The sequence below is a fragment of the Mustela putorius genome, unplaced genomic scaffold (assembly GCF_011764305.1).
Source record: "Mustela putorius furo isolate JIRA1106 unplaced genomic scaffold, ASM1176430v1.1 tig00000721_pilon_pilon_pilon, whole genome shotgun sequence".
Taxonomy (NCBI): domain Eukaryota; kingdom Metazoa; phylum Chordata; class Mammalia; order Carnivora; family Mustelidae; genus Mustela; species Mustela putorius.
In genome coordinates this window covers 4,820,617-4,892,705 of record NW_025421456.1, presented here as the reverse complement: position 1 = coordinate 4,892,705, position 72,089 = coordinate 4,820,617, and the positions used below count along the sequence as shown (strand labels likewise).

The following is a 72,089-nucleotide window of genomic DNA, read 5'->3' as shown; positions in this document are numbered from 1 at the left end:
GTTGCAAGGAGCAAAGTCACTGAAACATGCTCCAGTAATGGAAGTTTAATATAAGACTCAGTAAGAGATGATGATGCTTACATAGAAATATATGAGAAAGATGCAGAATAGAATCAGTATATATGGGGATTGGAACTAGATTCAAGGCAAGAATAGGGACCTCAGAAGTGAGAATTTATGAATCTTCCCTTTAGAAACTAGCAAGGAATATAATCTCTCTACTTGCTTTCCCATTCCTCCTTTTTTAGTCTTTTCTCTTTTGTTTCAACTACAAACTGATTTTATATTTCTTTTTTTTTTCTAGTATATGATTATTGATAGCTTCGGTCTTCTTATACTTCTGCTTTAACATGACCCATCATGGCTCTTACTGGAATTCATGATCTCTCTGCATCTTTTCATTTATAGCTTCTGCTGTACCTGCCTGAATTTTTCTGTGGATGTGAAGACTGCTCCAGAATATACAACAATGTTGGCCCAATTCATCTCAATTTTTGCAGAGCTTTTGAGTCTTGTTCACTTTTAGGCTTTCTGGTCAATCTATAAGTTTCCTTACTTGGGTTAGCTGCTCATTCATGGTCCAGTCAGTTGAAGTGTTATGTAAGGTGGATGGTGGGGGGGTTCGTGATAGAAAACACAGCCATCTACTGCTACATTTTTATTATAAGCTATGCATGTCATTGAGATATTTAATATAAATACAGTTTTTCCCATTAGATGTGAATTGTTATTAGTACGTATGATTAACTCAAAATGATTTATCATATAAATATTATTTCAATGAAAGCAATGAAGAAACAGGACAATAACTCTAATAAATGCCATGAAACATAAATATATTTATTAAAGTAAAAAAGTTTTTCATTGTGTACATTTGAGATATTTCAGAGACCAATCAAATGATTACTCTCTATAACCTGCTATGACCATATTAAATTTATGAAGTTAAATTGGATGCGGTTGGTGGTAAAGCATTTTTTTAAAAGATTTTTATTTATTTGAGAAAGAAAGAGTGAGTAAGAGAGAGAGAACCCAAGTGGGAAGGAGCAGAGGGACAGGAAGAAGCAGAATTCTTGATGCAGGTCTCGATGGGGGAGCTAGATGGAGGCCTCAATGAGGGGACTCAATGAGGGGCTTGATGCTAGGATGCTGGGATCATCATAACCTGAGCAGAAGACAGATGCTTAATTGATTGAGCCACCCAGATGCCCCTGTGGTAAAGCATTTTCTTTAATTTCAACCTGCGAGTCATAGAATAGAGTGTTATGGAGGAGGCTTTATTTCATGACATAGTCTACCAATATTCTTTTACTATTTTATCAGTATGCATTTTCTTTTTTCAGTTGCAGGATAAGCTGCTTTAAAGCAAGCAGTATGTTTTCAAATAACATTTTATTCTCCCACAAAGTTTAATAGAATTGAGAGTACACAATTAAAGGAATGTTGTTGGATAACTGATTGATTTTGAGTTCTATAAATTCATACCTCTCAATTTAAAGTTTAAAAAGTTTGGAGTTTTAGCTTTGCGCAGTGGCAGTATCGTAGCCAATGAGGTTTATCCGAGGCGCGATTATTGCTAATTAAAAAGTTTGGAGTTTAAACTTCAAAAGACTTGTTATTTTTGTATATATGTATATGGGCATGCATATGCATGCATTCTCCCCCTCCACACACGCACACATTATCAAATGCCTGTACATTATAATTAATGTCTTTTACCTGTCAGCCCGCATAAAAAATAAGAGAATTGCTGTAGGGAAATTTCATAATTAACTGCATATATGCAATTGCTCTTTCCTATCTCATACTATTTGGCATTTTTATGCATAAATATGTTAAGATATATAAATAACAGAAGAGTAAAATCCTTTAGATTTTTTTGCTGACTCATTCATAATAGCATGATAGGATCTAATTACATTTCTAATTATCTTTTTTCTTTTTCATTTATGTGGAGTCAATTTATGTTGCTGTTAATTAACTCTCAAGGGCTAATAGCCCACTCATAAAGATAGCCAGAGTTTCACTGTCTACTTTCAATATGTGTATGTGGATATTGAAGATTAGAATCCAATTTTTGTGTTATTAAGATACAATTGTTTCTTCCTATTCTTTCACTTTCACTTTCTTCATGATAGCAGTAAAATCAAAAAGGAAGAGAGAAATGAATAAATAAAGAAATAAACATATTTCCAAACCACTTTAGTGGCCAATCTGAAACCTGTACCTATGAAAGAGTCAATGATCTTGTGATAATTCCACACTGCTTGAAGAACCATTGTGGGCAGGTATTATGAAGGCTCTGGTAATACTGAAATGAATAAAAACAATTTCCTGTCTTTCAAACGTTTACAATCTAGATGGGGAAGACAGATTTGGAAACAAATAAATGAAATAAAGTGTTATAAATCCCATATTAGAAGGTCAGGATATTAAAAAAAAAAAACAGTCTTCAAACACAGTGTGCATGAATTGTGATTTTACTTTTTCAGTAATTCAACATATTTCTATTGTGACTTCCATTCTGCTTGATAATAGAAATTTAATCTCAGAATCAGTCAATTTAGAATAGCCTCAAGAAAACTTTTGAGTTCCCTCTGCCGATTCATACTTCACATTCCTCCTGATCCTTAGAATTATTTCAGTGTTCTAAGGAATCTCTCAGAGCCTAGATAGAATGGAGGAAGAAACAGTGGGGAATAGAATGGGAACAGTCTATTAATGGTTGTTACCCTCCCATTGCACTGGCCCCTGCTAAAATGTTCATATTCCCATTGGTTCTCTAGTTTTTAGTCCATGCAAGCCTGTTTTTCTCTTTTTAATCATATTTAAACCCTAATCTGGAAGACCAGCTCTCTAAAGTACTTATGAGCCCCCGTCAGAGGCATATAACAAACAACTGATTTTCACTCATACCACCCTGGGTATAAGAAAACTCTGGAGTCTGTCTCAGGCACCTTTGCTCAGACACTATCTGAGTAGTCTTTGCTACTCTAATCATGCAGCTCCACTCTGGAAATCTCTGCTCTCATTTTTCATCTTCTGCAAGTGACCTAGGATTTCCATTGTATATTCTATGACATGAAGCTGAGAACATGAGGCTCAGGGTGCATCCTCAGGGAGCCCCTGGTATCACCTTCTCTCTACTTCCACTTTGAGTCTCCCTTTTCTTCCCCGCTCATAGAATGTTTTTTCCCCCTAGAATGAGAAAATGTTGTTTTTATATCATTATACATTCTTCTAACTCCATGATTTATCAGCATAAAATGTATACTCTTCATCTTCTGAGGTTTTGGAAGCTCAAAGTACCTAAGATATTATAAATCAAAAGCTTTGCTTCAGAAATGAAAATGACTTTTTTCTTCCTTTTTGTTGTGGCATCATCTGTCTCCTGAGGCAATGGATGCTTACTGTCTATATTGAATAGAAAATTAGGCTATATGGATAAAAAGAATGACTAGGAACAGAAAATACATCCATTGATAATCAAGAATAAATCCTACCTTCGATATATATATATACAGACTTCAGGAAATGCAAAGAGAAGGAGTTATTGCCACCAGAACTGGGTTGGTGGTGATGGATGGAGCAAAGCTAAACAGAGGCTTTATAGAGGATATCCTGTTAAGTTGCATTATGGAGGATGAAAAGGATATCCACACCATATAATTTTGTATATGTATTACCTATTCAAATAAATTAAATACATTTTAAAAGCATAATGAACACTAGTTTATCAGCTTCGTTATGTAAGAAAGAGGAGAAGGAGGAGGGGGAGGGAAGGAGAAAAACAAAGCAAAATGAGTAAGAGTTCAAAGGATATGAGGAGGGAGAGTCTCAGGTAGTAAGAATAACATGCAAATACACAGAGGAATAAAAGCATTTAGGTAAGATGGCTGCCTTTGATTGGAACATATGATAGAAGGGTGGGAAAAGTAGGAGTTGAGAGCAGTATCAGTAGGCAGGAGTAGAATTATGGAGGGATCTATATAACCCCCAAAAGAATGTTAGGCTTTAATCCTATGGTAATATGGGCTCAATAAAATATCAACGTTTTTAAACAGCTCAGAATTATGATTAGATATGTATTTAAAATGAGCATTATGCTAGCAATATGTAAGATGGATTGGAGAAGACTAGATAAGCAAAGACCTGTTAGGAAAATATTATAATGCCTAGATAAGCACTGAGGAAATCCTGAACAGAAACAGTGATGAGAGGAGTCAAATATGAAAAATGCTGAGTTAAATTAGGAAAGCAAAACAGCAGATCCAGTGAATGCTTGAATTATGGGTTTACTGAAGAAGGTGTAAAATGCCTTCCAAGACTGAGTTGAATCCCTGCCTGTCTTCCTTCTGTCCTTTGAGATCTATTCTTCACTAGTCACTAGACTTGAGCCCAGGGGCTAATCTGTGCGAATTCTGCCCTTGCCCTCTGGTTTCCCTGTGAGTTAGGCAAGTGGGAAGTAAGGAGAAGAGATGGGAGAAGGCAGGGATGAGAGGTCAAGAAGTTCTTCTAGTTCTTTTTCTGAGGGTTCACCACAGGTTGACTCTGTCCTCTAACTGAAGGCCTACTTCAGGCAGGCCTCTTTCTGAGCTCCTCCCTCCAGGGTCCAGTAATTACGCTCTCCACTTGTCCCTTCAGGTCTTGGGTGGTAACACTTTCTGCTGTGGCTAACCTTGGAGTACTGCACTTGTTCTTTCTTTGTTTCCATAAAACTTACTTACACACCTCCCTTTAGCTTATTTAATAGATCTTTATTTTTTTTAAAGATTTTACTTATTTATTTGAAAAAGAAGATGAGAGAGAGAAAGCATAAGAGTGGAGAGGTCAAGGAAGAAGCAGACCACCCACCCCCCAAAGCAGAGAGCCTGATATGGGACTTGATACTGGAACTCCAGGATCATGACCCAAACGAAAGGCAGTCGCTTAACCAACTGAATCACCCAGTTTGAGTATGCCCATCCTTTTTCCTGCCCGGACCTTCACTGAAAGTGGTGCCATTAAACAAGACAGGGAATATGGACAGAGGAGCCAGTTTAAAGAAAAATATAATAAATATGCTCTCTCTTCCTATTTTCCACTGTAATTCATTCTCGAGTGTAATTAGCTATTCTCAAATATGCTCTTTAGATCATTAAGAAAGGATCCCTAAAACCTTTTCAGGGTATCCATAAGGTCAAAATTACTTTCATAAAAACACTAAAAATTGGGGTGCCTGGGTGGCTCAGTCATTAAGCAGCTGTCTTCAGCTCAGCTCATGATCCTAGGGTCCTGGGATGGAGCTCTGTATCAGGCTCCCTGGCTAGTGGGAAACCTGCTTCCCTCTCCTACTTCCCCTGCTTGTGTTCCCAATCTCTCTACCAAATAAATAAATAAATAAAATTTTAAAAAATAAAACTAAAAATCTTTTGACTTTTTCACTGTGTTGACATTTCCAGTGATAGCTACAAAAGCAAGTTAAAATTGCTGGTACCTTGACAGGATTCAAAAGTAGTGTGTGCTGTGCTAGTAGTCACTGCATTTTCACTGCCATACACTCACAGTTTAAAAAAAAAAAAAAGAGCCAGTTTCACCTAAGAATACATGTGACTAAGCAATAAAAAAATTATTTTTATTAAATTTCATGGTTGAGTACATCTCCTGCTGCATACCAAACTAGGACTGAAAAGCACTTTTGTGTAATGTGAATTGTGAGGTAAACTGTTCACTTTTTTTTTTTAATGAAACACCATTTTTAATTGAAAGAACATCTGATGGACAAACTGTGACTATCAGACTTGACTATCCGGCAAATATTTTCTCAAAAAATGAATGAAATGAGACTGTCACTTTAAGAATACAAGTAATAGTATTTATTGCCAATGACAACATTTATGATTTAGAACTGAAATTAAATTTTTGAAATATCAGCTTCCATCTCTGTGAACTCGACCAACTTTTCTGATTGAATTTGTGGTAATATGAACAAACGTGGAGTTTTTTGACATCGTATAATGAAATGTATTTGCATTTGCATAACTGTGTGAACTAAGTTTTTCAAATGACCAATTATTGATGTAACAGAATCATGCATGGATAAAAGTCAATTGAAAGTTCAATATTAAAAAAGAAAAAAAGAAAGTAAGTAAGTAAGTAAGGAAATTAGTTCAAGACAGGCCAGTCATTATAAACTAAATGTTTGTGTCCCTCCAAATTCATATGTTGGAACTTTAACATGTTGGTAATTGGACTGGGGCCTTTGGAAGATGATTATGTCCTCTCTATGGAGCTTCTATGCCCTTTATGCCACGTGAGAACACTAAGATTGTCGCCTATGAAACAGAAAACAGGCTTTCACCAGACACCACATCTGCTGGTATTTTGATCTTGGACTTCCCAGAATCCAGAAATATAAGAAATAAATTTCTGTAGTTTATCAGCCACCCAGTCTATGGCATTCTATGCTGTGGTTATAGCAGCCCAGCAGACTAAAACACCAATTAAATTTTTTGTTACAGAGTATGAAAAGTCCATTGATATGGGTTCCAATTCCATATGGAAGCTAAAGCCTTAAAGCATTAAGACATCACCATTTGCCAAGTTTTGGTGTAGTATAAAAGAGAATATTATACATTGTCTGAAAGTCTATTAAAATACTCTTCTTTTTCCAATTACCTATTTGTGGGAGGCTGATTTTTTTTTTAACATACTTTAACCAAAAAAGCACATCAAAACAGGGTGCATGCACAGGTATAAGAGAGTCCAGCTATCTTTTATTAAGCCAGACATTAACGACATTTGCAAAATGTAAAACATTGACTTTTTCTCACATAATCTTTTTTGCTTTGGAAGACATAATTTTGTTTGGAAGATATACTTATTTTTATAAAATTATAATAGGCTTATGGTTATTTAAACATAATAATAGTTTTGTTTTAATTTCAAATATCGTAAATATCAATAGATACAGTCTACATAACAGATTTCCTTAGCTTCCTCAGAAATTATTAAAAATGTAAAGGTATCTTGAGACAAAAAAACTTAAGAACTGACAAGTGTTTTAGCATGAAAAAATATATGACTGATATAGGGGCTGATATTAACAACTTCCATTATAGTTTACTTCAGAATACATAAAATATTTCTCTGACTTGTCTTTATAATGCAGAGTTTCATAATTTTAGTACTGCCCTTGAAAACAAGAGCATAACAAAATCCAGAGGCCACATTAACTGATAGCCATTGAACTCTTCTGCTTTTTTTTTCAGAAATACAGACTTGAGGGCTTGCTGTATTTTGCTTTAGCTTTCTTATCTCTAACAAGTTTGTGCTGGAAAAATATTTACTTCAACTCTAAGATTTACATTATCTCCCTTCTATTTTCTCAGTGCACAATTTCCTCTATTTTAAAATTATCATTGGCATTCAATTTTGAACATAATGAGTCTGAAATCCTGTGTGAAATCCAAATGGAAATCTGCAGTAGTGAGCATAGTACAGAGAAGTTGGACCAGGCATATCTCTTTGGGAGATCCCTTCAAATACAGACACTAGCAGGAGTTGAGGCCTTGAATGAGAATTTGGAATGAGAAAAAGAGGACAATGAATAGAAACAAGTAGAATAATCTTATTTAAGAGAAACATGGATGGAAATGAATGAACAAAAGAAGACTGGAATAGTCAAAGATTTATGAGGAAAAAAAAACCAGAACTATGACTTGAAAATAAGGGCAAGTTAAAAGGGTTGTTTTGACACAGTAAGATTGATTCAATGAGGAGGAGTGATCCATTAGAAGGTCATTAATGACATAACTGAAAATAATTTTGGCTGGATTTTGAAGATAAAAGTCAAATGATAAGAAGTTTCAGAGAAAACAGAAGTTCAGACACTGAAAACATTAAACTTGTCCTAATATTTCTGGAAGTTTGAAGTTAAGAATAGAAGCCAACAATTAGCCTTCATATTTCTAGTTGTGCTTATGAGTGGATATTACTGTTTTTGTTCAGTATGGGTTTCACTATTGAAAAAAAGCAACAACAATAATGGATGAGCTCTGCACAGGGAGCAACAAAGGCACTGAACTGCCCTGCCAGGGCTACTTTAACAGAACGCCACAGCCTACATGGCTTAAACAACAACAATTTATGTTCTCACAGTTTCAGGGGCTGAAAGTCCAAGATCAAGATGCTGGCAAGGTTGGTTTCTGATGAGATCTCTCTCCTTGGCTTGCAGATGACCACCTTTTTATTCTGTCTTTACATGGTCTTTCTTCTGTTTGTATACATTCCGGGTGTCTCTTCCTCTTCTTAAAAAGTCATCAGTCCTATTGGTTTAAGGTCTCACCTTTCTTTCCTTATTTAATTTTAATTACTCCCTTAAAGGCCTTACCTCCAAGTAGAGTCATATTGAGGATGAAGTCTTCAACTTGTGAATTTTGGAGGGAACACAATTCAGAATCACAATAAAAGGCACATGGAAGGGCACCAAATACTAGGTGAAGTGTTAGAGGTCTGGTACTCTGATTTCTAAAGGATGGAAAGTGCAGATGGAAAAAAAAAATGACAAAATTGCAAGTCAGTTCAGAGTAGAATGCTCAGGAGGCACAAAAGAACAAACAGCATGTCCAGGGACTTACACATAGTGTTAAGTATGTGTGGCTGGGATGGAGAACACAAGTAGAGGCATCATTGAAGAGAGATGCAGGAGTCAGATCTCTCTAAAAAATGAGGAAAGGACTATTTTATCAGAGACAACCATAGCAGTAACAGCAGTGTCACAGAACTGATAATTAATAATAATAATAATAATACACAGCTTTGCATTTCTTTCCTTTTTTTTTAAAGATTTATTTATTTATTTATTTGATAGACAGCACAAGTAGGCAGAGAGGCAGGCAGAGAGGCAGGCTGAGGGGGGGGGGGAAGCAGGCCCCCCGCTGAGCAGAGAGCCCGATGTGGGGCTCAATCCCAGGACCCTGAGATCATGACCTGAGCTGAAGGCAGAGGCTTAAACCGCTGAGCCACCCAGGCGCCCCGCTTTGCATTTCTTTAGTGGTATTTTTGAAGCTTTTATTACAAAAATATCCTATGGTGAAAAGTGAATCCAATAAATGATTTGCTCAAAATTAGAATCAGAAACCTCTTATCTGGATTTCCAGTTTTCTCTTCTGATAGGCTTGCTCTCTCAGACAAGTCCATAGAGTTTTATCTCAATGGCCAATAAAATAGAGTACTATGTACTACTTGTCATTTTATTCCATCAATATTCTTCAGATAACATTCAGTTTTGGCAGTGTAGCGAGAGTGTGGCTGTAGAAAGGAACACTTATAAAATCAAAGTGTTCCAGCAAAGACACTGGCTTGTGTTTCTCATTTTACCTGAGGAGACACATTTTATGTGTATTGCTGAGGTACTGAGCGTTTCTCACTGCTTAAAACTGAAATGGGCTCATACACTCAAATACCAGAACAAACTCTGAAATCAAGAAAAGAAAGACAAAGTCAAAGCACAAGAAGGATTCCATGTGCCTTTGCTGGCTCTGAAGAAAGTTGGGGGGAGGGGGGGAGGGGCATATGCAAAGGAATGTGGTCTGTAGGAGATAAAACTGGACCCCAGCCAATAGCCAGCTAGGAAACAGGGGACTGCATAAACTCAATTCAGCCAATTGCAATTCTTCCTCAGAGCCCCAACATAGAAGTCCAGCCTGGCCTGGCTGACATCTTTATTTTGTCTTTCTAAGACTCTGAGAAGCCAGATGAGCCATAATAAACTCTGACCTAGAGAACTGAGGGACAATAAACTTGCATTGTTTTAAGTTTATATATTTGTGGTAATTTGTTACACAGCAATAGAAATCTAATATAGTTATAGGCATTCTGGCCCCAAAACAAGGAAAATTAAGTCAATTTTAGATCCAGCTAGGAAGGCCCTATTAGGTTTCAGGACTTAAGGATATTCTCTGGGACTTTCACCTCTGCCCTCTGGTGATCTCAGCTCTGAGTCATCCTTCATGAAAGGTAGGTCCTGTTTGTACTTGACTAGTATTATCAGACCCTGTTTCCTGCCAGGAGAATTAGGGAATGCTGAGAGCTCCTTTTTTTTTTTTTTTTTTTTTTTTTTAAAGATTTTATTTATTTATTTGAGAGCTCCTTTTTATTTCATATTCCTGCTGCCACTTTCAGTTGAAGCTGGAATGCTCCTGCTAATAATATATTCCCAAGTACCTTGTGGCTTTATGTGGATTTCTGGAGAAAAATCAGACAAAAGACTCACTCATAAATTTCTTTCTGAGGTAATTCCTTTTCTGTTTTTGGCTTGAAATGAAATATCTAAGGTACATTGCCAATAAGCTTCTCAGAGAGGCCATTGGATCTAATTGAGACCTATAAGGCATACATTTAATCTCTGGTGATTGAACACTCTGACCTTTTGATCTTTCCAGGGTGGCAGCAAAATGTTGTATAGACACACCCACACCTTTTATTCAGTGCCACATTTTTCAGGAGTAATTTCTTAATTTTAGCATCTTTTGCCATCTCTAGAAGCTGAGAATTTCTCAAATCCTCATGTCCTGGGTCCTTTTTGGTTAACGGTTCTTTCTTCAATGTCTTTTTCTTCTTCTTACATTTTATTAAAAGCAGAAAGAAGGAACCAGGCCTCACCTTCAACATTTTGTTTAGAGATCTCCTCAACTCAGTATCCAAGTTTATTATTACAAGTTCTGCTTTCTGTGTAACAGCAGGAAACCACTTTTCTAAGCTTTCCACTACTACATAGCAAGGATCTCCCTTCCTCTAGTGTTCAGAAGCAAGTTCCTAGCTTCTTGCTGAGCCCACAGAAGAAGTTTTTTTTTTTTTTAGATTTTATTTATTTATTGAGAGAGAGTGAGCACACACACACAAGGTGGGCAGAGGTAGAGAGAGAAGCAGACTTAAGCAGATGCTTAATCCACTGAGCCAATCAGGCACCTCCATCAGCAGCATTTTTTGTGTCTGTATTTCTACTAATGGTCTTCTCAAAGCAGTTGAGGCTTTTTCTATCACGTTTTTCATCCTCAGTTCATTACCTGATTCCAAATCCCTTTCTATGTTTATGGGCATTTGCTCTGATGGCATCGTGGATACCAAAATCTACTACAGAATAAATTATCACAAATTTAGGAGCTCAAAACAACATACACTTAATATCTCACAGTTTCTGTGCCTCAGAACTCCAGCCAGGCTTGAGTGGGTTCCAAGTATTCAAAGCTAAATAAAGTTGTCTACTGGTTGTGTTTTCATCTAGAATTCAAGTTCCTATTCTAGGCTCATTCTAGCCATTAGCAGAATTTTGTTCCTTGCAACTGTAGGACTAACATCCTCATTTCTTTGTTAGCAATTAGCCAGGGATTACTGTTGGCTCCTTCCTGTCATTATCCACTCTTTGCACATTGCCCCCTTCCATCTTCAAAATCAGCAGTGGTGTATTAAATCTTTCTCAAGTTTTGAATCTCTTTGTATTAAAAAATAAAATACCTGAAAATCATCACTCAGAGTTGGGTTTAGTCCAAATATAAGGCTTGAACTGTAGATTTTCTACTTCTATTTAATATGTAATTTGTGGACTTGAGTTTTAACATAAACTTCTCACAATGAACACTTCAATAATCTTTTCTGCCTGGGTCTGAGAGCACATCTTGATACCCTAAAGATACAAATGTAGTGATCCAAAGGGACACATGCACCCGAATGTTTATAGCAGCAATGTCCACAATAGCCAAACTATGGAAAGAACCTAGATGTCCATCAACAGATGAATGGATCAAGAAGATGTGGTATATATACACAATGGAATACTATGCAGCCATCAAAAGAAATGAAATCTTGTCATTTGCGACAACATGGATGGAACTAGAGCGTATCATGCTTAGCGAAATAAGTCAAGCAGAGAAAGACAACTATCATATGATCTCCCTGATATGAGGAAGTGGTGATGCAACATGGGGGCTTAAGTGGGTAGAAGAAGAATAAATGAAACAAGATGGGATTGGGAGGGAGACAAACCATAAGTGACTCTTAATCTCACAAAACAAACTGAGGGTTGCTGGGGGGAGGGGGTTTGGGAGAAGGGGGTGGGATTATGGACATTGGGGAGGGTATGTGCTTTGGTGAGTGCTGTGAAGTGTGTAAACCTGGTGATTCACAGACCTGTACCCCTGGGGATAAAAATATATGTTTATAAAAAATAAAAAATTTAAAAAAAAAATAAATAAATAAAAATAAAATAAAATAAAGCAAAAAAAATAAAAATAAAAATAAAATAAAAGTGGTGATAAAAAAAAAAAAAAAAGATATATATCTCTTTCCAGGTTCTACCTCTATCTATTGAATGGGTATCCCCTTGTTCCTCACCTTTCAGGAATCATGTAAAGCTTTCCTTTATGTAACCTGTGCACCTATCAATTACAGATTATAGACTAAAATGCCAGGCAGTTATTTATGTGACATTTTAAAATTCTTCTGGAAGCAAATAATAAATGTATATAAATAAATACAAATAATAAAATAAGTCTTTATTTTAATTGGGATTTAGTCAAAGTAAACTATCATCTGTTATAATACTTGTTCATTTCATAAAGATTATATCAAATAAGAACTATGTCTTCAGAAGTTATTACTTATGTCAATTACTACACATGAAATTATTTTTGAAAAAAGTTCATGTTGACGTATGTTCTAACATACACTTAGTTATTTTTTTTAATTATTTACTAAAATTATGCAAAAATTCTACTTCACTTTTCCTGTTTGAGAGAAGATCCTTCAACCACCAGTGACTAAAGAAGATAAAAATAGGCTGCTTTTAACCATCTTAAATTAAAAGAATTTAGTCAAAGATAGAATGACAACTTGATTTAATCAGAGATAGAGTGACAACTTGATTAAAATCAGAAGAATTTTAAAGAACTAGAAAAAAGAAATTGTCCTTTGTTGTGCATTAATTTACATAAGTAATAATTTCATCCAAAATCAAGTGAATTATCAGTATGTGTTCAACTATAAGTTTTCTTTGCCTTAACCCTTCAAAGTCCTGTTAAGTAAAAACATAATTTTAATATAGAATATAGAACCTAACACAGAAAAAAATGTCATTGCAGATGGCCATATTTTTCTTAAACCTTTTACTAATCCTTTTGACTGTATTCCTGTTTATTCATATTAAGCTGTACACTGAATTTAAGGGAAGCTGTTTAAATCAGGGACTCTTACCCTGGAGTCCCATGAAATACAGGGCATCATTGCTTTAAAATTAGCACAGACTTTCTGTATATTTGCCCCCCAACCCTGCCAGTGGAGAGTTTAAATTATTTCTCAAATTCTCAAACTTTTCTATTTGTAGTATTAAAAATCTTAACAATAACATTCAGCCTTTCACCCATCAAAAGGTGAAGTTAGTCTATTTTCCCCTCCTTGAATCTGGTCTGTCCCCCTGAATCACTTTGACTTATGAACCATGGCAGAAGTGACATGGTATGAGCTCCAAACCAAGGCCTCAAGAGACTTTCCCGATTCTGCCTTAGCTCTCATGGAACTGAGAGACCACCTTGCTGTGAAAAAGCCATGCAAAGAAAGCCCAGTCACCTCATGGCTAACCCAACATGTGACCCAAACATGGGAGTGAAGCCAACTGAATGCAACTACATGAGGGATCCCAGGTAAGACAAGCAGAACCACCCAGTCACTCCACATCCTGTGTTGTTCTAAGTCACCAAGCTTTAGGTTATGGTATGTGATGTAGCAACAGATAACCAATTCACCAAAAATCTAATACACCTCAAAAAGCTGAATTAGAGGCCAAAAGCAAGTTTCCCTTTAAATATCTTTTCCTTTATTAAGAACCATTTTGACCAATGTGGCCCAAATGGAGACTCTTTATCAACATTATCATGTTATCTTCTCCTAAGTCAAAAGGAGGGGATATTGATTTTCAGAAAAATGTATTACTTCACAATGCTTTCATAATTTTAAAAAATACCTTTGAAAGAATTTTATTATAAATGTTTTCTTCAATCAAAATTTCTGGGATCTTTGTATCAGTACAAGAGCTCACAGGCCTAAATCCACATTCAATTTCTCAGGCTAGGCAGCCACTTTTGCAAGTAATATTTGCTCTGCTCTATTATTGTCTGATTGTTTCCTTTTCCCATTTATTATATGCATACCCCAAAATAATGTGTTTCCTTACCTTTCTGAAATTCTTCCTTTGACAAATCTCTAGCCCTGGTTTGCCCTTCTTGTTTGCTTTTTCTATTGTCGTCCTATAGATACTGAGGATTCTGAGAGAAAGTCACAAAATTATACACATACTGCTATCTTCCTATGCACTCTCTCAGTTCCTTCTTACAAATGGAATCCCGAGTTTTTCAGGGTAGCAATGTGTCTAGCTAATAAAATCCATTTCCCAGCTTATCTTGGTAGTTCTGGTAACTTAGATGGGTGCTGAGAATTACTGGAAAAGTTTTATTTTTCTGACATAGGTTCTACACACCTCTTTTTCTCTAAATCCTCCTCATCTTCTTCCTGTCTTCAAGATTTGAGAAGAATATGAGATATGAATCTAAAAAACTAGAAGTAGAATGTCATGTTGACACCATAAAAGGTGACAAGCTGTCTTGGTTTACTAGGGACAAAGGAGGTTTCCTAGATGTGTGACTTCCAGTTTTAAAGCCAGGACAAACTGGTCATCCCTTCATGATGTGACAATGAAAATAAAAGATATATACTTAGGATGGCAGAAGAGGAAGAAGAGAAAGATAGAAGGGTGATTCCTGATGACACTTTAGAGGTCCTGTTTGAGTCATGCCATCTAGGCTTTTTATTATTACATAAGAGAAATAAGTCCTTATGTATCAAACCATTGGATGTGGGTTTGTTGCACCTACTCAAATATGATCTCTAACTGTCCTCACTACCTTGACCTAGTGAAGCACATGACAATCCATCTGAATGGTGTCATCTGCTGTTTTATAGCACACAGCCTATGTGTGCCAAAACTATACTTTCTTAAAGCCAGGAACTTCCTGATGTTCCAGGGATGATTATTCTTTGCAGAGAACGTTGTTTCTTTGATATCCTCCCTCTCGAAATTTCTCCAAACTATACTCCCTTTCTTCCCTCTATGTGGTCTTTTAGAAAAAAGAATTAGTTCTCTTTTTCAAAGTGTACCTCCAAGTGTGAAGTTGATTGCTTCCTTTCCTATCTCCTCTGGGGTCTTAATTTATCTGATTTGATTGAAAAATATTTAGTTTTATCTTTTTGTGTTTGTAACAATAAATTTGATGGAATTCTCATATAAAGGTATGATCCTTGGATAAACTAGTTTACCTCCATGTTAAATATTCTAGTTACACAGTGAGACTTTGAATAACTTATTAATGAGCTTGCTCACCTGAATTATCCAAAATTTAGAACTATCATTTATTTGTTTAAGTTTCTTAATAATATGTTATTAGCAAATATAGAATCCTCTATGGAAAAAAAAATAATTAAAAGCTCTTAAGGTTAATATTAAACAAATTTTTTTCTTTTTTCTTTTTTTGAAGTAGCTACCAACATTCAGAACTTAAATCAACGTTATTAAAATAATATAATTCTAGATCTACCTACCCCATTCTCTTCACCAACACATCAGAATCAACTTCTGATTCTCATTTATTATTAAGCAGTGTGCTAGAACCTGATTTTTTATGTATTTGGAGATATCACATGGCTATCTGATAGGGTACAGTGAGAAACATCCTTGTTGAATAAAGTTTCTAATGTGATAAGAAATATTCAATGGAGAGAAAAGACACTTGGAAATAAATATAAATCTTAATCCATATGATCTTAAAAAGTTCACTTAACTTCTGTCTCATTTTTCTTTTCTTTTCTTTTTCTTTTTAAGATTTTATTTATTTATCAGAGAGCAGAGCAAGCGAGCACAAGCAGGAAGAGGGAGACAGAGGGAGAAGAAGGCACCCCACTGAGCAAGAAGCCTGACGTAGAACTCAATCCCAGGACCCTGGGATAATGACCTGAGCCAAAGGCAGACACTTAACCAACAGAACCACCTAGGCGACCCTTCTGTCTCATTTTTCTAATTATTTCTCAAATGGATAGTGTATATACCACAGAAAAGTAGGATGGTATAAATAAATGTATGTTATTACAGTTATCCAAACTATGGAAATTGCCCAAGAGACTAGATGAAGAGAGGAACAATAGAAATTATGTGTGGTATTTGTGAAATACTAAGAGATTTATTTCTATCATATAATGTTTTAGTTACTACTATATAACAAACCATTCTACAACTTAGATGCTTAAAATAGCAATCATGTTGACATCTCTTATATAGTTTGTGATTCCACGAGGCTCAACTAGACAAATCTTGCAGTGTGTCTACTTGGGATTTTTCATGAAGTCGTAGTAAATGGTGGCTAGGGCTAGAGTCATCAGAAGGCCCAAATGGTTTGATGGGCTGACAGGCCTCTCCACTTCTCCAGAGGATCTCATGGTCTCCCCATGTGGCCTCCTGGTGTGGTCTCTCCATATGGTCTCTTTAGCAGGTAGCCAGACTTCTTTAATGGTGGTTCCCAAAGGTGACCATTCTAAGACATGAAACAGAAGCTGCCAGTCCTCTTCAAATCTAGATCAGGAGACTATATAGTGCCATTTCTGCCTCATTCTATTGGTTAACACAAGTCACAGGCCAGGCCAGTACTGTGTGAGGCAACTGCTTAAGGATGTAGAGTTCAGTAATCATGGTTCATTAAGGGCATCTTTGGAGTCTACCTAGGACGGAAGTTGAAATAAAAGCATAAAAACATTTTTTCCTTTATTTCCTTTATTTGATTTCCTTTGGAGTCTATCTAGGACGAAGTTGAAATAAAAGCATAAAAACATTTTTTCCTATAGATAAGCCTTCTAGAAAATAATTTTTGGGTGGTATTTTCATTATGTTTCTAGTTCACCAGTCATTTCTGACACAATGCTATATTTCATACTTTAAAGACTTGGCATTAGGCGCTCTTCAACAAATTCAGTTCTAGACTTGGGATTTCAGCTATGTTTTTCCAACAGAAGAATTTTTTTTAAAAAATAGAGGGGCTTCGGGACGCCTGGGTGGCTCAGTTGGTTAAGCGGCTGCCTTCGGCTCAGGTCATGATCCCAGCGTCCTGGGATCGAGTCCCACATCGGGCTCCTTGCTCAGCAGGGAGCCTGCTTCTCCCTCTGCCTCTGCCTGCCATTCTGTCTGCCTGTGCTTGCTCTCTCCCCCCATCTCTCTCTGATAAATAAATAAAAAATCTTAAAAAAAAATAGAGGGGCTTTATCAAAATTAAACAAAAATAAAAGAAATAATTTAAAAGAATAATTATATATTAGGCTAACTGGAGAGCACTAATAAGAAATATAGGCATCTAGATAAAGCTGACTGGGAAGAAAATTATGAATTACTTCATGGAGGTCATTTAACATCTAGCCTAACGGAGGAAAAAACAAAACAAATTTTCTGGGAAGTAAACCACCTGCCATAGGCCTCTTGGCACTACTACATTATATGACTGTCCCTGCCTCTACCATTACCACAGAGATACATAAATGAGTTCCCTGGCAACATGTGTGGGATGGGAAGCGTTGGATTCACAGGAGCCTTTGTGACCTAAAAAAATGTTTTCTGAGATGAGTTACTCCCACAGCTCCTTCCTTCAGTTTATTTTTTTGCTTTCTAGTATATTATATTAATCTTCCAAATTAATACAACCTACCTACCTCTCAGAGGTTGCTGATGCCAGCAATTAGTATTTCACAAATACTGGTGTAGCAAGTAACAGAGACTTGAAAAAAAGGAAAAAAAAAGATATGGTATTTAGAAGAGCAGGAAGACTAAAGACAACAAATAAAATAATATCTCTCATTTACCTAGGGCCTATCAAGTTAACAAATTACATGCAGCAAATCAAGAGATTAATTATATCTCAGATTTCACTGACATTTTATCAAAAAATGCATAGTACATAGACATAATGAAATTAGAGAAGTCCACCTTGACAAATGACATTTTGCACTATTTTTAAATAACTATAATTATAGGTAATTACTGCTGTTTTTACATATGACCATATGACATAGGAGTCAGGAATGTAACTCATTACTAAGTCAGTTTCAGCTGTTCTCAGATCTTTAAAATATGGTTCAGAGATTTTACAAATTACCCTTATCAGGATAAAAGATGTGAGAAAAGGGCGGTGGCGACATGTTTGGAACTGGGCATTTAAACTATATAGAAGCCTATATAAGAAAAGGTAGGAAAAAGCAGTTATGAGAATCCAAAGGAAGGACATATTTCAGAAGATTCTAATTTGCTGCTTTATATTCCTTGCTGTCTTTGGGAGCTGGACAAGTATATGAGATTCAGACTCATACTATCCTGTGTACTATAGGTGTAATATTGAGGTCTACGGAGTTTCTGCTTTACCTGGGAGCCTGTAGGATAAGGTAGAGCTTTGTAGCCAGTTACTCGGTAAACAGAGCTAGTTGAGTCTTTCTTCTGGTTAGCTGGTAATTCTGCAAAATGTATCTTACTTTGGAGTTTGTTTAATCGTTTGAAGGAAAGGACTATACCTTGCACATTTTATAAGCAAAAACGATTTGGGGGCTTGTTTTCAGGAACAGAAACAAATACAGCTGGCAACAATACTTTTCAAATGGAGAGCTTGAATAAGCAGTTTTTAAAAGGAGTGTTTAGGCAGATAGCCACAGCTGGATGTTCCTATCATTACACCTACTGCATCAAAGACTTCTATAGTCTAGGGCTACTTCAGGCGCATTTAACTAGTGCATGTTTGTGTAAACAAAGCCCCATTATCAACAGTAGTATTAAAATAATCCAGAAGGTTTGGTAGACCTTCATATTTATTTGCAGCTTCTGCTATGGTCTTGTTTAATAGTGTGTGAGATACATTAGCAGTGAACAAAATTCTTTAAATTTGTTGGGTATTTTAAAAAACTGCCAGCAATAACTCTTCTCAGGACTCTTTCCAGATGCAAAGTAACTAACCCCTTCCTTTCAGGGATGGTGTGAAAGATAGCAGCTAGGGGAAAGAAGTACAGTTTGACATGGGAGGCTAGGTACAGCCAACTGCTGGTCTTTGGAATAGAGAAACTTTCAAAGCTGTTGATCTGACCAGGAGTTTGATGTACCAGTCAGGTGTGCTGTGGTCTGGTGCTGCTGCCGCCTGTGACATGCATGAACACACCAGGCTGCCACATCAGAGAATCAGGGGTAAATGTTGAGAAACCAAAGGTAAGGTAATAGGTGAAATGGAGACTGAGTTACCCTGTAGTAGAGCATACAGCAAGTACACTGAATGCTTTTGTGTAGTAAAAGTTTTTTTAAATTTGTGGCATAATTTGCAAAACTGCAGTGATATTTATTTAAAGAATTACTTTGTAAACAAATCTGAGTGATCTACACTAGTTATAATTAAACTAGAATCCTTTGCATTTTCATATCACTTCATTTAAAATCATCAAAACTTTAAAATTAAAATATTAGAATTTTGCAGCTTTCAGTGATTTTAATTATTGAAAACAAAAGTTGCTAACAGGAAGATACTGAAATAGACCTCTACCAATCAAGGAAGGAATTGAATGTATTCCATGAAAAGGACAACTATCAAAATAAATGGAAAGAAAATTTAAATGATGAGCTTTGTCTTGTAAAATTGTCTGTTGAATGATGTTACTCTGAGTGAGGTTAAAAAAAAAGAATACACCTATGGAAAGATTTGGGCTGAAAACTCTATACATTTCAATATAAAGAAATTTAAATTGAGAATTTATTTTATTTATTAGAGTTTGATTCCAGTGTACTAGGTACCTCAGCACTTAGAGAGAAAATTTTCCATTAAAAATACCATGGTCTACAGAGAAGCATTGACAGTGTCAAAATTTCAAATTTATTCAAATGTAAGGAAAATTCAAGCAATTTTTATGAACAGACTAAAAATAAGGAAAACTACGTCTTAAAAAACACATTCTTTGGAAAAATATCAGTATGGTGCTAGAAAAAATATACGGAAGTTGATTAATGTATGTGAATAAGAACTAAGAGTGAGTATGCTGCTTATGCCATTTTTGGCATTCATGTAATTGATTAAAAAAATCATAACATGTTGTAAATAAGTGTATATTTATGTGTTTATATATGTAATTGCTATATTTTTGGAAAATAATGCTTGAAAAGAACTATTTAATATCTCCACTAAATATAATACAATCAAGTTTCCAATCAATAAAGAAATATATCTAAGAATTACACAATTTTAATTAATTTTATTGTCTTTCTGTTTTTTTGTTCTCAAAAAATGTCCTGGTTAGGTGTGGCAGGGTGGCTCAGTCAGTTGGGCATCTGCCTTCAGCTCAGGTCATGATCCCAGGGTCTTGGGATCAAGCCCTGCATGGGGCTTCCTGCTCAGCAGGGGAGTCTGCCTCCCTGTCTGTCCCTGTTCCTGCTTTCTCTCTCCCTCACTCTCTCTCACATAAATAAATAAAATCTTAAAAAAAAAAAAAAGTCCTGGTTAGGTCAATAAATAGACTCACTAAGTGTACACACACAAACATACACATATAGATACATACGTGCACATATATCTCATATACATGTATATGTATATATGTGCATAAATATATATATGTGCGCGCACACACACACACAGACACACTCATACTTCCCAACAATGGAGATTTCAGCTTTTGGAGAGAGAGATTTAAAGGCAGCAATATAGTCTAGAAGAGGTTGAAAAAAACAAAACAAAAAACATGATTACTTCATATCAAAAATTGGGGTGATAAATGGATATTCCAAAAAGAAAGGAAGTCTAAAGTAATCTGAAGTTTCCTTTGCCTTGCAATAGTCCCTCAGACTTTAAGAAACTGTGTTCATCCTGCCAGTTGTGTATAACCTATCACTAAGCTCAACATAATGTCAGGTACATTGGAAGTCTTTAAGTGTGGAGAGAAAAAACAGACAGGCTTTACATCCTGGGAACCTTGCTTAGTGTTGGAAATGCAAGGCTGTGTAGGGCACAGTCCCTGTTCTTCAGAGATTTTTTTATTAGGGAAAGCAAAAAGCCATAAAAATGAAATGTGAAATAAACTTTAAAGTCAAAAAATTTTCTAAACGAGTCTGAAGGTTATTACAGCTCGGTTATCCCTGATGGTATTTCAAACAGCATTCTAAGATGGTTATCATAAAAAAATTAGGCCTACTAAACCCAAGTTTCTGTAACTTCTCTCTCTATTGGGCAGAAATTATTTTAATTATTGTATTAGCAAATAGTTTAATGGAAATGATAGTATGATGTACGTACTTATTTGTAATTTTTCTAAACATATAATATTACAGCCATGAAATTAAAGGACTAGATGACTATAAAGCTGTGTGGCAAACAAGCTGGTGGTAATTAAAATTGCTTAAGCAAATGCAAATCAAAATTGTATTTAAAAAAAAAATCAATTTTCAACTCTCTAATTCTGGAGAATTTGTATCTTTTGCCTTTTTTGCTTCTACTTTGGAAAAGAACCTCAGAAGTCACAAAAAATGAATTAAAATACTAAGATCAGCAAGCGTCAAAATGCCATGGATAGGCTAGGAATAAACAGAATGGAAGGGTAAGCACAAGCACAATCTATTTGGTTTTATGACTTTCTAGTTACGTGTGATAGCTGTACTTTGAAATTCCAGAGAAAACAGATGGGAGGCTGGTTTAATATTTGGGAAATAAACATTCAAATTAATAGTGAATGGGAAATGGAGAGCTCGTGGCTTTACCAAAAATAATGGAACAATAAGGGACAGCACATTTTCTACTCTCTCAGTTGACAGTACATTTACCTTCCCAACAGAAATGTGGAATCTAATAAAAGAACCCAGGTCCAAGCGAGTGCAAACAACTGGCCTCTCTAGTTCAACAGTGACTACCTATAGTCAGGCCCTCTAGGGCAGTTTATCTGATTCTACAGTCTAACCTCCACTGTGGACTTTTTCCCCTATAGTGGCCCCTGCAGGTCATCCAACTACCCAGGAGGGCAGGAGCCTGAGACCGAATCATGACTACTTTCAACTACATCTGGTGGGAGGCCATGTCCTTTTCATAAGGCGGATGGGAATGTCGCCGTATACCCCTACCATTTTTTATTTTCACAATATTCTTCCCAGTCCTTTCCTTGCTTCTCTGTCCCAGACTGAGAGGTTTAATGGATTAAAAGGGAACCCGGATTGAAGAATAGGACGGGTCTGGAGTGGTCTTTTCGAACAAGGGGTTTAAGGGAGAGGCAAGAGGGAACTCTGCCCGCCCAACTGCCCTTCCCAGGAGCGGATATGGCCCCCAAAGCCAGCGAGTCCCTCCGGCCTGGAAGACAAAGAAAGGCTCAGGGCCGAGTGGTGACGGGGTGGGTGGGGGCAGCGACTCGCGTGAGCTCGGGGACGTGAGAACGCAGCCCCCGCCCCTTTCTCCGCCCCTCCGAAAGGCGGGGCCCCAAGGCCACCCCCCCCCTCCTCCCTTCCCCCAAAGGTTCCCCAGCGACGCGGGCAGCCGAGTGCAGGCGCCCGCACACGCCCAGGCACTGCCGGCGACGGGTGGGCGCAGTGGGGGGGAGGGGAGGGGCCAGGGGAGGAGCGGGCGGGCGAAGAAAGGGCGAGCGGTCGGGGGGCGGGGCCTGGGTGTGGGGGCGGGGCCGAGGAGTGGGGCGGGGCGGAGACGGCCGAGTCCCGGGCTGCCTTAGACAGTCACTGCCCTGACGGCGGCGGCGGCGGTTGGTTGGTGGGGGTTGGGAGGAGCAAGACCGAGGCTGCTGGGGCAGCTGGAACTGGCAGTTGCCGGGGGCCAACAGGCGAATCTGGACCGGAGAGCGAACCCCAGGCCGAGCGACGGAGGCGGCTGCAGTTGGAGTACAGGGAGCGCTGGCGGTCGCGGATTCTCAGAGGAGCAAGTGTCTGGGGCTTAGAGTCCGCCGGGGCGGCAGCGGCCACGGCGGCGGCTGGGGCCGAGGTAACTGAGGGGCGGCAGCGGGAGTAGAAGCGAGGCCCCTTCTCAGGTCGGAAGCTTGGGGGCTTTGGCTAGGTTCGAACCTGACTCACCCGCCCACCCTTTCTAGTCTCCGGCCCCAGACCGACTTCTCCCCACGTTCAGCCGTGGGTCGGGCGGGGGCGGGAGCGGCGCGTGTTGTTGGGGGCTCAGAGCTGGACACCAACAGGGAGGAGACCCCTCATCTGGGATTGGCAAGGACGTCGGGCACCCCCTCCCCCTTCAAAAGACACACCCCAAAATCTTGGGGCGGGGCGGGGTGTTTGGGGCGTTCCCAGGCTTCTTGAAGGGAAGACCTCAGCCTAGAAGCTGCACCTCAGTCCGTGTCTTCTCCGAGGTGGCCCCCCTGTGGCTCCTGGCTGCTCAGACCGAAGGTGGTTCCCGTCTCTGGGAATCCCGGAGTTCCTTTTGTCTATCAGCTGAAACTAGAGGCCGGAACTGTAGGCAAACACCAACCAGCCCTGGAGCACTCTACTCCTGATCCCTTTCCTGCGTGGGAAGAAATTCTCCCCAGCCGCCTTTTCTCCGGCCACAGTAGTAGATTCCAATCCTCATCCCAATCCAAAACGTGTATCTATAGCGCAGAGGAAGGAAGAATTCACATTGTACTGGTGATTAGATTTATCGTTTAAGGTCATCCCCATTCTCCCCTCAGTTTTTTGTTTTGTTTTGTTTTGTTTTGTTTTTAACTCATTCCCATCCAGCCACAGCCCTGGTAATCATCCCCTAGGCTTTGCAAACTATCAACAAAGAAGTGTGACTAGTCGAGTAAACGGAGTCCTTGACTGGCTGGACTGTGCAGTTTAATAGAGCTTCCTTTAACTGGCGCTGTTCTACCAAGCTAGTCGGAAAGACCTTTTTGGCCAGAGTTAAGGATGTTACTGTGTGTGCATAAAGCCTTTTTTTTTTTTTTCCTTTTTACACAGTTTTGTTTGTTTGTTTTAATCTAGGGTAACTTGATAAAAATACAGCTTTTTGGGAAGCATAACCATAGAGGAAGTAGAATACAGAAAGGAAAATGTAATTTTGATTCTGGGGGGCAATTGTCCAGCTTTTTGAAAGTACCAAAGATGAAGCATATGGATTTTTTTTTTAAGTATATGGATTTTTGAGATTATTTTAACTGGCAAATTGTATCCTTTGTAAACTTTTAAGTAAACAAGCTCTTAACACACGATATTTTGCACTAAGATATTGTTGTTTTAGTTATTTGTGGAAATTGTTGATTTGCCCCCTCTCTTGAACCTAGAAATCTGTGAACAGGTTCATTAAGAATCTACTCTCTTGAAAATGCAGTTTTTGAATGCTTTGGATTAAGAAGGTGGTAACAGTGGACTGTCATTTCTGCCACATAATCTGAAACAGTTCCCTCTCTGGCAGTTGCCTAGATGCCTGAAACTGGTAAGGTCTAGTACTTTGAGTGATTGTCTTTCAACAAGAAATATAGAACTACCGATCTACTGTACACATGTAACCTCTTTGATGGCATTTACTATAATAGACATCTTCTCTGCATCTAATTTTCAGATACAGAATTAACACTTCGAATCTGGAGAAGCATTTTGTACAAATTGAAAGATTGGGCATTCTTTTTAGTTTTCCAGATGTATTGTCTCATCTGCACACTTGAAACATCCACAATCACATAAACTCTAAGATATAACCATGGAGTTATGTGACCCATCAAGATTTAGGGAAAGTATTACCACGCTTTGGAACCAGGCAATTTTCCACCAGTTCAACAGTTAAACTAATAGAGTCTCTGCTGATAATCAAGAGTAAAGAGTCAAAGTCATGCACATTCTGTTGGCAAATGGCATCTATGGCTGTTGAGTTTTACTGTAACTAGTTACTGTAAAGTCAAAGTCAACTTAATTTGCAAGTTATGTCCTAATGGATGTAAAGACCTGTGTTGATGTATCCAGGATCTAACAAATGTTGAAGATAAGGAACCTATTATGACTAATCCTTGGGAAGAGAAAGTCTGCAAAATGGCTCAAACGAGTTTACTGCAGGGGAAGCAGTTTTACTGTAGGGAGTGGGTTTTCCACAAGCTTCAGCATTGCCTCCAGGAGAAAACTAACTGCTGCAATAGTGCTGTCAACACACCATCCCTTGTAATGAATTCTGGGAATAATGCTAGTGTTGTCTCTGGAAAAGGAGCTGCCTGGGGTGTGTTGTTGGTAGGAGGGCCTGGCAGTGGCAAGACAGCCCTATGTACTGAGCTGCTGTGGCCAAGTTCACCTGCAAGCTTGCAGAGAGGTTTACATCGCCAAGCTTTGGCCTTTCATTTCTGCAAAGCCCAAGACTCTGATACTTTGTGTGTTGGAGGGTTTATTAGAGGTCTAGTTGCCCAGATCTGCCGCAGTGGACTACTCCAAGGATATGAGGATAAGCTAAGGGATCCAGCAGTCCAAAGCCTCTTACAGCCTGGAGAATGTGAAAGGAACCCAGCTGAAGCGTTTAAAAGGTAACAGTAAGAATGCCATGCTGTTCTAGTTTCTAAGCAAAAATTAATGTTTTCTAGATTTTGGTCTGTATTTTTGTCTGTTTTTAAAATTTTATGCACATTTGGGGATAATCTGTAGTTGTAAATACACATGTTTACTTTGAGTATTGAAGGAAACAAAATTTAAGCTTTGTGTTGCACAGGATATGGATTAAAAGTAATTTATTTTACTTTCTAATAACAATGTGAAGCACTGCAGAAACTTATTTTTTTCAAATTTATGGCAATTGTTTATTTACTTTTCTAATGTTATCTATAACTGGTAAGGGATATTTGTTCTTGTAGTAGAGAAAACCACTTAGCTGCTTGGAAAAGAGGCTACAGTTTCAGGGAGGGTATAGGGCACTATATATGGCACTGAATTTAAAGGAACTCTCAGCATAGAATCTTTTTTGCTTATACTATTCTTATTTCTTTAAGTGAGGCAAGTTCTTTTTGAAAGATCATTGGCCATTGAAAATCTGAAGAAAATCTGTGTTTTGGGATGTATTCCACTATCAAGTAAACAAAAAGTTAAGTGGTGCTTTTAAATATGTGATATTTATAAAATAATGAAAATCTGGCGTAATTTTAGTACTTTTAGTGAGCAGTATGAAAACCAACTTTTTCCTAACCTCAATTAAGCATTTTTCCATTGGTAAATTGATTGGTCTAAGAAGAGAGCAAGTGAGCGAAGAAAACATGATTCCTGGAAAAGAATTTTTTGCATATCACCCCTCTGCTCATTGTAAAAGAAGTCGGCAGATTGTTATTTTTGTGCTTGCTATTGCCTCACTGCTGCTTGAATTACTCGTTTGCATACACTTTGATCCCTTGATCCCTTTACAGTAAATAGTTCTTAGCAGGCAAAAGTTTGTTCCCCAAAGCTGCAGGTATACAGTACGGTAGAGATTAGCGTACCTGTATGTATGTGTGACCCTATGTCTGTTTCTCTGTGTGTCTCTAGGAGTCATTTAAGCAGGATTTGAATTGTTATGAAAGGAGTGATGTTTGTTTTTATGATGTCCTCATTATCTAATGGTATGGAATCTATTAATTTAAACTGATATTGAAAATATTAATTATATAGCAAACATTATGTGTCCCTGTTGTAAGTGATTTACAAATGCTAAATTATTTTCATAGCAATCCTGTGAAATAGATACTATTATTATTCCCATTTCATGGATGAGGAAACCGAGGCACAGAAGGCCTCAGTAACTTGTCCAAGGTTAAAGGCTAGTAAGTGGCAGAGCTGGGATTTGAAGTATGTGTATCTGAATACAGATTTGTAATCATAGAAAATCTTTGAAGGACTTGAGGGGGAGAGTGGATTAGAAGTTTGTGGAGGACAGGGGTGTGTGTCACAGTTGTGATTTGAGTGTAGGTTTCAGATTACCCATATAAGTGATACAGTAGTAGTCCAAAATTATCTTTATGTTTAGTTGTATGGAATTCAAACATAGGATGGGTATATTAAAGTCACCCAAAGGGATGTGTCTTTGAGAGGTGTGATATTATTGCTGAGTTTTTAATGTATAAGTGCAGTCCAGTAAAACTCAGGACAAATCTGTTGTTACCTTTTGCTTTTAGCCACTGACATTGGAGTTAAAACTATTAGATCATTTTTAAATAACAAGTAAATCTGTTAGGTGATATTGGTGCACAGACGTGAAATAACCAGGTTCAGTGGATGGTTTTAAATAGGGAATCAGTGATATCTTTAATATATATAAATCTGTACTTTTTAAGAGACGTAAAGTCTCTGTACATAAACAGCTCTTTTCCTGTTGACTTCCTACTTTTTGTGAAGATCCTATCACTAATTGAAGAGCTGAACTTTTATTTTTTATAATTTCATTTCGTATATGTTATTTGGATTTAACACCTTGGGAAATCAGTTTCAAAGAACTTAGCTAAGTTGAACTTAGTCCAACTAAAGTAGGTAATTACAGTTTATTTTCTTGGAATTTATGTGTAAATTTCAAATGTCCTTAAATATTTAAAATCATGCCCGATAACTGTATATTTTTGCTATATTCCAATTTTGAGCAGACTTTTATGTATGGCATCATAAATTTTTTTGAGAAAATGTCCTTCTACTGAGATGATACTCCTATTTTTTCCTCTATGTGAATTTTAGCTATTAACTAATTGAAGGGAAATAAGAAGCAGTTAGAGATATTTGTAAAAACCACACAATCCCGATTTTCTGACTGACAGAAGTAACTAATCACTTTGTATTCCCAAATGATAATGGAAATATAGTCTTTCTATTTGGAGCATTTTGGTGCTTTTGATTTCCTCCTGGATCTTTCAGAAACCTGGGTTACTTTCTTCATCATTAAAGTAATTAATCATTAAATAAATTAGGTAACTTTGGTATTGTAACAACTGTTTCTGATAATTTACAGAATACATTTCCTCTAAGACTGTGAAGCTCTACTATAACCATAGTCAAATAAATGCAAATGTGAGAATACAGGTCATAGCTAAAGAGAAATATTTTTGCATAGTCTATGGCATTAGATGATCTAAGCCTTTACTTTTGAAACAGAGTCAAGATTTTATTTTAGTTTTCTTGGTGATTGATTTGTTAAGAAAGTCCTTTAGAGAATTTTAATAGGAATCTATTTTATTTAGGCAGGGAGAAATGTAATTCAACAGGTAGGCAATCATTGTTTTCAATAAATTATATTATTTTAAGGGAGACAGAGATCAAAGCTTATTAAAACATGATAGGAGATGAAATATAAGCAAAGTAAAATTTTTTTTTCACTTTTGGGAAAAAACTCAAAACCAGTTTTACATTGTTACATTTTAACATCGAACACTTGGTAATATTGATGGTTTCATATATTCATGTGTGAAACAATTTAATAGTATATAATAATTGGAAAATTGATAAAATATTACTTCGTCACAGATCCACAAAGTTGGGGAAATTGCAGAGAAGTGATTCAGTATCAAATGTGTTTTATATACTTCAGTTTACTTCCTAATTTTTTCCCTAGTATTTATCTTTAATGATACTAGATAGAATATGTAATACCACAAAAAATCTTTCATGATTACAGGTCTTACACCTGCATGGTAACTTGTTAACTACTGGTCTTTTACTATATGATGATAAAAACAAGAGGAACATTATTTTAATCTAGTTAAGTGTTGCTGCTTTCTTTCCATTCTCACAAGATATACTATCTTGATTTTTTGATTTAGTTGTCACAAGATTTCTTCTGACCTTCATTCTTACGTCGAATATTTGAGAGTCTTTTGTGTTTTAAGCACAGTACAGCTGGAGATATTTATTGAGAACCTTCTCTGTGTTAAGTAGAGTCCACCTTTAGTTAAGCCAGTGAATAAAACAGACAAAATGCCCTGCCTTCATTGAGCTCAAATTCTTAGAGTAATATTTATCCTATTTCTATAAAGAAGTAATATTTGGGGTAAATCCTTGTTATAGTGTTCATGCAACACGTGAATGTTTTAACACTAGTTGGAAGGAATTATATGATCTAAAGGGAATGATGAATGAAGACCCATTAATTTCTTTTTTTCCCTTTTTCATTTTTCTCTCTTAATTGGTTAAGTTGCAAAGCTGTTGTTCCTATGTTTAGAATTTTTTTTCTCATTTCTGTTGATGGAACCAAGTCTATGACAGTTACATTTTTACTTTAGAATTAGGGGTGGTTTCTTTCATTTTGCCTTTTCCCCTTCAGGCTCTTATTGCAAAACTTTGTGTATTTTGTGTATTTTCTAGAGTTAGTGTTAGACTCTTCTGGTAGTCATAAAACTGTAAACAAATTACAATTATTTTTGACAGGCATGTCAAGGTATCTAAGTTAGGGAATGTGAGAAAGAGAATAGTAGTTTCAGATCTTGTGACTGGCTTAGAAACACAACTGGACATGGTTATTTCATTCAACCAGAATCTCCTTTCTGAACCTTTCTGTCATGATCCTTAAATCCAAGGATGTTCTCGGAGATTTAGACCAATGTGGTAGTGGGAAATACAAATTTTTGTTCCTGGTAGATACCATTCTCTAGTTTTTATATCTAGTTAACAATCTGCAGGACCAGGTATGAGTTTTCTATGTGTGATACCAATTTTCCTGAGTAAAAAGATTTTATTCTGTGTAATGTGTAAATGGAATAAAATTGTGATGAAGAATTAGGATGACTAACTGAACTTTGAGAGTTTAGCAAATGTTATAGCTAAATGCTTGTTAGAAAAGAATTGGAAACCGGAAGACCAAACTGACATTTGTTTTTTATGTCAGTTAGGAATCCTCAAATGGTTGAATCCTTTTTCTTGTCTTTTTAGTTCCTTCTCCTTGAACATATATCATTTTTCACTTGTATCTCTTTAGATTTTTAGTTTCTTTTCTGGCTATTTATACATATCTCTTCTGTTATCTCCTCTATTAGGCATATGCTTCTTCATGACATTATTCATGACTGATTAATTTTTTATATTTACCATAGTGCTTTGAATAGCACTTTGCATATAGCATGTGCTAACTGATTATCATCTGAATGAGTGAATAATGCTACTTACCTTTCTAGAATATGTTTGAACCTAAATGAAGGACTGCTGAAGTTCTTGTGTAAGAAAGGGAATTGAAATGTTATATTATTTAGGTCAGTTTTTAATACAGACCAGATTGATATAGTGATTATTAATTTACTAACCTGCTGTGTCTGCTCTTTAGCATGTATGAATATGGCATTAGTCCAGATAGTTTTAAGTGGCCAGATGTCTATCTTCTGTCTTAACTGGCTCCAAGTATTTTTGGCATATTCAACAAAGGGACAAAGAACAGAATGAAACTGGAATGTGTGCTTCCCTCTTACCCTCAGTTTGGGGGTATTTTCAAGGAAAAATATTCCCTTTCCATTATCTGTCTTGTATAACTAATACTACTAATAATTTCTAACTGTCACTATCCATTCTTAGATGTTCTCAGATTAAAAGATCTTGTAAAGTGTCTTTACTGTTCATTTTTTAAATAAAATAAATGGATTAATGTAATTTTCATAATCAAAATTCTTTATTCATTATAGTCTAAGGTAGTCATTTTTCACTGAATTGTCTGTTATTTTCCAATTTTTAACCATGTTAATTCACTTTAAGATGGACTTCCATTCATTCAAGCCCTCCCTCTTTCCCTTCCTAAAACCTTTTCTTTCTACCCTTGTTGGGTACTTTCTCTTTTATATTCATATCTTAAGAGCTACTACCTTTGGTTCCCGTTTCTGTTACTTTTTATCATTTGCTGAACCATTCCACTACCTTTAATCACTTCTGCTATAATGACATAACATATTGCTCCATATTTTTACTGTTTAATTTCAGTTATATTTTTAGTTCTACTTGGCCATTCTTTGATTTACTTCCTAATAACTCAGAATTTCTTTTTAGACCAGAGAGAGTAAAGTTATACCCTACAAATAGAATATTTTTTACCCAATTCAGGAAATTTCACACACACATCCAGATTTTTAGTTTTTCTTGAAAAAACAAAAGGAAATTTGACAATATTGGGTTCTCATTCTTTAGAATCAGTTATTTGGTAGAGCTGAGTTAAGTGCTTTCTTTAGATGGGACCTACACACCAGTTCCCCCAACTCTGTTACTCCATTTCAAGACCACTTCTTTTGTTTATATATCCAGCCTAGCTCCTACTGGCATTTTCAGACATGAACATGTTTTCTGTTCCTCTGGAAAAAAAAAAAATGATTTTTTAAAAAAACTTCCCACCAAATCTTCATACTTCGAATTTGTATATTCAAGTACTACTTCTATGACCTCATTTTTTAACTTACTGATGTTTAACTTCTATATATACATACCCACAGAAAGATATTTATGTAGTGTAGTTTCTGAACTCATTGCTTTCTCTATCTTAACCTTAGATGGTAAGTCCTAGAACTTTTTTCATTATTTGTAATTTCTTCCTTTCAAAATCCCCTGACTACTTCGTTTGGTCACTCTCCCTCTAGGTTCTCTTTGAGTGTTTGTCCAACAAATCTTACTTAGTTCTTCTCTCTTTATACATGCTCCTTTAATAATTTTATTTACTTATGTGGCTACCAATGGTCATATCTAATATGATAGCAATGAAATCTACATCAATAGCCTTTACCCTCACTCTGATCAACATGTATCTTTTCACTGGAGTGTTCTTCACTAACCTTTCTGTCTTTTTCAAATCAGCATCTCTTTCAGCGTCTCTGTTCATTGGCTCATTCATTTATTTCTGAAACAAATATTCTGCACCTGCTGGGTGCCAGAAATACGCTCAGTGTCAGGGCTAGAGCCGTGAGCCAAACAGGACACTGGGTTAAGTGTGTGTTGGGGGGAGGGGGAGTGGAAGGGAATACACATTGGACAAATATTCACAAAAATAAATGTAAAAATGTAAAAATGCAACTTTAGCAACTGCCAAATGGAAGGATATAGGATGAAAGCATTTAATGTGAAACTTGGTCATTATCTAGAATTCTGGGAAAATGGACTCTTAGTATCTAAGTTGTTTCTTAGTTCTTACTTCCTAGACTTAAGTGTGGTCTTAAGATCAATATTATCGGCATCTCTTGGAAGTTATTAGAAATGCAGAATCTCAGGTCTTTTGAATCTGAATGTGCCTTTTAACCCATTTCCTAAGTGAATCCAGTGCACATTGAAATTTAAGAAGCACTGCCCTCAGTTTGTTTCTAGAGTTTTCTTTGATTATTTTCTATTAGTTTTTTCTAAAGTATTTAATCATTTTCTTAGAATGTTTCTTGAATCTTTTATCCTAATCTAGAATATTTATTCATCTACTCCTAGTTGATCTTTTTTAATTTTAGCCTCTATATTCTAATTCCTTTTGTTCAATTGGAACAAAAGGCCGATTAGCCTTAATAAAATAGTGCTTTCTTTAGGTCATTTCTCTGAGATTGTGATAATCTAACCTATACTGCAAATTCAAATTTCCCTGCTTACCTTTATTAAAAGTTCTTGATAATTTCATTCTATTCCATCTAAAGCAGGTATCATGTTTCCAAAACTGCATCAGACCACACAAGCTCATTTGTTGCTTCAAGAAACATTTTAAGTGTATAAGTCAGTGTTAATGTGGGTAAGAGATGTGAAAAGTAGGAATAGTCTTATTTTTCTTAGTGTCTAGTAAGAACTTCCCATATATATATATATATATATATATATATGGAGAGAGGGGGGGGAGAGGATATGAACTTTCTGTTATGTATGTTGCAGATTTTTTGTTTTTGTTTTTGCTTCACATTCAGCATTTTTTATTTTTTTTTTTAAGATTTTATTTATTTATTTGACAGAGATCACAAGTAGGTGGAGAGGCAGGCAGAGAGAGAGGAGGAAGCAGGCTCCCCGCTGAGCAGAGAGCCCAATGCGGCTCGATCCCAGGATCCTGAGATCATGACCTAAGCCAAAGGCAGAGGCTTTAACCCACTGAGGCACCCAAGTGCCCCGAGCATTTTTGATGTTTTAAAAAAAATTGTATGAAATCAAATGTTTTCCGTATAATAAAATGGTTTGATTTTATGGAATGAAATAAGTAAATACTTTTCTGCCCTTAAAAATACCTTTAAGGGGCACCTGACTGGATTGGTCAGTAGAGCAGGTGACTCTTGATCTCACAGTTGTGAGTTCAAGTCCCATGTTGGGTATAGAGCTTAACATTTAAAAAAATGCACCTTTAAGTATATTCTGATTGATTGCTTATTTACTCTACATTGTTCTAATTTTGTCTTTGACCATACTATATACATAAATGTCTTATATAAGTCAATTTCTCTCTTTCATGTTATTCTAACCTGAGAAACACATTTTTTTTAATGGTATTTATTTATTTGAGAAAGAATGTGAGAGATAGCACGAATGGGGAAGAGAGGGAGAGGCAGGCTCCTTGCAAGCGGGGATCCGGATGTGGGGCTTGATTCCAAGACCCCAGGATCATGACCTGACCCGAAGGCGATGCTTATCGGACTGAGCTGCTCAGGTGTCCCTCTAATCTCAGATATATTCTAATGTAATGTTTTTTTTTTTTACTATATACATGCATAGTTAAATATAGTCATTGGAAGGGTGTCTGGGTGGTTCAGTCGGTTAAGTGTCTGCCTTCGACTCAGGTCCTGATCTCAGGGTCCTGGGATCCAAGCCAGGCATCAGGCTCCTTGCTCAATGGGGAGTCTGCTTCTCCCTCTGATCCTTCTCTCCACTTGTGCTCACTTTCTGTCTCAAATAAATAAAATCTTTTTAAAAAATAAAATAATAAATATAGTCCTTGGTAATAAAATAGAATCTTAAGTGCTCATGTAATTGCTTAATTTAAAAAATAAGTATTAAGAGAACTAATTATATCTTACTTGTTATCTGGAAAAAAGATTTGGAGCTTTCCAGAAGCTGCGGACCTTTTACAATTATGACTCATGATTTGAATACATAAAAACTGTAATACATTAGGGTGCCTGGGTGGCTCAGTCGGTTAAGCATCTGCCTTTGGCTTAGGTCATGATCCCAGGGTCCTGGGATCCAGACCCAATTCATGCCACCTGCTCAGTGGGGAGTCTGCTGCTTCCTTCCCTTTGCCTGCCTCTCCCCATGCTTATGCTCATTCTCTATCAAACATATATAAAAATCTTTTTTTTTTAATTTAGATTTTATTTATTTATTTGACACACAGAGAGAGATCACAAGTAGGCAGAGAGGCAGGCAGAGAGAGAGGGGGGGGAGCAGGCTCCCCACTGAGGAGAGAGCCCAGTACAGGGCTTGATCCCAAGACCCTGAGACCATGACCTGAGCCGAAGGCAGAGGCCCAACCTTCTGAGCCACCCAGGCGCCCCCAAATAAATAAAAATCTTAAAAAGAAAAGAAATTGTTATAGATTGAAGTATTTGTTTTTGATCTTCATCTTTCTGTGTATTCTTGGGGTTTGCCATGATATTGCAGTTCTTTCTACTAGAGGAGAAATACGCTTCTCTGCCTTTTTCCATTTGGCTCAACCACGTGATTTGCTTTGACCAGTGGGATGTCAGTAGACATGATCCAAACAGGTTTAAAGTGAGCATGAGTAGTTGGGCTTATCCTCTTTGTTTCTACTATGACGGTGAGAAGGACCTGTTGTGGCACGCTTCTCAGTTCAAAGAGGATGAGAAAGGTATGGAACCAGTAATATACCACTATTGTAAAAATAACTAATGATAAAAAAGCTATGGAAATAATATTTCAAATAGGAAATCCATAATTTTCATCAAAAATTTAGAAATCATAGGTTCCTCAATTTCATTCATCCTCTACACTCAGTTCATTAACTACTTTTGTTTTATTTCAAGTAAAATAAATACCTTCACTTCTGCAGCCCCATTTCTGCTACTCCAATTATTTCTTGTGTAGATTCCTGCACTGGCCTCCCAACATGGTCTTCCTGTTGCTATCTCTATTCGTCTCGCTGATCTTCACTAAGCAGTTAGAGTCTCAGATCATATTACTTATCTGCTTAAAATCTGCCAATGGCTTCTCACTACCTTTAGAATAAAGTCTAATCTTTACATGGTCCCTTCTTTGCCTAGCCTTTGACCTCAACTTGTACCACTTTCATCCTTATTCATTGCTCTTTTTCCATATCATTACCTTAATATGCTTTGAAATAGATCAGGTTCCAGCGAGCAGATTTTTCTATGACTACTTGATCTGATATCACTTAGATATCAACCAACTTTATCTCCTCAAAGAGCCTTTCCTTTCCACCGAGTTTTTAAGAAATCTCCCCACCCAGTCAGTTTCTTAAATCAGACCATTCCACTTGGTTTTATTTCTTAATTTTCAATATCTATCATGATCTGAAATTATTTTGTGCATTTGTTTACTTTGACTTTATGCCTACCTACTGGAATGAGGAGACAGCTTGCCTGTCTTGTTCCCTTTCTATCTCCAGGGCATAGAATGTAATAGAGACTCAGTTACTATTTCTTGAATTGAGGAATAACTATTTTAATTGAAAACATTATAACTTTGCTCATAGTTTCATAGTTTAATTTTTATAAATCTTTCTGAGATTATCATTTAAAATTCATATTCACTAGGAGAAAAAAAAACTTTTTGTAGCTTAAGGTTTAATTACTATGTTTATTAAGTGCTAATTTAGAGAGAGAAGCAGCTTGCAAACCATAGGCTTCACAGGAATTGAAACATAAAAATTAGTGGCACCAAGTAAAAGAAATGGCTGCAGAAAAAGAATTTGTGGAGAAAATGATAGATTGTTCCTACCCCTGAAATTTTTCAATTATACAAAAAAGAACAAATATGCCTCTACCTACCTATTTTACTGTATTTGCTTGAAATCTGAGTTTTCTGTTTTGTTTTAAAGAAAAAAATAATCCACATCTGAAGCCTTCTCAGGTATCCCTTACTAATTTTGATCTCACACCCCATAAGATGATCCCTCTTATGGATTTACTTTCTATATCTATGTAGTTTGATTAATTTATATGCAGTTTGACTATATAGGGAGATATGTATATTCACCTACTAGTTGTATGCTCAAGTTTTATATTTTATTTTAATATTTATAATTTAATTTAATTTAATTATTATAACTTAATATTTATAAATATTATTTATTTAATATTTAAAATATTTTATATTTTATATTTTTGATTCCATATCAACAGTTCTCAAAATTTTTTTTATTTTGGACTCTTAAAAATTATTAAGGACCTCAAAGAACCTTTGTTTATGTGGGTTACTTATCAGTATTTGTTGTATTTGAAATTTAAACTGATGAATTTTAAAAATATGTACTAATAAATATTTAATAATAAATTCATCACATATTAACATAAGTGACATTTCAGTGAAAGAATATATATTGTCAAGGACCCAAAAAAAAAAGAAACAAAAAGAAAACCAAACCCAAAACCACATACTTAAGAGCATTATTTTATATTTTTTGCAACTCTTTCCAATGTTAGGCTTAATAAAAGACAGTTGGATTATCATATCTGCTTTTGAATGCAGCCTCTGTAAAACTCCACTGTATCCTTCAGAGTGATCTAGAGTGAAAAGGCAAATCACATCTTAGTTTTATTCTTACCCTGAAAGGTTTTAAGGTATAGGAATCCCTTAGGGATCCTCAGACCACACTTTCAAAACCACTCTTCTATAAAATGGCATTGTGTTGTTGGCAGTATGCTGCAATATTTTTTGTGTAACTTTTGTTTTTATGTTATCTATGTTATTATTTGTGGTTCTTCATGATTCATTTAACTACTATACAATATATAATTCCAGTCTTTATGCTGTAATTCATTTGTTGTTGTGATGTTGATATTCCTTTAAGGTGTATTCCGCTTTTTATGGGGCACCTGGGTGGCTCACTTGGTTAAATGTCTGACTCTTGATTTCTGCTGGGGTCATAATCTCTCTGGGTCATAGGATCAAGCCCAGCATTGGGCTCCGTGCTTCAGTGTGGAGTCTGCTTAAGATTCTTTCTCTCCCTTTTCCTTTCTCCCCACTGGACTCACATGCATGGGTGTGTTCTCACTCCCATCCCCAATCCCTGCCCCCAAAAGATATACTGAGCTTTTAAATTTTCACAGAACTGTGGTTCTCAGAACATTGTCTCTTGGGGATATATACTAGAAATGAAGTAGTGAAGGGTGACTCCAAATTGCCTAGTTAGAAGTGAACTTTGGGATCGTAAGGTATGTATATTCATCTTCAATTCTGTGAGGTAGCACCAAACTATGCTTTAAAATTGCATCAGTTTATCCTCTTATAGTGTTGTATATTTGAATTTCCATTACTCTTTTAGGTCACTGACACTGTATTCTCATAGTTCTTTATGTTTCGGAAAGTGAACGTGAAGTGGTAGCTTTTTATTTTTAATATCTTTGATCCTGTGGCTTGCCATTTTGTTTGTAAAATTTTGTTTTGAAATGTAAAAAAAAATGAGTATTTTTTTATTATTTTCTTTATATCGTACCTTTTTTAGGTCATAATATTTAAAAATTCTTGATTGTTTTACTGGCATTTGTTGGGTGCCATATCTTTCACTATTAACCTATAATAGTATCAGTGTGAGATATAGACATGTATGTATGTATTTTTTGAGTTCTCACTTTTACTTGGTTCTATTAATTCATTCATTCACTTAACAATTATATATTGGATACTAGGAATGCACCAGATGCCATTCTTAATACTGGGATATATTAGTAAAAGTGAAAATGTCATCCATGTTTATTGAGCTTTCATTTTTTGGGTTGGGGTGGGTGGTTGGTAGAAAAATAAAATATTAAGATACTATATAGCATATCAATTGACAGTAAAAGTTGTGTGGAAAATCAGACTAGAGTAAAGAGAATAGTAGTGATGTGCTGGAGATTGTGGGAGAAAGATTGCTATTTTACATAGGGGAGATTAGGGCATTGTGAAGGAAGCTTCTGACAGGAACTTTACAGACTGAGGCAATATCAAGTGCAAAGTCCTGAAGTGGAACCTGGTTTAATATAATCCAAGAAAAATAAGGGAGCCTGTGTGGCTAGAACAGAGTAAGCAAGGGGGTATGTGTAGGAGACCAGTAGAGAACAGGATCCATACAATGTATGGACTTAAAGGCTGTTTTAAGGACATTTACTCTTACTTTCAGTAGTTTGGAAGACATCAGGTCTTTTAAACAGAGTAGTAACATTGTCTGGCTTAAGATTTTAAGGGATCATGGTAGCTACTTTGTTGAGAACTGGTTTGGTGAAGGTGAAAACAAGGAAATCAGTAGCTGGCTAGTGTAGAAATGAAGGTTAGAGGCAGTGGTGCTTGGACTTGGGTAGTGTTGGAAGTAGTGAGAATTGTCCTGTTTTGATTATTTTTAAAATTGATCTGAAGGCACATTGGATGTAGAGTATGAGGAAAACAAAGAGAAGTTCCTAAATAATGGACGATTCTAAAACTTTTGGCCTGAGAAACTGGGACGATGGGATTGCTCTTTAATGAAGCAGAGAAAACTAAGGGAAGCACAAGATGAGGGTTAGAGGTCTGAAGCTTAGGTTTTGTTATGTTTAACATTAGATACCTAAGCAGAGAAGTTGAGTAAGTAGATTCACAAGTCTAGATTCAGAAAAGAGGTGCTAGCTGTATATGTAATTTTCAGTGGAATATAGATGGTACTTAAGGACATTAATAAACTAATGTAAAAAGTGCACATAAATAGAGAAGAAGAAAGAGAAAATCCAAGATCTGAATATTGACATAGTTCCATGTTGAAAGGTTGAGAAGATGTGAAGAGTAGCTAGTGTGGTAGAAGGAGAGAGCCAAGTCTTAGGGGAGGGGCGATAGACGTGGAAGAGTTTCATTTCAGCCTTACAACAACATTACACAAATAATGTAAGAAATTAATTTAGAATAATAACAATAAGTGATGATGAAGTCTTTGTAAGACATGGTGATCAGGGAACATGTCTTTCAGAAGCAAATTTGTGTTGAAACATAAAGAATAAGAAATTCTATATGGGGGAACTTTCTAGGCAGAGGGAGTACCAAGTGCATTGGCCTAAAAAAACAAAAACAAACAAACAAACAAAAAACCAAAAATACATGTTTGGTGTTAGAACTGAAAGGAGAGCATTGTGTCTACAGCAAAAGGGAGGACTCAGGAATGACACTCAAGATTTTCGCATAAGGACTTTGGCTTAACTTGGTTTAAGTTTCTGCCTTCAGCTCAGGCACGATTCCAGGGACCTGAGATTGAGTTGAGCAGGGAGTCTCCTCCCTGTGCTTGTCCACTCTCATTTACACATTCTCTCTTTTTCTCTCCAATAAATAAATAAAATCTTTAAAAAAAAAAAGAAAAGAAAAGAAACTAGGGGATGCTGAGATATATGAAGTGACATACATGGGAAAGGCAGATGGGGAAGAACTTACTTGGGTGAGATCATATGTTAATTGTCTTTCTCTGATTGACTTATTTCGCTTAGCATAATACCCTCTAGTTAATCCATATCATTGCAAATGGCAAGAGTTCATTTTTTTTTTTGATGGCTGAATAGTATTCCAGTGTGTGTGTGTGTGTGTGTGTGTGTGTGTGTTCTTTATGTATATACCATACCTTCTTTATCCATTCATCTGTTAATGGACATCTGGCCTCTTTCCATGTTTTGGCTATTGTGGACATTGCTGCTATAAATATTGGGGTGCAGGTGCCTCCTTCAGATCACTTCTTTAAACATATTAAATTTGAGGTGCCTGTGGGGCATCCACACAGGAGACAGATAGCAGATAGTTTGGGGGATTTTTACTTTTGAGTTTAGGGTGAAAAAAATAGCTCAACATTTTTAAAGCCATAGATTGGCTTCCAGTTATAATATGACTAAGTCATGGAAAGTAGTACAAAAGGAAAAAATTAAAACTGTGAGAGAACTATAAGCCCAAATCTCAGTATAATGTGGATGCTGGTATTAAATTGAGATGCAGACAAAACTGGCAGAGGATTTATGCTTTATAATCAATGCATACCCTGATTATCATCAAGAGTATATAAAGACTCTTATTTGGAAACATGGAGACATGTTATAGACTTATGCTAGAAGTTCCCCTGGACCGAGTTAGGCAGAAATGAAGAACAAAGAGGGCTGGGAAGAATGAGTCAGACATTTGGGGGTAGTTCAGGAAAGGGTTGTGGTGAGAAACCCTGCTTTATGTGTATCCCCACAGCTTCTGATCTTAATTGGCTAGGGAGAAGTAGAAGCTCAAAGAAATTTTTCATGTCTGTTACTCTGAGTCATAAGGAGAATTCTTACAAGCCTGGGCACTGGATACTAACCTGCAGTTGCTGGTCCAGAGAGAACTACCTTACTGAAGAAGAGCTGTCACAAATACATAAAAATATATCTCAAGAACAAAAGAGGAAGGAATCTGAGAAGCAGAGCGCAAGAAACAGTCACCAGAAAAGTGTTGCCATGGAACAAAAGAAATCTATGGCCAAGCATATAGCCTTAAATGAAAATATAATTGATAAGCAATTGCCTAAGTTAAACAATTGCATGAAGCAGAAATAAAAGTGCCTGGAGAGGGATGCCTGGGTCACTCAGTCACTTTTAAGCGTCTGCCTTGGCCTCAGGTTGGGACTGAGTCCTCCATCAGGCTTCTTTCTTGGAGCAAAGCCTGCTTCTCCCTCTGCCTCTGCCTGCCATTCCCCCTGCTTGTGCACTCCCTTGCTCTCTCTTTGAAAAATAAATAAATAAAATCTTTTAAAAAAAAAGTTATTGGAGAAAAGATGGTAAGACAACAGAATGAAATGAAACATATATATATTTATGTGTATATATATATATACATATATATATATATGAAGGTTTATTCTGTGAAAAGAGATATTTCAGATCAATAGGAGAAATAATTTCATAAATAGTTCTGGGATATCTTTGGGGCCATGTGGAAAACAAAATTGGAATCCTAGGTTACATCTTTATGTCAGAATTAATTTGATTAAAAAGAAAAACAAAATGTTTAAAGCTTTTTAAGAAAGCATGAGGAAATGTTTTTTTAAGCTTTAAGTTGGGAAGGCCCTCCCAGAAAGAAATGTGACATAAAACTCAGGAATCATAAAAGAAAAAAAGACTCTGATATATTATTATCTGTATAAAAACAAAAAAAGAAACTGCATTTCAAAAAAAAGATACATTAAAAAGTCAAAAGGAAAAATAGTGAAAAAATTTAGCAACAAATGTATTTTCTTAATACTAAGGAGTCCTCAAAAGGAAAAAATTGACAGTCTTTTGTAAAATGGGCAGATATAAAGACATGCCTTTATATAACTCCTAGGCATTTGTAAATGTGATTAGCCTCATGATAAGCAAAATGTAAATTAAAGCTACAATGATGCCATTTTTTTTATGTATCTGTAAAAAATAAACAGGAACTCTTACATAGCTGTTGGGAATATTTATTTTTGTAATTTTTAAGGAGAGTGTTCTGTCAAGTATACATAGGTATGCCCCTTAATCTACCTGTAATCCTAGTAATATATGTTACAGATGTGCTTATACATTACAGAATGGTATGTACAAGAACATGGTAGACTTAGACTGAACCATATCAATAGTCATATTAAATGTAAATGATAAATATCGTAATTAAATGGCAGTTTGCTTAGTGAAAAAATGTGAGATCTAATTATATGTTACCTGTAGTATACTTTGTATACAAAGAGACATGTAGCTTAAATGAAAAAGAGTGAGGAAATATATACTGTGCTAACTCTAATCAGAAGATAAAGCTTACCTTAATATCAGGTGATGTAAAATTTGAAGAAAAGAATACCAGCAGGGGTCAGAGAGGATCATTTCATAATGATAAAGGAGCGAATTTCTGAAGAATATAACAATCATAATTGTTTCTTACTAATAACACAACTTCAAAATGTCAAAAACTAATACAGTTGCAATAAGACATGGACAGATCCACACATACCTTCTGATATTTTAACACTCCCCTTTCAGTAACTGATAGTGCAAATAAACAGCAGATCAGTAAGAACAATTAAACAATACTATCACCAAATTGACCTAATTGACATTTGTAGAACAGTCTACCCAGCAGTAACAGAGTACATATTCTTTTCAAGTGTCCATACAGCATTTAGTAAGATAGATATAATCTGGGCCACAAAACAAATCTTAATAAATTTAAGGATATGTGGGTTATACAAAGTATGTTATCTGATGACAGTTGAATTAAATAATGATAATAACACAATAACATAAAAAATCTGGGAAATCCCAACATATTGAAAGCTATACAACTTACTTTTAAATAACCTATAATTCAAGGAAGGAATCAAAGGGAAATTATTTTGAACCAGATGATATGGAAAATACTTAAGGGACTTCGTAGTATTGAAGGATTATTTTAGAAGAAAAGTATGGAACAGTTATTTCAGTTTCTATTGTAAGAAACTAGGAAAAGAAGGGCAAACAACGAGTAAGCAAAAGCAATGAAATAATCATCAGACCCTATCAGTTTCACCCACCAGATTTCCCTCAAATCCTCATAGCATTTGTTATAATATAATTATATTATATATATTATATTTATACTATAAATTATATATATATATATATATATATATATTATATACTCTAGCAGTTAAGAGTATAAACCCGGGTGACCAACTACTGGTTTGCCCAGAAGTTGGGGGTGGGGAGGAGGTACAGCTAGTTTCTCAAATCATTGCTTAAAACTTGGACAGTCCCAGACAAACCAGAATTAATGATCCATCCTTGGGGGTTCTGGAGTCCATGTTTAGACTTGAATCCCTTCTTTTAACTTTGGACAAATGACTTGTCTCATGTACCTTGATTTCCTCATCTGGAAATGTGTATTATAATAGTACACATCTTAAAGAGTTTATGTGAGAATCATCTGAGTTAATGGCTATATAAAGTACCTAAAGTATGTAAAACACTGAATTAAAATTAGCAGTGGTGCCCCCCTGCTTTTTTTGTTTGTTTGTTTTTTAACAAGCAGTGGCCTCCCATCTCACTCTTCCCTTATAGACTTACCCTTCTTCAGGCTTTTCTTCAAATATAGCCAGTTATCTTTATAAATACAAATATAAACATATCAATTTCCTGCTTAAAATACTTCAGTGGCTCCTTAGTATCCTTAGGTCATAGTCCAAATTTCATAATAAATTTATAAAACCCAGTTTTTATGCATTTTCCTAACTTTTCTTCCATACTCTGTTCAGTGGTCTTTCTCTTCTTCAAAACTTTGAAGGGTGAGGTTGCCACAACTAGATTTTTTTTTTTTTTGTCCTGTGTGTTGTCCTCATCCTGGCTCTTTCTCCTGACTAAGGTCCTTTTTTTTTGTTTCCCTGAGCTCTCCCCCACCCAATCCCTATCAAAAATAAGGTAAGCTGGCCCACTATGTACTCCCATAGCACTGTGTATTATTTCTCAAGTGGCAGTGATTATGGTACAATACTATAGTATGTTATATACTATGACATACATATACTGTAGTACCTGTTATTCATCAACCTTCTTTGTTATAACCTTCTCTATTATATAGAGGAAAAATATACATAAGGTACAATAAATTTTCCCAACTTTAACATATTCCTTCCGGCAGTATTGCCCTTCTTCCTCCTAATTATAATTTATTGTAAAATCTATTATAATTCCTGGAGAATTAGAATTTTTTTTTAAAACAACTAATATTTGAATATTTCTTTGACATCCTCTGCCTTTCCTTTCTACTTCCCTTGAGTTGGTCATTTATCAGTCACATTAGTAATGCTACTGCTTTTTATCAGAGCACTGAGCACAATGCATTGAAGTTCTTTCTTTTCCATTCTAGACTACAACAATGTCAAGTCTTTATTTAGGATCTGTCACAGCACTATACTAAGTCCTGGGATACACTCATGAGCAAAACTGACATGGCCCTTGTTTTCTTGATGCTTTGAGTGTAAAGGAAGAAATAAGGATTATTGATATTAAATTAGTAAGTCTAACATTGCAAATTTGATAGTGTTACGAAAGAAATATTTAATGCTCTGAAAGCATAAGGATTCAGTCTTGGCAAAGTGACTCTCAGGCTTACAACTGAAGATTAAGGAGGAGTTAATTACATTAGAAAAGAAGCATATTTCAGGCAGATAAAACTGCAAAAGAAAACGTCCTTGTGTGGACACCTAAGTGGCTCATTCGGTTAGCGTTGGCACAACTCATGATCCTAGCATCCTGGGATGGAATCCACCTTGAGGTCCTTGCTCATCAGGGAGCGTGCTTCTCCCACTGCTTGTGTGCGCTCGGTCGCTCTCTCTCTCTCACACACACACAAAATCTTTAAAAAAAAAAATGAAAAGGTCCTTGTGTAATTGTATCTAATAAAAGTCACTGAAAGAAGGCTAGTGTGGCTGGAGTAGTATTTTAAAGTTGCTCTGGCTGCAGTAGGAACTATGGGGAAGTGGTTGGGGACATGTAACATACAGAACATACTGGTGATTATGGTGGTCCGGGTGAGAGAGATGTTGGTAGTGTGGAGTAAGGTGGTGATGTTACAGACTGAGATGGGTTTGAGAGATTTTTATAAAGAAATACTGGTAGGACATAGTGACAAATTAGATCTTGGTTGCTATGGGATTGGAAGTTAAAGAAGAGAGTTGGAGAAAGGATTATCTGTAAATTTTTGGTATTCATAACTAAATGGATTATGTCCCTTTCAGTGCCATTTTCAGCACATGACATGCTTAAGTAAATATTTGTTGAAAATGAATGAGTATTGTTTCAGTTATAAAAATTATATTCAACTATTCAACTGCAGTATAAATTATGAGTAGGAAATGCATTGTTCTGTGGAATTAAATGTAATAATTTGTTCTTTAACACTGAAAGGTGGACATACACCAAATGGGACCTAGATTATAAGAATTTATCTTCGTACCATCATTAAAACAAAATTTGTGCATGACTAGCTAGTATAGCTACAGTCATTTTGTAAGATGAAATGAAATTTTGTAATGAAGCATTTCTAAATTGTAAGGGGACTCTTGATATTTTCTTGTTATTAAAGTGGGCCCCAAAGTTGGTTGTTTTTTTTGTTTGGTTGGTTTTTTTGCAACGCATTTTAACTTGGTTATAAGCAATTCAAGCTTTTTATTGGTGATTGTAAAAATCAGGATGGGAATATTGAAATGTGGTTTCTTTCCTAAAGTTCCTACTGTTCTCCTTTTTTTTTTTTTTTTTTTTTTTTTTTAAAGATTTTATTTATTTATTTGACAGACAGAGATCACAAGTAGGCAGAGAAGCAGGCAGAGAGAGATGAGGAAGCAGGCTACCCTCTGAGCAGAGAGCCCGATGCGGGGCTCGATCCCATGACCCTGGGATCATGACCTGAGCCGAAGGCAGAGGCTTTAACCCACTGAGCCACCCAGGCGCCCCCCTACTGTTCTCCTTAATTATGCTGGATGACTAACACAAACATGCATACACACATATACTCCCTCCCTCACACACTTTATTGTGGAAAATGTTGTTACTAAAAATGTGAACTATTTAGGACTAGTATTCTTAAAGTAAGAAACTGAAACTTGTACAGTATTTGTATCTAAAACTTTATTTATTCTTAACACATATTTCTAACCTGTATTACTAATGTCTGAATGAGAAACTAAATGTCATAGCCAGTAACATTCAAAATGTTCATGTGGGTGTGTTTTACAGATGTGTTCTCCTCCCTCTTTTGGGAATGAAGCCTCCCCAGCAAAGCCTCTATCTACTTGTTGATTCTGTTGATGAAGGATGTAATATCACTGAAGGTGAACAAACGTCTACCAGCTTATCTGGAACTGTTGCAGAGCTTTTGGCTGGTCACCATGAGTTCTTTCCACCATGGCTATTGCTTCTGTGTTCTGCCCGAAAACAGAGTAAGGCCGTTACTAAAATGTTTACCGGTAAGTGTAATTACTGCCATGTATGTATATCGATGTGTTATTGATATATTTCTAAACTGTCTTATCTTCTAAACTGTCTGTTGGCATTTTTATGCAAGTGCCACACTGGTTTAATATTTTTTATTTTTTGTACACTTACTTCCCAGCCCTTATTGTCACCAATATTATTATTCTGAATTATATACTTTTACTTTTATTCCTCTGGAATAACATACTTTAATACCATACTTTTAAAAATTATAACTATTAATGATATAAACAAAAAATATTAAATTTAGTTAAAACTTGTAAGAGAAGTTTTTGAAATACAAAATATGCTTTCTTTCCATACATGAGCATAGCATATTTTTTCATTTACTCATTTTTTTCCTAGACTTTTATCAGCTTCCCTTGCCAATGTCCTCCATATTTCTTTCTACTTTTTACTGTTGTTTTAAGTTGTGATATATGGGTTTTGAATTTAAACGAGTGCATTCAGAATTAAAATTGGTAGGTGTATCACCTTAGGGAAAGAACATTAATATTTTTACTGGATCTAAATAAGTTTCACCCACTCATATCTGAGGATTTAACATTGTTGGGAAGAGATTTTTCTCTTTCCTAATGTATTCAGTACACTAACCAGTAGCATTTTTATTAATGAGTTCAGATTAGAGTCAGTTTAATGAAAATTACTTTGGCCCTTAAGCAAAATCTTGACTGCCTATGAGGATATTATTGTGGACTAATGGCAGTTGATACATGTTATGGGACTGAAGGAAATAGCCCATTTGAAACTGTTTTGTGCACAAATTAATCCTCAAGTATTTTTGGAGATCTTCATACATAATTATTTATATCTACTTATAAAATAATACATGCTCCATATAGAAAATGCTTTAAATGACAGGATACTCAAATATTAACATCTTTCAGGGATAAAGTGTTAAATAACCACTCTTTAACATTATGTGTTAAATTCTGTGTATGTTATCCTACCTAGTTGAGATCATACTTATATCAATTTGATTTCCTGCTTTTTAATAAAGTTTAATATTTATAAGCCTTTTAGTGTCACTATATTTTTTTAATAACTATTTTAGGGGCGCCTGGGTGGCTAAGTTGGTTTAAGTGACTGCCTTTGGCTCAGGTCATGATCCTGGAGTCCTGAGATCAGGTCCCACATCGGCCTCCCTGCTCAGCAGGGAGTCTGTTTCTCCCGCTGACCTCTCTCCTCTCATGCTCTCTCTCTCAAATAATAAATAAAATCTTAAAAACAAAAACAAAAAACTATGGTAATGACTACATAATTTACTAGTGTATCAACATGCCAGAATTTATTTGATTTTTCTTACTGTTTTACTTTTAGGTTTAATTTTCCTAGCCCCTACCCTCAAATATTCTTCAGGATAATAAATAATTTCAAAGAGCAACAGGTTATAAATCCTGGCACACATCCTGTCACTCTGTTATTCTACTGTCAGTAGCCCTAAAAAGTTTCATACCCTGGGAAATATTTCAGTAAGAATACAAAAGTGGTTCAACAGATTATGGTCCAACATTTCAGTAAATCCTGTTTTTAGTCCCTAAAAATGATGAGAATTTTTCGGCCTTATAAAAATGTGTTAAAGTGCTTTGTATAGCAGTGTATTAAATTGTGCTTATTCATAATAAGAGAAATGTATATATAATGATTAGAAGTTGCAATTTTTAAAAAAGTATTTTTAGTAAAGTTAACTTAAGATAATGAAATTATTAACAGGTATTCTCAGTTCTGTTTTAATGAACAGTTAACTGTCATTAATGATGAACATAATAATTTATTCAATCTAAGTACCTATTACTAAACACTTATTTAGTGTTTGGAAGATTTGGAAGAGCTTTATTAAACTATAAGCATTTTGTATGTATTTTTATGAAAGTGTACTTATAATAGTAATTCAGAGGCAGTGACAGGTAATACTCTTAATTGGATATAAATATTCAGTCCCATCATTAAGGCTAGTGTACATTTAGGTATATGGATGGAAATATATAAATTTTTACTGTGAAAAAGATCAGCTTTAAAAATAAGCAAGTGTTATTATTATCTCTGGCAACTTTTTTTCCTTAGTCATTTGGGAGTTCAGAAAATCATACTAAGGTGTTTTCATGGATATGTATGTAAGACTTTCTAATGTTGAGTTTAGTATCTCTTGTTATTAAAGTTGAGAGGAGCCCTGAGCTACTAATACAATAAGAAATAGTTCCTTTTATAGATCAGATAATGAAATACTTTATCTTCCATTAGTGGTTTTTATGGAAGGAAGAGAGAACTGATTTATATACTCATAGATATTTTGACACCTGGGTGGCTCATTTGGTTAAGCAGCCATCTCTTAGTTTCAGCTCAGGTCATGATCTTATGGGTCATGGGATCAAAGCTCCCTGGCGGGTTCTGTGTTCAATGAGGAGTCTGCTTGAAGATTCTTTTCCCTGTGCCCTTCCCCCACCCACACATGCTCTCTCTCTCAAATAAATAAAGCTTAAAAAAATATATATATATGTGTGTGTCTGTGTGTGTGTGTATACACACACTCATAGGTATTAATTTATTAGTATTGATTTATTATTGATTTCTTTGCTTATTAGTTTATTTTATATTGAGGACATCCTCTTCAAATATATGGCAGCTTCTATAATCATTTTCAATTGATGACATCTACTTTTGTCTCTTCAGGTTTTCGAAAAATAAGCTTAGATGACCTTCGGAAGGCATACATTGTTAAGGATGTTCAGCAGTACATCCTTCATCGTTTAGATCAAGAAGAAGCTTTGCGACAACACCTCACAAAAGAAACTGCAGAGATGTTAAATCAACTGCACATTAAAAGCAGCGGATGCTTTCTTTATCTAGAGCGAGTTCTAGATGGAGTTGTAGAAAATTTTATTATGTTAAGAGAGATTCGTGACATCCCAGGAACTCTAAATGGTCTCTATCTCTGGCTGTGTCAGAGACTTTTTGTAAGGAAACAGTTTGCAAAAGTTCAGCCCATTTTGAATGTGATTCTTGCAGCCTGCCGGCCTTTGACCATAACAGAATTATATCATGCAGTATGGACTAAAAATATGTCATTAACCTTGGAAGACTTTCAACGTAAGTTAGATGTCCTCTCCAAACTTCTTGTTGATGGACTAGGAAATACTAAAATACTGTTCCATTATAGTTTTGCAGAGTGGCTTCTGGATGTGAAACACTGCACTCAGAAGTATTTATGTAATGCAGCAGAAGGACACAGAATGTTGGCTATGAGTTATACCTGTCAAGCCAAGAATTTAACACCATTGGAAGCACAAGAATTTGCATTGCATTTAATTAATTCAAACTTACAATTAGAGACAGCTGAGTTAGCTCTCTGGATGATATGGAATGGTACACCTGTCAGAGATTCCCTGTCTACTTTAATACCCAAGGAACAAGAAGTGCTACAGCTGTTGGTTAAAGCTGGTGCTCACGTTAACAGTGAAGATGATCGCACGTCGTGCATAGTCCGACAAGCCTTGGAAAGAGAGGATTCCATTCGGACATTATTAGATAATGGAGCTTCAGTAAATCAGTGTGACTCAAATGGGAGAACATTATTGGCTAATGCTGCATACAGTGGCAATCTTGATGTAGTGAATTTACTTGTCTCCAGGGGAGCAGATTTAGAGATTGAAGATGCCCATGGACATACACCACTTACCCTAGCTGCTAGACAAGGACATACCAAGGTGGTTAATTGTTTGATTGGGTGTGGTGCAAATATTAATCATACTGATCAAGATGGTTGGACAGCATTAAGATCTGCTGCTTGGGGTGGCCATACTGAGGTAGTTTCTGCACTACTTTATGCAGGTGTAAAAGTGGATTGTGCAGATGCTGATAGCCGAACAGCTTTGAGAGCAGCAGCTTGGGGAGGACATGAGGATATTGTACTGAATTTGCTACAACATGGTGCTGAAGTCAACAAAGCTGATAATGAAGGTCGAACTGCACTGATAGCAGCAGCATACATGGGCCATAGAGAAATTGTGGAACACCTCCTGGACCACGGAGCAGAAGTGAATCATGAGGATGTTGATGGCAGGACTGCGCTCTCTGTAGCTGCTCTTTGTGTGCCTGCAAGTAAAGGACATGCATCAGTTGTTAGTCTTTTAATTGATCGAGGTGCTGAAGTAGATCATTGTGATAAAGATGGCATGACTCCACTGCTGGTCGCTGCCTATGAAGGACACGTTGATGTGGTTGACTTGCTTCTAGAAGGGGGAGCAGATGTAGACCACACAGATAACAATGGTCGTACACCCCTCTTAGCAGCAGCTTCTATGGGCCATGCCTCCGTTGTAAACACGCTTTTGTTTTGGGGTGCAGCTGTGGATAGCATCGATAGTGAAGGTAGAACAGTCCTCAGCATAGCTTCAGCCCAAGGAAATGTTGAGGTAGTACGTACTCTACTGGACAGAGGGTTAGATGAAAATCACAGAGATGATGCTGGATGGACACCTTTGCATATGGCAGCTTTTGAAGGTCACAGGTTAATATGTGAAGCACTTATTGAACAAGGTGCTAGAACAAACGAGATTGATAATGATGGACGAATACCTTTCATATTAGCTTCGCAAGAGGGTCATTATGATTGTGTTCAAATACTATTGGAAAATAAATCCAACATTGATCAGAGAGGTTATGATGGAAGAAATGCACTGCGGGTTGCTGCATTAGAAGGGCATAGAGACATTGTTGAATTGCTTTTTAGCCATGGAGCTGACGTTAATTACAAAGATGCTGATGGGAGGCCTACGCTTTATATTTTGGCCTTAGAAAACCAACTTACAATGGCTGAGTATTTTCTAGAAAATGGTGCAAATGTAGAAGCAAGTGATGCTGAAGGAAGGACAGCACTTCACGTTTCCTGCTGGCAAGGCCATTTGGAAATGGTACAGGTTCTGATAACCTACCATGCTGACGTCAATGCCGCAGATAACGAAAAACGATCTGCTTTGCAGTCTGCAGCGTGGCAGGGTCATGTAAAAGTGGTTCAGCTTCTAATCGAGCATGGTGCCATAGTTGACCATACATGTAATCAGGGTGCAACTGCTCTCTGTATTGCAGCCCAGGAAGGGCACATTGATGTTGTGCAGGTTTTATTAGAGCACGGTGCTGATCCAAACCACGCGGATCAATTTGGACGCACTGCTATGCGTGTTGCTGCCAAAAATGGACATTCTCAAATAATTAAATTATTAGAAAAATATGGTGCATCTAGTTTGAACGGCTGTTCCCCATCTCCTGTGCATACAATGGAGCAAAAACCTCTGCAGTCGGTGTCTTCAAAAATGCAGTCATTAACAATTAAATCAAATAGCTCTGGCAGTACTGGTGGAGGGGACATGCAGCCTTCGTTGCGTGGTTTACCTAATGGGCCAGCTCATGCATTCAGTTCTCCTTCAGAATCTCCAGATTCTACAGTCGATCGTCAGAAGTCGTCGTTGTCAAACAATTCCCTGAAAAGCTCAAAAAATTCATCTTTGAGAACTACATCATCTACGGCAACGGCTCAAACAGTGCCAATTGATAGCTTTCATAACCTGTCCTTTACAGAACAAATTCAACAACATTCGTTGCCACGCAGTAGAAGTCGACAGTCAATTGTTTCCCCGTCTTCCACAACGCAGTCCTTGGGACAGAGCCATAATTCACCAAGTAGTGAATTTGAGTGGAGTCAGGTAAAGCCCAGTTTGAAGTCGACTAAAACAAACAAAGGGGGGAAATCAGAAAATTCCAGCAAATCTGGGGCAGCTGGGAAAAAAGCTAAACAAAATAATTCTTCACAGCCAAAGGTTTTAGAATATGAGATGACTCAGTTCGATAAAAGAGGGCCTACCGCCAAATCTGGGACGAGTGTGCCACCTAAGCAAATGCCCGCAGAATCGCAGTGCAAAATTATGGTACCTTCGACTCAGCAAGAAATTGGTCGATCTCAACAGCAATTTCTTATTCATCAACAAAGTGGGGAGCAGAAAAAGAGAAATGGGATAATGACCAATCCGAATTACCATCTTCAGAGCAACCAGGTTTTTCTTGGTAGGGTGTCAGTCCCGCGGACAATACAAGACAGGGGGCATCAGGAAGTGTTAGAAGGGTATCCTTCCTCCGAGACGGAATTAAGCCTTAAACAAGCCCTGAAGCTTCAGATTGAGGGTTCTGACCCTACCTTCAACTATAAAAAGGAAACGCCGTTATAAAAGGTAACATTTCATCAACATAGAGAATAAAATATCAAAAGTATGGTTCCCTCTACTATAGTCACATGGCCAATTCCCTCGCCTAATCTATTCAGATGCCATCCTCTCTCTCAACAAGCCCTTCCCTTAGCATCCTTGTGAATTCGGATTGTCCTGCCACCAGCACTCTTTTCCTTTCCTGCTTTTTGTTATCCAAAGAACTTATTATTTAGTATACTTTATATATTTTATTTATTATTATGTTTATTATTTGTCACTTCCCAACTAAAATGTAAACTCTGTGAAAGTAGGGGTTTTTATCTGTTTTGTTCTCTGACGTATTCTGTGTATTTGGAATACGTGTATTCATTTCTCAGTGAAAATGTATTGAGTATGTGAATGGATGAATGAATGAGAGGATGAATAGATGAATGAATGAGTAATACTACTTAATGGATCTCAGATTAAGAATTTCCTCCTATACCGTCATTTCCCCACTTCAGAGTTCTTTGACGGTAATGGAAGGAGGGGAGAGGACATTTCGGTAAACCTCACATTTGGGTTTGAGTAAAATAGCGTATGTAGTGCTTAGTAGATAGGTAGTCAGTGTTAATTTCTTTCTTTTTCACCCTGGAGGAAGTCAAAGATTTAATCAGCAAAAGGTAATTTTTGTTATGACAGATCTCTTAAAAATCTTCCAAGTTAAAAAAAAAAAAACGAAAACAACAAAAAAAAACTTCTAAGTAAAATTTGCACACACACGAAGAATAGGTGAGGAAAGATGGTAAGTCGGATGTGTTAGCAAGAGGATATTTAGAACTTAGTATATTCAGACATAAGAATTTTATGTTTAAACCTCAAAATAAATCCTATTTATTAAAAACTTTCTTCTTTCCACCGCAATGGATGTTTCACTAATTATATAGGGGAAGTTAATGGGAAAATATATACCTAATTTTATATAATAGATACTTTTTCAGAAGCACAGTTCTCTCATTAGAGATAAATCCAAAGGTTTCATTAGGAATCTTTGCTAATTTATATTACAAGTATATTTATCCCACTTTGCTTAATCATTTTTCATCCTCTAACAAAGTTGTACTCTTTAGTAAACTGAAATTTTTTCCTTTTTCTTTTTTTGTCTTTGGAGCTATATTTTGGGGTATTTCAGGTGAAGCATTATTACAAATTATAAACTTGCTATGCTTTCTAATAGTAAAGCCCTTCGATATGAATTGATGGATGACTGGTCAGATATCATTTAAAAATAATTTGTGTAAAGTAGTTCATTCTGTGATTTATTTTTAAAATATTCAACTCTGATGGTACAGCCCTCTAACTCTCATGACATCTTTTGTAAAAGCAAAGTATACATATATGTTAAACAGTAAAACACATGAATTAGGGTAAACATTTTGTGGATTCTTTAAAAGTGATTTATAAGTTGAATAATGAATCTCTAATAGATGTGTCCACTTTATGCTTTACATAGTAAATGTATGTATGTGTGTGTGTGTATATATCTATCTATATATATAATTATATAGGGTCTTAAAACTATATATAGTTATATAATAAGTATTATGTAGAAATTAATTTTTTCTTTAACTTTTGCATTAGTTTCCTATTCTGTGAAACAGAAGACATTGTGATTGGAGTGGTTCTTCAGCTACTGGATGAAATCATAAAATGCCTGTTGATTTGCTGAAAAAAAATGAAGAATGTGATATCTGCAGTACAGTTACCTTAATTACTGTAATGTGCCTAAATAGTAAGGCTGCCTTCTCAATGTAACCCTCTGTGCTTAAAAAAATTTCATTTTGTGTGCTTTGTATTCACTACACAAGAATAAGCACTTTTGTTTTTAAATGCAGATATATACTGCAGTTCCCTGGTAAAAGCTAAAAAAACTTTTAAGTTAAGATTTGATAAATGTGCATGTGCCATGATCAAATATGTACGAAAAGGCAGTGTTCTTTGTATTTATTTTTTTTTCTTTTTTGTGGCGAATGAAACTTAAGCATATTGTTTCAGTCACATTTTGCATTGTTGTAGTGTATGGCTTGTTTCTTGTATCTTTAAAAATGTTGCTCAATAAAATAAATCATGCAACTATTTTATGTTCAGTACACCTTCAGCATTGCTTGAAAAATGTGTTTCTATTTAATGCCACATTGAAGTGAAAATGGTTTGTTGACAGATTTTTAAAAAAATAATTCTAGTGTTTTAGGGAGCTGCTCTGAGTAGTTTAAATTTGGATTTCCCAGTAGAATCCTCCTAATCTCTGGCTAAAGATGAAAAAAAGAAAAAGAGAAAGAGAGGAAAAAGCAGACTATAATCAGAACAAAGTTCTGTTTCATTCACTGGGATGCAATTTCACCTTCCACTCACTTGTCATTCCACCTCCAAGAAGACAGACTATCATTCCTGAGGCATGAAAATTCTCAGGGACAAAGCCATGCCTCAGGGCGTGTGTAAGTAGAAGGAGATGCAGCTGTCTGAGGGTAGATTTTTGATCCCTTAACAATTCACTGACTACACTTAATCTCTTCTGTCTGGTTGAATACAATTTGCCAGTGTAGATTTTCATGCTGGCTTCTCTCTCAGTTGGTTCTATCTTGTAAATCACTGCATGACCAAAATAGCCCCCTCTCAAAATCAGCTGAGTCAGTTTTAGTGGTAGTTGGATGATAGTTTTGATGAATGTAATATGTGCGGTCCTTCAAAGATGACACCACTAACCTGTCAATCATAGCACATGTGTATTTTTTTATTGATACTTGGTAAACGATAGTGATGGATTTGCACTTTTCTGTCCACATACTCTTTCCTGTTTTCTTCTTTGGCCAGTTGCTCACAGGATAACTGGATAGCAGGGTTAAAGATGAAGTCTCTGACTAGGGAAAACAAAGGTGACTGATTCAAATGAGCAGGGGACACACAGCCTTGGCCGCCTAGATGGACTCTAAACCAGTGAGGCTGGCTTAGCTGGGTTGTGTGTACGTCTGGAAAGGTTAGAGTTGTTGAGGAGCCATGGTTGTAGGTTCGATCTTTGAATAAGCCCCGTGAATTTTAGAAAGCCCAGAAATTCTATTTTTCTCATGTGCTGTTGATAAGAAAGGAATGAGGAAAGAGAATTTGGAGATTTAGCACAAAAACACTGCTACTACTGGAGAAGAATGTTGAGTAAAAGAGGTCAGTAATGCCATCTTCATATATGAAGGACACATACGTGATGCATTGTTCACAGAAATAGAAACGTGTAATTGGTTGTGATAAGTGTTTCACTTGAATCTTCATGTAAGGGTTTTGTTCTTTATTTTTTTTAAAGTCAGCAAAACGCATTTTGTTTGTCATTGGTAAGTCATAATCAGGAATAGGAGAGAAGTTCATTCGCTATTAAGGTGACATGGCAATATTAATAACTCGAATGTGAATGTTTCAAGTATTGAATTTTTGTCCCTATGGGACATTTGTTAAATACACTTAATAGGACTCTTGCAAAGTAGCCTTAAAAGTGTTAATGATTCTATTGATAAATATGAATACATACTATTATTAGAACCAATCTTACTCATTTCTCAAATATAGTACATTTACATTACTGTAGAAGATGAAGCTCTAATTTCTTATTAGGTGTATTTTTCTTTAGAAAGAGAACCCTGAAAGCTGCCAGTTTTTCTATTAACCTTGAATTATTGGAATTGTATTTATTTAATTTTATTGTTTTTTTACAAAAATGCACCTTGTGGCCAATGGGCAACAATATGACTCATTACATAAGGGATTTATGTTTTTCAAAGAGCTGAATGTTTTCATACCCATATTATGTACACTTGAAACAGTTGGTAGGAAGAAAATCTGTTGGGAAAATATGATTTTCAAAAGTAAGTATTCCTCTAGATGTTTTTCTATTAATTGTGTTTTGGAATAGGACAGAACTGGCTTTTAGTTAGGATGATAAGGATGATAAGGGTGCTGAGGATGCCCCACTTTGCCTATTTGTTTTTGTGGGGGATTTAAAAGTATGACTGAAAATGGCTTTTGCTTCATGAAGAAGAGTAAAAAACAGTCCCCTCAGTTAAAAATGCCTAAATAGCTATTTTAAAAATCAGGATGTTTAAATTTTGTAAATCACCTGATGTCACTACACACCTATGATGCCATGTGCTTGTAACTTGTTTTACATTTCATCTGTGCCCATTCCCTAAAAGTCCTGAGTTGATGATAAGGGAAGTGATTAAAAAATATATATAGTAATGAAAAATTAAAATCTGTATGTAGGAAAGGTTTTGGAAGGAAAATTATCTGGAACTCCTGTGTACTGCAAAGTACAGCCAGTATCTTTTGTCTCTCTTCCTTATCCCCCACCCTACTGGAATCCTTACCAAAAATAATTCACTACTTTAAAAACAGGAGTAAATAATTTTCTCAATATTGTTGGCTATGCAAATGTTTGTTTTGCTTAATGTTCTCCATTTACACTTCTCAGCAAATGTAGTTGCAGACAAATGCTTTCTTTTTTATTTTTTCCTTGGTTTGGGGTATGTAAATAGCCTAAAGTGTACATTGAATTTCACATTGTAAAAGTTTTATTTTATTCCTTGTATTATATTAAGCAAAAATCCCTATGTATATGAAAGTGCATAATAAATATATTTGCTCTACAGAGGATATCTTGTTTTAATTTTATCCTTGAACCAACAGAACATGCATGACATGTTTACAGTGAAAACAACTGTAGGTTTTAAGTTGATTATTTTAAATAAATATGGAGAAAATGAATTTGTAAACATTTTACCAAAAAATACGAGATATAAAAACTCCACAAAGGAAGATAGAAAAACAAAAAGATCTAGCTTTATGTCTTCTAAAAGCTTTTGTAAGGACTTAGTGTTCTTTTTCTCTCTTCCCTGATTGATAACTATGTAACTACCATAGCTCACCATGTCCGGCTTCATGACTCGGAAATTGCAGTAAGCAGTTGTGTGCATGCAAGCTCCTTGGTCGATAGAATATTATGACCATCTCACATTTGATAGTTTGGGATTTATTGCAGGTATGATCGTTGATTTGTGTGTATTTTTCACTCGGTAAAGTTGAGTCACTTCACCATCTGCTTCTCCCACCAGAACACACCTTATATATGTACGTGCATGTGTGTGAATATATACAATGTATTACTCCAGGGAGGGGTTTCTCAAAAAGGCCAGCAAGATATTCTGTTGGAGTATTTTATGATAATTACAGAGTTCTGTAGTAATTACCATATATCATTTATAAATGTGTTGGATTAATAAAAAATCTGACTCAGAACCTTTTAACAATGTTTAAGCACAAAGGGGTGGTATCCTTAGAAGAATTTCAAAACAGACTGGTTGACTAAAACATAAGGAGTTCACTAGTTGGTGGTCCAAAGAAATACACAGTGAGAACTTGGCAATGACTAAGGTTTTCAATCCCTTGCCCTAGTAGTTGGAAGGATTCCAACTAATAGTAGTGATACATACTCTAGGTTTGGGGGAAATTTTCATTTATTAAGCAAATACGTGCACTAATCTTACTTTCAAGATAGGACTTCTGCCAGCTTGTCTTGCTAATAGAGTAAAATTTTAAAATTATTAAAACTGTCCAGTATTAAAATGGAATCATTTGAAATTTACTGCATATTTAGATTATTATTAAATATACACAATCATTACCCACACTGACAAAATTTAAATTACAAGAAACATATTGGTAGAAGAATATACTTCTAATATTTAGAAGAAGCTTTTAGTTAGAGTTTTTACCTATTTCTGTTCTACATGTCTAAAAGTGAGGTAACAATAGGTCCCCAAAGAATTACTGTACATATTTAAGGTGTGTTACTCCCATTTTGTTTGTAAAGTTATGCTAAACTAAAACATACAGGAAAATACACAAACCTTAAGGTGCTGTCCCATATATATATATATATATATATATATATATATGTTTTTGTTTTTTTTACAAATTGAATGTACCTACTTAACCATCCCCCTGACCAAAATGTAGGTCACAACCATGTATCTAAGGATAAACCTGTGTTTGAAACTAATGATTATTGTGAAGGTAGAGGTTAGAAGAAATCATGTGATTTTATGAGATTTAAGGTGATTTAATAATTCCCATTAGTAGGTAGGTAAAGACATAACAAACATCAACGCTGTGTACATGCAAAAAAAGAAATGCTATAATTTTGATTAATTCCTGTAGGGAAAGGCATGTTATGCATTTCCAAATAAATACCTGCTAAAAAACTACATGCCTGTTTTAAAAACACTAAGTTCAGTATATCCAGACCTAAAGCCGTCAACTTTCTCACTAAATATCATTCCTCCTAACTCTTTTGTGAATAGTTTTCCATTCTACTTTAAAGAAACTGAAATCGGATATTGTAGACGATGTTCTGTGGGTGTGGCATATGCACAGAAGAGGAGTACCAGGAAGTCCTGGCAGGGACCCCTTCTTGGGAGAAAAGGCTTTGGTCCTTCCTCAAGAAATTAACCAAGGGATGATGCACTTCTATATATTTTAAGTTAGAAATACAATGTGACTAAACTTTTAAATAACTCACTAGTTTGATTAGAAAACCAAATGTCCATCCTAGCTGAATCTCCAAGAGAGCTTTTACTTTACATACACATTGCTCTCACTCTCCCAGGCATGTAGGTTTTAAACTCCAAAGTAACATTAATGCACTTTGTTTCCAATATATGTTATTAGGTCTAAAATAGACTTTCATGTTATATTCTAGGTTTCCTAAATGTTGCACGTGTTCTTCTCTCTTGGCCCATCAAGGTGTATCATCATAAAAGCTCAGAGAGGTCTTTTAGGACAAGATAAGTTCATTTAACTTTGTATATACTTATGTGTTTTGTTTTTGTTTTTGTTTTGTTTTTTGGTTTTTTGATGATAGTGTACCCTGCTCTGCAGTCTTTGAAAGAGCACTTGTTAAAAACATGGTTGAGAAATATATTGCAGTGTCATCTGGCCTCTCTTGGCTGCTCAGGAGGAAGTAGCCACGTGGACTCTCCCCCTACCAGGTTTCCTATTCCCTCCTCCATGCCTGTTGTGGCCATTCTTGTATGAGCCTCACCTGGTCTCCCAGAACCCCCTCTTTACCAGGATGCCCCCCTCTGTGCTGGGCCTTCTGCAGCCCTACAAATTGAAAGCAGATGCATCTCTGAAAGCATGGCTCTTTTCTTGCCACAGACTCCAGCCAGCTTTGAGTCTGTCTCCTCTGCAGTCTGTCCTTCAGGTAGCCACCAGTTACCTTTTTAGAACATCACTCTGTTCATGGCTTACCTGCCCAGAAACCTTGGATATCTCCTAGTGTGTCATACAGAATGGCACAGTTAATGACTGTCACAAAAAGCCCTCACAGACTGGGTCTTTCACCCCTCTGTCCCGCTGCTGCTTCCCTGTCCTCTCCTGCTCCTCTCCCGTGGGCCATGCACCAAACCTTCCGCTCCCCAACACCCACAGCCGTATTTGTTATTGCTGGAACACTCCATGCTCCTTTCAACCTATATTTCTCTGCTTACATTGATCTTTGTCCCCATCTCCCAGCCAGAGAGAAGTGTTTTTTAATTACTGTTGTATTTTATACTTGCCTTTTATAGTTGTTCTTCAGCATTATGCTAAACATATCATCTCCTTTTCTCCCACTGTAATCTTCTTTTCAACAGGATTTGCATCTTACTCAGCTTTGTATCTTTTGGATTGTCTCGTACATAGTAAGTGTTCAGTTACTATTCTTTTCGTGGCACTTTCTTTTCATTCAGAAACAGCTGTGGGAAAAATATTTAAATTATACTATTTTGGTCCACTTCTTAAAACATACCGAGCTTACCCAAGCTCCAAAAGTGATCAAACTCAGAAAGAAATAGTACGTATTTTCTTATTACTGCTTCCCCATCTGTTCTATTCACTTGGTTTGTATTGAATATCGCAGGAAAAACAAGCCAATTATTTATCATTTATTAGAACATATGCAGATGACTGATTGCTTTTTAGCTGATAACCTGAACTGACCTCTTTGTAACCAGAGACAATTAAGTTGAATTCAGTTTATTCTTTTAAGAAGAACTGAGTAACTGTCACTAAAATTCAGAAAACTTACCCATTTGTCCTTTAATTATGCAGCAAGCAGGGAAAAGTCGGTGGTTTTCAGGGCTGCAAGGGTAAGTGTAGGCTGCTAGCCCTGCTCCACATCACAGACACATCCCTCCCCGATCCTTTCCCTAAGAAGCCACCATAACTTTTTCTGGTGATGATAATAATAGGCATTTGATTTGAAACCCGGTAATAACTCATTTGATGTAGATCTTAATAGAAGCTGCAACAAAAACTGTTGGACATGTGGGGAAAAACAACCCATTAAAAATGAGATTAAACCGGTAAAATAAAATTTAAAAAATGAAGACAAAATAAAATGTGATCTTAAAAAAGTGGCTCTAAAAGACAAAGCAAGATGAGATTGTCTAACTAATTAATGTAAACCATGATTTTGCCTTATTTTAAAGTTCTAAATTCTATTTCATTTGATTTTTGCAAAGAGGCTTTCATTAAACTGTAAGTTAAATTTTATTCAGACTTATTTTATTAGTTGCGATTGCTACATTTATTACTTGTTCTCCTTAATAGTAGTCATATTTTCTTTCTAGTTAAATTCTTACTTAATGACTTGTAGTATCCATTCGACATTGAAAATTTGTCATATTGATACGAAAATTTAAGACAAATGCAAAGAGATCTTTATCCCCTCATCCCTTTGGGTTCTAATGCTTTTCATCTCCGTTTTGGACAGTTGTTTGTGACCAATAATGCAGACATTTCAGGGCCAGCAACTTCCTATTGGAAGTAAGATTTATTTATTTAGTCAGCAAATATTTATTGAATACTTAATAAGCAATTACCAATAAAAATGGTAATCAAGAAAAACAAGGTTTGTGCCCACAAAGCATTTACATTTTAACAGTCTCTTTTTAAAGAAAGAGTAAAAATGATATAACTTAGAATAAGATTATAAATCCCATGAGAAAGATTCATTTTCTATTTTATTCACTGCCATCTTCCTAGCAGTTCTTGCTATAAAGGAGATGCTCAGTAAATATTAGTTAAATTAATGAATGAATGCTTTGAAATAGCTTTGTCCCAGAGAAAAGATCTACAGAATCTAGAAATTCAGAGTGTTTTTTAAAAATTTATGTGTCTAATATTGTCTTATTTCTAATCCCCAAACTGTAGTGAAGGCTAATCATGTTCTGTGAAAACACAATCCACAACACATATGAAACACATTAGGACCTGCAGAGTGTTAGATCAAGGCTGAGTACTTTAGAAGTCTCTGGTTGAAGGTGACAAAAAACAACTCAAGCCAAAGGAAATGTATTTGGGGAATATTAGAAACACACACAATTCATGAGAAATGTGAAGAAACTGGCCTGGACACAAGGCAGAGTTCAAGTTGTCTATAGATTCTAAAAAAAGGATGTTCGGAAATAGCAGGAAGTATTTGTTTAAGGAGCTGGGATAAATGAATACCAATTGTTTTCATTGTGTCTGTCATTCTGTGTAAGTTTCAGTGAGGTTAGCTTGGGTCATGCTCCCATCTCTTAGCTGGGAGAGGACAGAACATCAAATCACTTTCCTGAGATCATATCCAACAGGGAATACAGAATTCTCAAGAGGGAATCAGGGTGTAATTAGGAAAAGAAAATAAATGTTAGGAAACCCTGGCTAGAAAATGCCAGCTATGGTGCTTAGGTCAACTGAGGTATATCAAGAATTGTAACATCACATTTTACCCCACTGATAAACTCACAAGTCAGCGTGCCACAGTTTCATAGCTATACCAGCAGAAAACTAAAGACTTTGAGGTCAGAGACAAAGAACTTTCTTACTCATGGCTTCGTGTTTGCATTGGTTCTCCTTGTCCCCACACTGTATGGGAACAATGCAGGATCAGACCCCGAAGGATGCCACATGTACAACTAAGGAGTTACAGGCCTAGGACTCTTGATCTTGTGAAAGGTCTGCTAGCAGACTTGCCCAAACTCTGCCCCAGAGAGAGCCATTGCTTTTATCTTGGACAGCAAAGAAATCTGCCTTCTGCACTGAAAGGAAACACTCTATTTCCAAGGCTATCTGCTACACAGACATCCTTGAGAAGATATTCCAAATGATGTCACAAGATGGGCAGAGACAGAGGGATTCATGGGGAATTGTCTACTAACAAGACCAGAGGGTGAGCTGAAAGGGACAGAGAGACATCGATAGATGAAAGTCTGATTCTGTTCTTTTTGTAGAAAAAGAACAATGTCTAAAACACTAAAACTTGAGTTCAAAGAGACTAGAGGATAAAATAAGGTTAGGGACATTGCTGAGAGATTTGGGTTTTGTATGTTCTGAGGGATCAAGGCAGTGGTACTGGAACTTGTGCTGGGAGGCGTCCTGCAATCCGAAGGGTCGTGTGTTGCTGCCATGTGTCAGGCAGGCCTATGACACCAAGAACAAAATGGATCTTTTGTTAGTTTGTGTTTCTATCTGCTAAGTGTAACTTGGAGACTTACATAAATATATTTATGAAGAAGATTCAGGAACACATGACGATCAGGAAGAGTTGTTTGGGATTCAATCAAGAGATCAGCTTTATGCCACTACCTTAACCACAGGGTACTTATGCTTCACCCAAAAAACTGTTCTTTGGTATTCCCAGAGTAGTGTCTGGGCCTCTGATGGTTTCCTAAGGGAGAAGACTGTGGCCATCATGCTTTGAAATATTTTCCTCAACAAACCTTACTCCATATGATACAGGCATCTCCTCTGTCCTAACTCACAGGTGCTTTTTAGAAGAAAAGACACCAAACACAGTCACGATAGGTTCCAGGCCTTTTCACAGGGTGGTGATGGTGGTACAAATGTGAGACTTGAGCCAGGAGTGATATTCTTAACCTTCATGGGAGAGACAGGGCAAGAGTGGGCCATGTCCCTAGTTATCCTACCTATATTTGTTTCTGCTGTAATGGGCCTTACAGGAATATTCACAGAAACAGCTCTGCTTTGAAAACATATCAGTGGCTTCAGAGGAAAAATTCGTGTTACAGGGGAAAAACAAACAAACAAAAGTCTTTAACAGCATTAAAGAAAAAAATATATTTTTAAATTTTTAACTAAAGCGTATGCTAATACAGGTTGAAATAAGAGTAAGAACTTCAAGTAGTTACCCCATTGAGGTGGTAAACAATTTAAAAAATATTTTTTAAAAGAAAGAAAAATTGGCCAGTCATTTTTGAAAATTAAGTAATGAAAACCTAGAGAGAATCTAAAATAAAACTTATATTAAAGCCTGGGTGGCTCAGTGAGTTAAGCCTCTGCCTTCAGTTCAGGTCATGATCTCAGGGTCCTGGGATCAAGACCCGCATCAGGCTCTCTGCTTGGCAGGGAGCCTGCTTCCTCCCTCTCTCTGCCTGTCTTTTTGCCTACTTGTGATCTCTGTCTATCAAATAAATGAATAAAATTTTTAAAAAATAATTACATTAAAGAAATGTTTTATCACTTAAGAAGTCAAATAGAGGTTTTATCTGTTTTTTGGGTTTTTTTTTTTTTTTTTTGGTAGTGACCCTATTCAAACCTCAAATAATGAATCCCTTCATGATAGTGAAGTACTTGAGAATATCTCAAAGAAAATCTTGACTTCAGGGAACTAAATCTATTTAAGATATATTTCAGTCAAATATACTCATAAGGGAATGCTTAAGAATAAAGACTGAAGGTGATTTAGAGTTTCCAATGGATAAAAAGCAATTATAAATAAGAGCATTTCTCTAAGGCCTGAAAACGCATATATGGGTTGGTTTAAGAACTCTCACTTTTTCAAACAATTCATAGTTAGATAAGAATATCACTTATTTCTTCAATGGATGGTGTTATAGTCCTGCTTAAAATAGTAATTTTTGATGTAAAATTTATCTTGGATCAGTGGATTTCCAAACTCAGCTAGCCACTTTAGCAGCTTTTCAGTATTTTCTGAAAACCTCCCAAGTTTGTAAAGTGCTGCCCTCGGTCATCTAGTTCAACTTCCTCCTTTAATGGAATGGTTTGGAAAACTTAGTCTCAGTCATGTGACAGATCTTCTTAATCCAAGCTGAGTGATTTCCCATGCCCAGGTTTCACATGTCAACCTCTAAGATTTTACATTCCAGTTTTTTTATTGATTATTCTGACATTCTTCCTTCCCCATAAGGGAATCCATAGAGAAGTTTAATTATTTCAAAGAAGAGTAGATCACATCTCCTTTAACCTATCACACTACTGAACAGAGATACCTCTGTTTTCCCGTCATAGATCAGTACAGGAAACAATAGTATTTATCCCAGTTTTGAGAAATTTTTAATCCAATCTTTCAAGTGAAGATACCATGCTGTATGAAAAAACAACCATGACATATGAACTTTGAATGAGCATAGACTAAACAGTATTATTGGGCTTCCAACTATCTCTAAGAATATCTAAATATCTACAAGGTCTAAGTTTCTATAAGAAGAAATTGGGGACACCTGGGTGGCTCAGTCGGTTAAGCATCTGCCTTTGGCTCAGGTCATGATCCCAGGGTCCTCAGGCTCCCTGCTGAATGAGGAGTCTGCTTCTCCCTTTGCCCCTTCTCCAGCGCCACCCCCCAACTTCTGCTCTCTCTCTCATTCAAATAAACAAATATATAAATAGAAATTAATCCAATAATTAAAGCAAAAATTTACCAAATGTAAGCAAATTTTTAATTTTACTTGCAAAAATGATTTAGGGTTCTTGTGTTTTCTTTACCTGGATTCTTTCAGTGATAGTATTATGTAACCATAGTACACTTATTGAAACCAGAAAACTGACATTGAAAAACACTGTTTAAAAAACACTCATAAACCTTATTTGTGGGGCACGTGGGTGGCTCTCTGTTAAGCCTCTACCTCTTGGTTTCAGCTCAGGTCATGATCTCCTGGCAGTGAGATTGAGTCCCACCTCAGGCTCTGTGATCATTGAGGAGTCAGCTTCAGATTCTCTCTCCCTGCCCCTCTGCCCCTTCCCCTGATTGTTCACTCATGTGCACTCGCTCTCTCTCTGTCCCTTTTAAATAAATAAATTTATAATAAGTAAAATCTTTTTAAAAAAAAAACCTTTATTTATATTTCTCATTTTTCCCCATTTTTAAATCATTCTATGACATTTTATCACACACATGGATTTATATAACCACTGCTATTATCAGGATAGAGAACTGTTCCACCATTACCTCAAAATTCCCTCATGCTCTCCTTTTATAATCACAATTTTCCCACAAACCAAGCCCATCAACTATGGTGATAAAAGAATTCACAGATAATTTATTATATAAATTATATATATATGTAAATTATATAATTTTAAAATTATTGAGCTAAATGCATATATTAAAATAATAAAATTTGTTAACTTTGTGTTGAAAAGCCAGTGATTATTTCTAGTGTAACATGAAGTGCAAGGCAGCTATTTCCCTTTTGTCTTTCTGGATTTTATGCAAAAGTAATAAGATGAACATTAATAAAACCTGTATGTTCATTTTCAGTGAAGTCAGAAGACAGACATAATTCACAGATTCAAATAAATGGGTAGGGTCTGCTGTGAGTGGTAAGAGCATCTCTTAACACCTCTTTCTTGGGATGAAGAGTAGCAAATACTGTTTCAAGGGAAGGGAACAACAAGATAGCCCGATGGCAGCAGAACTCAGGTAACAAAAGAAGGCAGACAAAATACCAACCTGAAGTAAAAGACCAACCTGAAGTAATCAACCTATAGTTGATGCATACATCAAGATCTGTTTAATGTTATTTAGGTAAATTTGAAAACCCGGAAGAAATAGATAATTTTCTTGAAAATCTAATTGACCACTACTGACCCCAGACAAGACTTTTTTTTAAAAGATTTTATTTATTTATTTGACAGAGAGAGAGAAAGACAGAGCGAGATCCACAGTAGGCAGAGAGGCAGGCAGAGAGAGAGGGGAAAGCAGGCTCCCTGCTGAGCAGAGGCGGATGCAGGGCTCATCCCAGGTCCCTGAGATCATGACCTGAGATGAAGGCAGAGGCTTAACCCACTGAGCCACCTAGGTACCCCCCAGACAAGATTTTTAAGAAACTAAATATCTTATGTCCATAGAAGAAATATAGCTACTTTAGGAAAAAAAAAAAAAAAAAAGAATAGATCACTTCACAGAATTCTATCTGACCCAAAGCTGAAAATTTTCATGTCTTTAAAACTGTCCTAAAACATTGTGGGGAATTAAAAAAAAAAAAAAAAAAAAACCACTTTCAAATACTTTGTATGCAGCCTTCATAATGCATGAACTTGTTATTACAGTTTATTAAATAACACTAGTCCCTCAACAGCAGGGTTCAAATTTCAGTAACCATGATATATTAACCATGAGTCATTGCCTAAAGTAAACACTTCACTGCTGGTTTTCAGTCCACAAATCTCTGGGTACATAACAGATACACATTATGACCAGTGTCCATCATGTCACCTCTTTCAAAGTCTATTGGTGAAGGGTCACTGAGTATCTGTCACTCACTTCATGCACAGATAGCAAAACATGAAATCGTGTTGTTTCTTTGTCTCCCAATGACAAACCCCTGTATCATTTTACAGGAATGGATCATTGAAAGAGGAAACTGATCAACAAAGTTTTAAGTGTAGCAAAGACATAAATGAAAATGGGTGACACTAGAGTAGAATTGGATGTGAGGAGAAAATTTCAAAGTAGCAGTAGCAAAGGTAGGGTGAGATCCGGGCCTCCATGAAGTTATAGTACAAACCATGTTAGCAAAGTTTGATAAATATAAAAAACAAACCAAAGTTGTTTTAGTGTTTTTTAGTTTAAAATGTGTAAAGGACAGGAAGCCTTTATGGTTGAAACCATATATAGCCATTATGAGAATGACTGAGGTTTGCTCCACTGCCAATGAAGGTTGCTTTCTTTGTGTTAGGAGTTGGCGCAAATTGGTATTATTGGTTTTAATAATTGGTATTTTTATTATATATTATATATAATAATATTATTATCTGGTGAAACAGCACAACTGCACTGAGAAATGTGCACCCCGATTGCAAGGGTTTGTAAGAACTTTTTGGATGGTTTCAGTGTGCAGGTCACTTTTACGTTTTCACAACATGTTTCACAAAACATTTTCGCTTTTACATTCCACAAAATGAGGACTCCCTGTATAAATGGTACCAACCTACATGAAAAAGAAAATACTGGACCCATAGGATCTTACTTACAATTTTTTTTTAAAGATTTTATTTAGTTATTTGACAGAGAGAGATCACAAGCAGGCAGAGAGGCAGGCAGAGAGAGAGGAGGAAGCAGGCTCCCTGCCAAGCAGAGAGCCTGATGCCGGGCTCAATGCCAGGACTCCGAGACCATGACCTGAGCCGAAGGCAGAGGCTTAACCCACTGAGCCACCCAGGCGCCCCTTACTTACAATTTTTGATCCAAAGAAAAGTAAATATTGGCCCCTGGAAACCAACATTACGTTAAAAAAATATTTTATCATAACCAATGGGGTTAATCCAGGAATTCAAGCATGGTTCAATATTAAGACAGCTATTAATATAGTAGTTATTTTAATTATATATCTAAAGAGAAATATATATCCTTCATGGGTTCTAAAAAGACATTTGATGAGTTACAACAAGAATTCTTGAAAAAAACACTATAGAAATAGGATAAAATATATTCCTCAACATAAAAGTCATTTTTATGCTTAATAAAAAAATAGAAACAGCCCACTAAAGTGAAGAATATATCAAGAAAATTCAGTATCATCATTCTTATTTAATATTGTTCTAAGTTAGTAACCAATACAATTAGAAAAAGAAGAAAAAATGGTTGAGTTTGTAAAGAAGCAGGGAACATTATCACTATATTTAAACATATACCTGGAAAAGTCCAAGCGAACCAATTGGAGAACCACCACAAGCAATTAAAGATTTCAATAAAGCAGGGAGAGATATGTATTTTCAGCAGTTTTCACATATACACACAATAACCAAGTGCAACAAACAGTGGAAGAAATACACAAAAATGACATTTTGGGGGTCTATCAGAATGACAAAAATTCCAAAATTCGATCATGTAAAGCTTTCCCTTTTTGTTCTTTTTGAAAGTTCACGAGAGTCCTCAGAACCCTGCTGGAGAAACTGATAGCTGCAGTTTCCATTTCTTCCCAGTAAATTCAAGACCTCAATACTGTAATGTGGGAAGGTAGATGGAAGTTTTTTCTGTGGATTGAAAAAGTAGTAATACAGGTGAGACACTCAAGAGTGTGCTTTGTGAGAAGCTCCATTCCAATGTTTCTCTTTTTCTTATGATCTTTCTGTCTATAAATTGACGTCAAAGATTCACTTTGTTACAGCATATGGTCCCTGTAAAAGCTTATGGTTAACTGCATAAGCACAGCACATCAACGGAAGGCTCTTCCCATGGTAAATAAATAAATAAATAAATAAATAAATAGAGCTTTTACTGCATATAAAAGAAAATTGAAATCACAGCTCTGGTCCTTTCCCCTTTCTATCCACTCTACTTTTTAAATAATTTTTTTAGGGACTATGACAAGGGCTACATGTGATATTAGTGGTTAGTGTTGCTCTAAAGACATCTTTTTTTTCAAAATCTGGTGAAAAGTGCCTCCATCCCATAAAGATAAGATGAGAAGAAGAGGAAGCCAGTGTTGTTCATTTGGCCCACACTGCCATTTTTATTGTCCTTTGGCACTTTTTCCTTATGTAGTAAGTAAATTGCTCTCTGTAGGGATCATAGCAGCCTGGACTTCTTCTGCAGGGAAGGAGCACGCCTGTTTTCTCATGGACTTTCAAAAAGAGCAAAAAGGGAAAGCTTTACATGATCAAATTTTGGAAATTTGTCATTCTGATAGACGCCCAAAATGTCATTTTTGTGTATTTCTTCCACTGTTTGTTGCACTTGGTTATTGTGTGTATATGTGAAAATACGCATCTCTCCCTGCTTTACTGAAATCTTTAATCCCTGCTTATGGTGGTTTTCCAGTTGATTCGCTTGTGCTCTTGCTTGTTCATCTTAACAGGTTTTACCATTTCATTTTCCCAATAAAAGACAACTTCTTTTAAGGTGAGGTTATCCTGGGGGTGTGAAGGGGTGATCAGTGGGAGGCGGCACCCTTGTTGCTCCCAAGTAAGTGGGAAGTTAACCCTGTAATGGCTTGAGGGGACTGAGCCATCTGGTTTCACAGTTCATTACCCTCTCACTCTCAGGAGCAACACATTCTGTAAGGAGTGGCTCTTTGCTTGCTGGGCAGTTTAGAATAGAAACTAACAATGGGATTAAGTTCATTCTGCTTCCCTGCAGGTTTCCATCCTCTGGGTGCCCTCAATTTGAAGAATAGTAACACCAGTTTAGGAGATGGGGAAGTGAGAACAGCAGGCAGAACACATGGGTGTAAAGCAATCAGAGTACATATTTGCAAAGAAATAGCCTACTTAGGATGAAACCAGTAGGCAGAACCGAAAACAGAGTAAATCCCCGCTAACCCCATCGCTGCAGAGAGTTAAAGGACAGTCAGCATCTGTGAGCTGACCAGAAAGGGGAGAAAATCTTTTTACGGGAATCGGTGAATTGGGGTAAAGACTAATTTAGTGGTTTTCCGCTCCTTTCTTCCCTCCTTCCTTCCTTCTTTCCTTCTTTTTTTTTTTTTGTAACAGAGAAATATTTTATAAAACATAGACCCTCCCCATGCTCCTTTCCTCAGTTTAGGGGCTATGGAGAGTATACTATTTACCAAGTGATTTTAGTCACTGTGCTCCATGTATCAGATACAATTACTTTATATTTAATCCTTATAAAATTTTATGAAGCTCTACTACTCATTTTATGAATCGAGAAAATCATATTAGGGAAATTAAGTAACTTGTTCATCGTCAAAAAAATTATAAACAGTGCCATTATTGGCAAGTATAATCTGGCAAATACCAGTATTTGTCATTACTGACAATTAAGTAGAAGGAAAAGCTGAAGAAACAGGTGACCGTTTAAGGTCTACAGATGAGTCACACAAACTGAGACTGGCAAATGTGGAAAACGAAAGTTTAAGGGTGACTCAGTATTACTTCCAAATTCATAAAATCTATAAGGAAAACGTTTTCTTTATTAAGTTTTTTATTTTAATTCCAGTATAGTTAACAAGAAAATGTTAAATATTACCCTGTACCTTATATAGAGAAGAAGAAAAAAGGGCATAACTTACATTGAAAACAATGTTTGGTATTAATGAATGATCTTTGTAATAGGGAGAATTTAAGTTAAGGATAACAATCCTTAGAAAACTAAAAAAAAAAAAAAAAAGAGTTGTATGATTTTGACAGAAGAGATCTACCTGTAGGGAAAATTTGGAAAGAAATGCTCTCTTAATTATTATTTCTATTATCTATTAAATATGGGATGGTAAAAGATGACCAAACCTAAAGATACACCAGTGGAAGTAAAAGAAGGGCCAGATGATCATATTATTTTCTCCTTGCTTTCTGAAATTTGTTTGCAGAGACTTTCAGTAGTCAGCACATCATCTAGGAGGATTCCCAGAAAATTCCATAAAGTGAGAATCTGGTTTGTTAGCATGACTCTGAATGTCAAAGAGAAGAAAAGTTGCATAAGCATTTGGTCATCTTTGACTATAGGAAAGAACTAAGATGATAATATGATTAGCTATTATCTATAAACTAATTCTGAAGCAGGGCCTTGATCCACACATAAACCCCTCATTTACATAAAACAAGAGAAATAAAACGCGTGCTATAAAACCAATCCATAGCCGAAGGAACTCTCATTCATTAAAACTAGAACAATTAAAAAAAAAAAAATGTGTTCCTATCCCTTCATAGAGGCCCATTCACTAGCAAAGTTAAATAAGGTACCATTTTACCCTCTAGTAAAACTTGGGGATTAATAGGATTTCACTTTCTGTTGGCATGAATCATGAATTAGATCCAGTAAGGATTCAAATGCTAAATTGGAAAAGTCCTTGCACCTACATGTAAGCTTTATTCCTGGAAAAATTTTCTTCAACATCAGTGTTAATGTATGTAGAACACTTAACCAAACCAAACCAAACAACACTAGAACAAAACAACAAAACTTCATAGGTTTCTATAGAGACTAGTACTCTGATAATACACCACTGGGAGAATTCTTTTTTTTTTTTTAGATTTTATTTATTTATTTGACTGAGAGAGATCACAAGTAGGCAGAGAGGCAAGTTGAGAGAGAGGGGGAAGCAGGCTCCCTGCTGAGCAGAGAGCCTAATGTGGCGCTCGATCCCAGGACCCTGAGATCATGACCTGAGCCGAAGGCAGAGGCTTTAACCCACTGAGCCACCCAGGCGCCCCTGAGAGAATTTTTTTTTTTAATGGCTTGTGTTATGTTGGAAAGAGCACTGAGTTTCCAGGAAACCTGAAAAGTCGTCTCCACTTTGCTGTTGTTTATTCCATATTGCTTCCTGAGACACTGTTTTATCATTTATGAGTTAGAAGTAATCACTCCTACTCTTGCAGCTCTTCATAGGATTATATGAAACTATTTTATAAGAGATATTATATCTAGATTTAAAATAAAGGCAATTTTTAATACTGGAGAATCAATTTCAAATCATTCCTAAATTTAATAAAATTAAAATCTTCAGAATTAAATTTCAGTTCTCATAAGTTCCAGTATTTTCC

General features: G+C 36.1%; 1 protein-coding gene and 1 pseudogene across 4 annotated transcripts; both read left to right on the top strand.

The window, feature by feature from the left end:
• Window positions 1-1,519: 1,519 nt before the first annotated feature.
• On the top strand, window positions 1,520-1,638 carry LOC123393040 (annotated as a pseudogene).
• Window positions 1,639-22,761: 21,123 nt separating this feature from the next.
• On the top strand, window positions 22,762-56,950 carry ANKRD50 (ankyrin repeat domain 50). Of its 4 annotated transcripts, XM_045083620.1 has the most exons (6): window positions 22,762-23,057; window positions 24,343-24,494; window positions 24,621-25,563; window positions 45,829-46,058; window positions 48,757-52,307; window positions 53,904-56,950. In XM_045083620.1, the coding sequence occupies exons 3-5, from the start codon at window positions 25,052-25,054 to the stop codon at window positions 52,302-52,304; spliced, it is 4,290 nt and encodes a 1,429-aa protein (XP_044939555.1). In that variant the 5' UTR covers window positions 22,762-23,057; window positions 24,343-24,494; window positions 24,621-25,051; the 3' UTR covers window positions 52,305-52,307; window positions 53,904-56,950. The 4 variants fall into 4 exon arrangements, with proteins under 4 accessions (XP_044939555.1, XP_004748007.1, XP_044939556.1 ...); XM_004747950.3 differs by lacking the exon at window positions 24,343-24,494; XM_004747951.3 differs by lacking the exons at window positions 22,762-23,057; window positions 24,343-24,494 and adding an exon at window positions 26,023-26,114 and having other exon boundaries at window positions 25,457-25,563.
• The last annotated feature ends 15,139 nt before the right edge of the window (window positions 56,951-72,089 follow it).

What these genes read in the sequence shown, in the direction of transcription:
- ANKRD50 (XM_004747950.3), top strand. Translation starts at nt 25,052, where the DNA reads ATGACTAATCCTTGGGAAGAGAAAGTCTGCAAAATGGCTCAAACGAGT. An exon ending in CCAGCTGAAGCGTTTAAAAG is followed by an intron (nt 25,564 to 45,828) that starts GTAACAGTAAGA and finishes TGTGTTTTACAG; the next exon opens with ATGTGTTCTCCTCCCTCTTT. An exon ending in CGTTACTAAAATGTTTACCG is followed by an intron (nt 46,059 to 48,756) that starts GTAAGTGTAATT and finishes TTGTCTCTTCAG; the next exon opens with GTTTTCGAAAAATAAGCTTA.